This window comes from Pinus tabuliformis, chromosome 5_1 (genome assembly GCF_031772625.1).
Source record: "Pinus tabuliformis cultivar Carrire ecotype Pingquan chromosome 5_1, CPIR1, whole genome shotgun sequence".
In the NCBI taxonomy this organism is placed as follows: Eukaryota; Viridiplantae; Streptophyta; class Pinopsida; order Pinales; family Pinaceae; genus Pinus; species Pinus tabuliformis.
The window spans coordinates 728076203-728148291 of record NC_142305.1 but is presented as its reverse complement, the minus strand read 5'-3'; positions in this window follow the sequence as shown (position 1 = coordinate 728148291).

The following is a 72089-nucleotide window of genomic DNA, read 5'->3' as shown; positions in this document are numbered from 1 at the left end:
GCATGTATTGTTTTTTAGTTTCCTTAATGTGAGAATGACAAAAAGAAAACTAAATATAGATCTGAACTATTTTCATTCAAAGCGACAGTACTAACAATTTTCTTTTCAAAAAACGAAAGTAAGGTCAAGATGACACTTTGCGATTTTGAATTTAAAACTACTTTCGACACTTTAAATACTAATGATTCAAAACAAATACAATGGCGAAAGTGTAATAAACTATCTAAAAATGGAATGCTTTGTAACGCTCTTTTCCTTCACTGAAAATGACACTTGCGACACTTTCAAATCAAAGGACGACAGTTTGATTAAGCTACTATTTGCAAAGGAGAACTGTAAATGATGAAAAATACATTAAAAAACATTCACAATTCTTTTTTATGGAGGCTAAATAATGCAAAGGAAGATGGTTTCAATAGAGATATATTGATCATAGACAGCAAAACTACTGAATAAAGCTAAAGACAATGAAGAAAAAACCAAAATCTAGAGGCAGAAACAGTCTCATTCAATCATCGCACCTGCAACACAGGGAAATAGGGATGCATCTCACCTGCAACACACAGGAGGTGCAATGCATCCAGGTTACCAAGAGGAGATAGTGCGATGAACCAGGGATGAGACTGAGCTTGGTTTTCACTCACAGTTTGCAGCTAAGTTCAGGGATTTAGGCTAAGCTAATGATTGTCAGTAAACACAAAGTATAGGGGCTGATCTAATGAGGTTATTTGAGCTACCACCAGGGCACTTAGGATGTTTGCAAGCTATATGTTCAGTTCATAAACCAACCTGGAGATTGACTAAAGCAGCGTTGATCTACTTTGCAGTTACATAGCGAAAGTAATTCAAAGGCTAGCTATCTTAACTTCAGGCTCCGTCTGTGGTTTATAAAGAAAACAACACTAACAAAACAAACAAACTATTCGCTCCCCAGTAGATTCCCCATTTTTTTATCGGGAAAACTAGTGTCCATCCAGAGATGCTAGTCCCATTAAGATGGGTAGCTATCTTAGAAACAAGCAAACTAAAGTTACTTGTGTTTTCCTTTATGAGAGATAGATGAGAGAGAAGCAGAGAGTACCAACCTCAGTCTTTCGCTAGTCTCCTTGCTCGTTTCCTCTCTCCCTTGATAGAGCTTTCGCCACTCCTTTCTCACTTGTCCCACTTCAAAGAACACTTGTAGAGTCAAGGCAAAAAAATACCATCAAAGCATAGAGATATATAACCATAAGCAATGTAGGATCAGATGTACATTAACCATATAAATGCATATACAAATACAAGATTCAAAGATATACAAGCATATGGAGGAAAACTCAAATAGATTTATTGATAGAAGTAGTAGAAGAGAGGATTACAACCAAGCTATCTGATCCAATATCATCCTCCTAGCATGAAATCCCTCTTCACCTCATACAAAGAAAGATCACCCAAAAATGTCTTCAAAGAGAAACCAATAGCAGTTCCTTGCAAATTACAAAATTCCAGCCTCTGGATCTCTTGGATGAGGGATCCATATATAGATGTTTACAGGAGAGTGAGTCAGCTTCTAGGATTTTGATTAGTTTCATTTCACTGATAGTTCTTGGTTCCACTTGGAGATTTCAGATCTCTTACTCATCCCTGGGAAAATTTAGAGAGGCAAGTGTCATATGAGCAGTTTCTAGAAGATTATTTGGGTTTCCACCTAGCAAACTGCTTTTGCCATTTGTCTCCTCTCGCTCATCACACCCTACAGAAGGTATTTCCAGTATGCATCACACCCCCTGTGTGTAATAGGTGAGATGCATCACACCCTATGCATGGAGCGGTTTGTATGGTCTAGTTTTGACTAGTTCTGAGTAGTTTTTCATGGAGAACTTTTGGGAGATGATGTAATCATCTGACCTTGTTCCTTTACAGTATGAAACAACGCTTTTAGGGGTTTATAAGCCCTTGGTTTATGGACATATGTGATTGGAGTTGTAGTGCCCAAATATGTCTATAACACCACTGGTCCTAGACCAGTCTCAATTGACCCAAAGTCAGCGTCATAGTAGGTACCACTCCTACCACTCATCCCAGACCAGTATCGCAGGCTCAGAGAGTGTACCACTATTCCAGACTAGTCTCAACCGACCCTAAGTCAGCGTCATAGTATGTACCACTCTCACTAGTCCTAGACCAGTCCTGCACTAACGCAAAGTGAGTCTCCGAGTATGTACCACTGGTCCCAGACCAGTCTCAACCGACCTGAAGTTAGCGTCATAGTAGATACAACTCCTACCACTGGTCCTAGACCAGTATCACAGACTCAGAGAGTGTGCCATTGGTCCTAGACCAGTCTCAACTGACTCGGCGTCACAGTATGTACCACTCTCACTCATCCTAGACTAGTCCTGCACTGACACGAAGTCAATCTCAGAGTATGTACCACTGGTCCCAGACTAGTCTCAACTGACTCAAAGTCAGTGTCATAATAGGTACAACTCCTACCACTGGTCCTAGACCAGTATCATTGATCCTAGATCAATTAAGGTCATCCTAGCATAGGGAGTACGGTAGATACAACAATGCATATATCGATACTACTATGGCCCCTATCTTCATTTCCTTGCTCATTGATAAGATGAGAGGTACTTCCCATGAGTCCTAGACTGCATGGGTAGGATGCCTTGACAGGAAAAATTAATCAATCATGTCCTCATAGGAGAACTAATCATCCTGCTACATTTTTCATGGAGAACACATCATCCAGACCTCATAGGAGAACTAATCATCCTGCTACACGGGAGAGCGAATCATCTTGTTCCAAAAGAGAGTGAATCATCTTGTCCCACAAGAGAGCGAATCATCTTGTTCATAGGAGAGCAAATCATCCTATTCACAAGAGAGTGAATCATCCTGTCCCACAAGAGAGCGAATCATCTTGTCCTAGTGTGCACCACCAGGGGAGGGCAAGTCACCTTGTCATCATATGTTGCTCCAGTAAGAACCACAAGTCCCCAGAGCTCCCAGTCTTCAATATGTGCAACATGCAGGACCCTTGTACAAGGGTCTCTTAATGACTCCAAGTCGTTCTAGAAAATCACAGATTTGATCTTTCCCCTGGGGCTTTAGCGACCTGTACATCATCTTAGTGCGATGGAGCCTCGTTGCTCATCGACTTATCATATCCTAGGTAAGGTAGTATCTGATGTCTATCTACTGGAGCAATCGTCGAATACGAGATTCCTCAATAATCAAATCCCACCTCTGGTTGTTACGAAGAATCATAGTGGTATTCATCATGTGTACAAACATCTCACTGAGGAGCTTCCCCAACTAGGCAGCTTCATACGAGATCATACTTGTAGATATGCATATGGTCTCGACTGTGCTTATAACAACCGACTTTTGCTTCCTGCTCATCCATTATATAGGAGCAGAATCCAAAGAGGAACAACACTAAGAAGTGCTCCAGTGATCCTCCACACTGCCTACCCAATCAGCATTCGAATAATCATGCAGTTTCATATTTCCAGTAGTGTATTTCAATCCATGAGAGAATGTGCCATGAAGACATCTCAGAAGATTCTTGGCACCAATCTAGTGAGGCTCAACCAAATATGAGCTCCCTGTGCTAATTGCAAAACATATGTCTAGAATCCAACTCTCTCTTACTTTTGCAAATGAGAGGGTCTGCAACTGTCAGAAATAGTTCGTCTGCATTAGGTGCTGGCATGAGAGGTTTATCATCCACAACCTTCTGATAATGGTTTGGATTGGTTTAACTCCTTAGTGAATCTCAGCTTCATCAAACAACTATCAATCCTCTCATACTATGCCTGGGGCGATTTTCTTCAAGCCATAGAGGGCTTTCTTCCACCTGTATACATGAGATTCCTATTCATGAATCTCAAACTCCATGGGTTGTTTTAAACCTGTGGACTTGCTACATGAGGGGAATGGTCCCCTTGTAAGATTTTCCTTCGGTACATCTCAAACATGTACTTTCATACTCTTTTTGAATTCAGGCTTCCCTATGTTAGGTCCCTATAATACTAGTGATTACCCCATTACTGTTGTAGTTGTATCCCTTATTAATATTGTTGCGATCCTATTGTCCCCATATTTTTATTATTGTGCCCCATAGAATCCCTCTATTGTTATTTTTGTGGCTTTATATTATTATTGTTAGGTCGGCTGGGTTATATTGTGACTTGGTAGATTCCTATATATAGAAAGGAGGCTTTGTCATTTGAATCATCCAAGAATTGTTCATTTGTGTAATGTAAAGGAGGTTTCCCCCTCGAAGAGGCTAAATTATAAGGCGTTCAACTATCTTTTCTATCTTTTTGTGAGTTGGTTTCATAACATTTGGTATTAGAGCTTTGGATTCTAGGGTTTCGCTGCTCCAAATAGGTCATCATGGCATTTTCGCTATAAATTTTTTTCTATGACACTTAAGAAGTGAAAACAAAAACCCATTTTAGAAGAAATCGCACTGAACCTTAGGTCTGAATTTTAGATATTTTCACACTATATTTGTGGAGATATGATCTAAGGAAGTTGGTCTTTTTGCAGACTCCTGAATTACATTCCAAACAGGTGACCTAGGGAAAATCGTCTAATGATCGGATTGAAGTTTCGTAAGAAGCTACAAAAAGAGGACGGACTGTAGTTTCTTGTATATATTTTTCGGAGCCAAAGGTCAAAACAGGGACATGTGGCATGTCGTACAAGTTCACTCTACTGAAGTACTCTATAATCAAGTCACTATGGGAGATTTGGCATAACTCTTCCTTGGAGAATCCAATTTGGATCAGACTGGTGGCATTGGAAAGAGGACACAGAGGGATATTGTAGATCACAATTTCAGAACTGGATGATCCAAAATTATAGAGATACATTAGAGGCAATATCAAGCTCCTTCAAAGTGAAAAAAGGTGTGTAGATTTAAAAAAAAAAATTCTTAAGCTTGGTTTGAAAAATTATTTTGAAGAATTCAAAAGGCATAGTAGAGCATTATTATCGGTAACGGATGCCTCGAGGAAAGAAAATGCAAACACCTAGTAAAAAACCTGAAAGCGCTAGCATGACTCATGAAGAAGAGGAAGAAATGCTAAATGATATATCAAAATTACAAGACCAAGTGCAACAAATGTCACTCTCACAAAAGCTAACCGAAGCTAAGATAAATGGCATGGAATCTAAGATAAAGGGTGTGGAAGCTAAGATGAATGGCATGGAAGCTAAGATGGACGATTTGAAGACAGATTTGAAGATAGACATGGAAGAATTGAAGATAAATATGAATAAGTTGCTACAAGAAATGGTCACTAATGGTGAAAGGGTAGTAAGGAAACTCACGATGAGAACAAAATAAATGTTAATCATGATTCCATAGACTCTAATGTTGGATTGAAGACCCACCATATTCCAAAAATCGATATGAGGAACTTTGATGGCAAGGATCCCACAACATGGATATTACAGATGGAGCAATTTTTCAATCTCAATAATGTGCAAAACACACAAAAGGTATGTATTGCAACTTTATATTTGGAACAAAATTAGTTTGTATGGTATCAATGGCTTTGCTCTCGTAAAAAAATTATCACTTGGGCAATTTTTATGGAAGAATTGATAGCACATTATGAGGACACAAAAAGCAACACTTTTTTTAGCCAATTGATAAGTCTCAAACAAAAGGGTTCAATAATGGAGCACATTGAGGAGTTCCAAAAATTGAACATAAGAGTAAAAAATATTCCAGAGGAGCATAGGATTGATGTGTTCATAGGGACTTTAAAGGATAATATCCAACATGATGTTCACCTTTGGGAACCTGATTCATTAGAGAAGGCATTCAGGTTAGCAAGAAAAATGGAAAGCAAAATTATGGAAACCAGGAAGCATACTAGTCACAACTATAAAGATGGAAGTGTTGTTTCCCCTAGCCTTCCACAACTTGTAAGGTTGACACCACAAAAATTGGAAGAAAAAAGCGCAAAAGGGCTTTGTTACAGTTGTGATAGCAAATACACTAAAGGTCATAAGTGTGCTAAGAAGAAATTATTCTACATAGATTGTGAAGAGGAAGAAGAAAAGGAGCAAGAAAGGTCAAAAGAAGAGGATATACTATAGGAAAAAAGCCTAAATAAAGAAGAAAAGAATCCGACCATATCTTGTAATGCATTGGTTGGAATTACCACTCCTCAAACCATCAAGATAGAACGACAAATTAAGAAGAAAAATGCAATAGTGTTGATTGATTTAAGAAGTACCCACAATTTTATTCATTGTAAGGTAGCAAAAGAATTGAATTTCTTCCTATATCCAGCACTAGAGTGTCAAGTGATGGTTTCAAATGTAGGAACGATAAATTACTCTGGAAAGTGCCATAATATCAAGCTATCCATGGGAGAATATGTATTGATGAGCCCAATGCTTTCCATTCCAATGGGAGGTGATGATGTTCTACTAGGAGTCTAATGGCTATAGTTCTTGGGTACAATAGCTTTTAATTTTCAGGAAATTTTCAAGAACTTTTCTACGGAAGTAAAGGAAGTTGAATTAAGGGGTATTGCAGGGAAACCAGGAAAGATAAACAGCTCTAACAGTATAAAGATTCTAAAAACAGAACAAAGAGGTGTAATTGCACAATTATGTTCGCTAGATGTTTCCACATCGGAATCATGTATTTCTCCAGATCTCTAAAAGGTCTTGGACAATCATTCCAAGGTATTTGAGACTCCCAAAGGTATCCCACCTATTCGTGATCATGATCATGCTATTCATCTGATTCCAGGAAGTGTTCCTCCAAACATCAGGCCGTACAGATATCCCTATCCCCAAAAGAGTGAAATTGAACGTATGGTTGCAGAAATGTTAGAGGCTGGTATAATTCAACCTAGTGAAAGTTCTTTCTCTGCTCCAGTAGTATTGGTGCACAAGAAGGATGGATTATGGCACATGTGTCCGGATTATAGGGAGCTCAACAAGCTCACTATTAATGATAAGTTTCCCATTCCTGTCATTGATGAATTGCATGGCTCAATTTACTTCACCAAGTTGGATCTTCGTTCAGGATATCATCAAATCAGAATGAAGACTGAAGACATTCCGAAAATAGCATTTAGAACTCATGAGGGTCATTATGAATTTTTGGTCATGCCTTTTGGCCTTACCAATGCTCCTTCTACATTTCAAGGTTTGATGAATTCCATTTTCAAACCCTTAGAAAATTTGTGTGAGTATTTTTTGATGATATACTAATCTACAGAAAGTCTTGGAAGGATCATGGTGAACATGTTGACAGGGTGCTACAACTATTGGAGGAGAAACAATTATATGCAAAATGATCCAAATGTTTCTTTGGAGTACAAGAGGTAGAATATCTGGGTCATATTGTATCTCATGAAGGAGTTAAGGTAGACCCTAGCAAAATTAAAGCCATTAAGAAATGGAAAATCCCCACATCCATAAAGCATCTGTGAGGATTTCTCAGGTTGATAGGGTATTATCACAAGTTTGTTAAGAATTATGGGAGAATAGCAGCACCTCTAACAACATTATTGAAGAAGGATGCATTTTCATGGACTCCAAAAGCAACAAAGTCCTTCGAACATCTTGAAGAGGCAATGTGCCAAGCACCGGTCTTAGCTACACTAGACTTCACAAAAACATTTATTGTGGAATGCGATGCTTCAAGAAATGGAATTGGTGTTGTTTTAATGCAAGATGAAAGACCCATTGCTAAGAAATGGCAACCCTACCTAATGGGAAGACACTTCAAGGTAAAAATGGATCATGATAGCCTTAAATACTTTTTAGAACAAAGATTATCCTTTGAAGAGCAACAAAAGTGGGTCACAAAGATGTTGGGTTATGACTTTGAAATCATCTACAAAAAAGGGAAGCAAAATGTGGTGGCAGATGCACTCTCAAGAAAGGATGAGAATGTGGAAGCATTTTTGTGTGCCATTTCTATTATCCAACCAGATTGGATAAACGAAGCAAGGGAGGAATGGAAGAATGATGAAGAAGTGTGGGCACTTATTCGAAAGTTACAACAAGATTCCAGTACATATGATACATTTAGCTGGAAAAATGATTTGTTATGGTACAAAGATCACTTATACCTTTGAAAGAATTCACAACTCAAACAAAGGATTCTTATGGAATTGCACACTTCTCCCTTAGGAGGGCACTTAGGATTTTTAAAAGCTTACCACAGGGTTAAGAAGGAATTTTTTTGGGATGGCCTTAAATCGGATATTCAAAAGTTTGTGGCGGAATGTTTGGTTTGCCAACAAAATAAAGTTGAAACAATTAAGACCCCGGGTCTATTACAACCTTTATCCATTCTAAGCCAACGTTGGGAGGAGGTTTCAATGGATTTTATCACAGGTTTACCCAAGTCTGAGGGAAAGAGTGTCATCATCGTGGTAGTTGACAGAATTACCAAGTATGCACACTTTTGTGCATTATCACATCCATTTAAGGCTAGTATAGTTTCTACTGCATTTATGGAAACAATTCAAAAGCTACATGGAAACCCAAAGATTATTGTAAGTGACAGAGATCCCATTTTCACTGGAAATTTTTGGACAAAATTATTTTCTTTTCTTGGTACTGAGTTAGCTCATAGCTCATCTTATCATCCTCAATCTAATGGGCAAACTGAGATAGTAAACAAATGTTTGGAAGGATATCTTCGTTGCTTTGTATCTGATAAACAAACACAATGGGTCAAGTGGTTTCCTCTAGCTGAATGGTGGTATAACACTTCCTTCCATACAGCAACAAAAATGACCCCATTTATGGCACTTTATGGATATCAGCCACCATCCATCACATCATATTTAAGAGAAAATTCTAAGGTTCAAGCAGTGGAACATCACATCAAACATCAACAAAAAGTCCTCCAACTCTTAAAGGATAACCTCGTGTTGGCACAAAATAGAATGAAACAACAGGGAGATCAACATCGCAGTGAAAGAAGTTTTGATGTAGGTGATTGGGTATTCCTACGGCTACAACCATATAAACAAATGTCCCTCAAGCAAGCTAAGAAGGATAATAAATTATCACCAAAGTATTATGGTCTGTACAAGGTGTTGCAAAAGATTGGTATGATGGCATACAAATTGGAGCTTCCTGCAGCGTCTCGAGTGCACCCAGTTTTCCATGTTTCATGTTTATAGAAGGTTATAGGCGAGAAGCTCCCAGTTCAAACAATATTGCCAGAACTTGACAAGGAAGGAAAAATTATATTGGAACCAGAAGTAGTCACAGAAACAAGAACTCGATAGCTACAAAAATGATCAATTTCAGAGTATCTCATTAAGTGGAAGAACTTATCCGCTGAAGATTCCACATGGGAGGATGAGAATTTTATACAGAAGCATCCAGAACTACTCAAGCGTTGAGGACAACACTTTTTTAAAGGAGAGGGGCATGTTAGGTCCCTATAATACTAGTGATTACCCCATTACTGTTGTTGTATCCCTTATTAATATTGTTGTGCCCCTATTGTCCCCATATTTTTATTATTGTGCCCCATAGAATCCCTCTATTGTTATTTTTGTGGCTTTATATTATTATTGTTAGGTCGGCTGGGTTATATTGTGACTCCTTAGACTCCTATATATAGAAAGGAGGTTTTGTCATTTGAATCATCCAAGAATTGTTCATTTGTGTAATATAAAGGAGGTTGCCCCCTCAAAGAGGCTAAATTCTAAGGCGTTCAACTATCTTTTCTATCTTTTTGTGAGCTGGTTTCATAACACCCTATCACCATCTGACTGACAGACCTCCGGTGCTATGTGTCAATGGACATGGTCCCTAGTGGACTTCCTGTAACTTAATACAACCCTGAACTCAAAAGAATCTTAGAAAATCCTATTTTCAAGAACATACCTTCCCATTGATAAATGCCACCTTAAAACCTTCGACTTCCATTCCCGAGATGGAAAATAGGTTCTTCTTGCGATCAGGTACATAAAAGAGATTCTGGGGTTCCTTTCTTTCTTTGAAGAGTTGACCATTTCCTTGATGACCTGCATTACTTGTCATTCATCTGATCATTGAAGATGTCCCTGGAATGATTATTGTCTTCATCAAGAGATGTGTCCCTGTCCTTTGGACACTCCTTCGCATAATGGTCGAACTTATTTCAAGGCATTCGCCTTTCCTTCCACCCTTTGATTTGAACTTCCCAATGAAGTGATCTTTAGGTAGGCCATCAGAAACTTCCGCTACTCCATTCTGATAATATTCTCTACTTCGATTTCACCCTGGGTGAATTATGAGGAACCCATTGATCCTTTTGTTTTGTCCCAACTATCTTTTGTGATTGCTCTTCCACTCTTACTTGGGCATTGTCTTTACCTCAGCTCTGATACCATGTTAACTTTAGGTATTTTCTATTCCAGAGAAATTTATTTAAATTTTCAACGTTAGCAATCACATCAACATTAAAGTAAATTGCAGATAGAACATGAATATAAATCATATAAGACAAGCCAAGACAAGAGGACACAAGATGTGGCGCTAGCCAGGGACAAACCCCACAATGTGTGAGGAAACCCTTGTCAAAGTTCAACAGAGGAAGAGAGAGAGAGAGATAGTAAATTTACAATAGAAATCAACACTTTGACTTATCTAGTTCTAGCATAGATCATTTCTTATAACGATAAGATCAGTTGAAGACATTCTGCTTCAATTGATTCTCCAAGGTGACAGCTTCACCTATCATCGTGCTGCATCTCGTCCATTTGTTGCACCTTACCTTGTAGCACCATCATGCCGCATCATGCATTATCATGATGCTCATGATCTCATACATCATGCTGCTGCCCATGCTCCATGTATCATTGTGCTGCCCATGTACATTATATCATACATCATGCTGCTCATAATGCTTCCCATCATGCTACTCATAATGCTACCCATGTTATCTTTCTTTTGCTTCATTATGGAGTTCATATACATATCAGCCTTAGCTGCTTGCTATGGTTTGCAGCCTAGCAAAGCAGCTGAGGCTATAGTTCCACACAATACTCCATGCAGTCCCATTGTTTTCCGAATAGGGTTAGCTGTGTGAATCAGGGATATGACTGTCTATATGACTGTATTCCGTACACAACATATATCTATATATATATATATATATATATATATATAACTGCGTTCCATCATGAGGCGTATATATGTGACTGCATTCCATTTAAATGACTGTGTTCCTTCTTCATTCCATACCTTATATATATGACTGTCTGGTACTACATTCCAATATATTTATTGCACATATGATTGCGTGGTATATTATATGACTGCAAGGTATATTGTATGACTGCATGTATAGAATTGTTGCGTATTACATCATTTAATTGCAACGTATTCCATGTATGACGTATTCCATGTATGACCTATGTTACTGCATATATATTTCACGTATCTCTACCACGCTTCTAGATCTAAGGCCTGCATGTATATGAGTCTATAGGATAGCATATAAGGTTTCAGTGTTGCTATTAAGTTTGCTGCCATGACTGCGTTCCTTCTGCCTGACTATGCATACCTTGTATGGACTGCATGGTGTGGTCCTTCATTACAGCGTTGAGTTTCCACTGCGGCTACCCTTCATGTTACTGCAGCTACCCTTTGATGTTACTGTAGCTATCCTTCAGGTTACTGTGGCTACCCTTCACGTATCATCTCCATTGCTTCTGGATTCATGACTGTGTTATCCATTAGGGCATCATCATATTAGGCCAACGTAATCCCTAGTGAATCTCCTTCTCCAAAAACCCAGGACATGGAGAGGAGATCACTTGAGGTGAGTTGAAAATGACTTCAAATCCTCTTCTATTTATATTAATGTGTAGGTGATGATTAGACACGTCCATTGGGCTGCTAAGGCTACTCAAGTTGTAGGTCGGCTAGATGATAATTCCATAATCTAAATAAATTCATATCTCCATAAATACTTATCGAAATCGGATGATCTTTACATCAATCCTACACCTCTCGATGAGAGGGATCCAATAAAAATGTTAGCTGCAATAAATAATATAACCCACATGGAGTCTGACCCTAGTTACCAATTTTAACACATATCGAGGGAGAACTTCTCCCCTTGGAACCCCTGAGCTGTAAGAGCTCACAAAAATTACCAAAATATAGTAGTAGAGAGATATCCAAGACAAGATGAGGAAGATAAGTTTCACTTCCTCCCAACACCACTCATGGTCATCTCCAACAGGTAGAGCTACATAGTAATTTAGATTAGGAATTTCAAAATAATTTTGAAATCAATTAGCTACTCTCTAAGTTTTTCACGCATAATATTATATCATTATATCAAAATCACCCTCTCTAAGTGTTATCAAAGCTATCTCACAAAGAAGGGACACTACATACTCCCCCTCTTGGGCTAAACTTGGCCTGAAGTTTTTTCTACAGTCATAAGATACTTAGTTATTTTTTATTCTCCTATCACTAAGGTGTTAACCTTATGTATATGTATTTTATATCATTTTCTTCATGACAAACCATAGTTTAATGTTTTCTAAATTGGCAGCAACTCCATGAAAACTGAAACATACCATTCTTAATCAAGTAGAAAATATATTCATACCATATTAGGCATGTTTCTATATAAAATTCCAAATATTTCTACATCAAAACCAACCATACAATTTATAGTACCATATAAAAATACTATTTTATGTAATTGATATGACACCTAATTAAGATATCTATAATATTTTGGTATTCTACATGTTCTTTTTCATAGTCTACATGAATCATACATGTGTCATCTTCTTGGTTCAATTGTACATTGAGCTTGCCAAGCTATAAATAGGTTACACGATGGTTGTAAAAAAAAAAGCAAAAAAAAAACAATAATCGTCCATCCCATCTAACAATCAAATTTGCATACAAGAAGCATAAAATCATCGACATATAATTTCCAGTAAAACTATGCAACAAAAAATGATGTCATATATAAACCCTCTTACAACTCACTTAATTTATGTCTTCTCAATACAAGTTTCCCCTTTTCATTCCATAAGATATTCTTGAAATAAAAATCTTTAGGATCTACCTATATTTTTTACTAAATGCTTAATCTTTAGGAAAAATCACAATTTTAGGTTTAAGACACCATTTTTTTTAGACTAACAAACTAAGGTTCCATACAGTCCTCATTGACGCACTTATGTATTATATACCATTCCTTTAATTCCCATAATACTCATTATTATTCACTTCTCTTACTTGAGAATCAATTATGAATGATTCTGTTAGAAGATATTCATTCCAAAAATAATTAAATATATCTTTTCGAAAGTGGCTTGTAATCAAGAACAACTCTCGTAATTATACAAATTCAATATCTATATTATTGAATCTATCTTGATAACTATAGGTCAACTTGTTTTCCCACTATAAAATCACTCGTAATTTCTTTCAATAATTAATTAATCCATTTGGTTTCACATCTTATTCCCTACTACTAATACATACATACAAACAAAAAAAACAAGTTATTAAAACCGTACATTTCTCAAATTATGAAGAATATTGTTGATTTTAAATAAGATTTAGACTATCATAAAGGCATTTCTAGCCTAAGGATACGTTTTTTTTTTTTTTTTTACTACCTCTCAAAAGATTATAACCTTTTCTAGGATTACTAACTACTCATACAACTATACATCCAAGGACAAAAGTACTAAATCCTTCAATCTCTTCGATTCCAGATATAATACAATCATCTTAAGCCTCTAAATCATGCAATAATTACAATTCATCAAAATGTGATCTCACTCTCCTTCAATTTCTCCATCGAAAAAACATCACTTCTTGTAAAACAAGAACTCAACTAAGCTTTTCTTTAATTGCATACTTTTTCTTTAAGTTCAAATAAAACAAAGTTCTCACCACATCAAATGTTTATCTTCTAAACATGTTATTCTCTTAACAATTTACAAGTTAATCAAATTGCAAGAAGGAAGTTCATCAAGCCATAAAGAATTTGAATTTTGACTCGATCACCTAACTAGAAATAGTTTAGAGCAATTCATGAGTTCTATCCTCATAATTTCTCTAATTAATTTGGTTAAAAAGAATTCAACCAATATTCAACTGGAAAAATAATTAAAGAGACTATTATGGCTTTCCTATACCTAACTTGTTTTGAGCCAATAGAAACGACATTTCTTCAACTTATCACAATAATACTTATCTACATTTTAATCATTTGAAAGTCATTTTAATTCTACCTGAATCCAACACATACAAAATAATTAAAATACTAGAGGATAGATACCTAGTTCGCATTGGACTCCATATATCAAAATCAATTATTCCAAACATTCTAAACCACATAATGGTGTTTAGTATACCAATCTTAGTATCCTCATTTGTAATAAAAATAAAATAATGGATTTAAATCTCAAGAAAATTCATGTTACAAATCTCTATCCATTTAACTTTAATAAAACATAAACAATCCTCATTAATCATGTATGAGATTTCATCAAAATATTTTTGTTCATTCTAACTAGAGGAATTACTTAGTTCATAGAGATATGATAGTATGGATTCCACACCCATACAGTTGCTCATATATATATATATATATAGATATATATATATATATATATATATATATATATATATATATATATATATATATATATATATCTATATATATATATATATATATATATATATATATATATATATATGTATGTATGTATATATATATGCTAGTATGTATTCAACACCCATACATAACTTAGGGAAAACAGAACCTTCAAGTGTTCCTTCAAATGGCTTCCCCAACCCTTCATGCACCAGTCATTTAAGCTTGTTGTTTATTAGGAAGGTCATACCTCAACCTACCATTTGAGTAATTTCAAGTTCTTTGATGCATAAAGCCATGTCAAAGAAATCATAGGAATTCCATTCTTACTCATTAAGAATGTATTCCCAAATCATATTTTAACACATCAAATTAATGCATATACCTTACTCTTGAATGTACACTCACAGTTAAAAGTGAAACCCTTCAAGGTAGATATATGTTAGTATGGATTCCACACCCATACCTTACCTCATTACTTAGTTCATAGATATATGCTAGTATGGATTCCAAACCCATACATCAGCTCATATATATATGATATTATGGATTCCACACCCATACATAACTTATGTAAAACATAACCTTAAAGCGTTCCTTCAAATGGCTTCCAGAGCCCTTTATGCACCAGTCATTTAAGCCTGTTGTTTATTAGGAAGTTCATACCTCAACCTACTATTTGAGTAATTTCATGTTATTTGATGCATAAATTCAACCCAAACTACACAAAGTCATGTCAAAGAAATCATAGGAATTCCATTCTTACTCATTAAGAATGTATTCCCAAATCATATTTTAACAAATCAAGTTAATGCGCATACATTACTCTTGAATCTACAGTTAAAAGTGAGACCCTTCAAGGTAGCTTCTGTTAAGTTTCCATTAGTGTAGGTAAGAAAAGAGTTAAAATTAACATGACGAACATAATCATCATGTTAATTGAATATTGGCCTTACACTTTTTACACATTCCCAAAGAATACATCATATTATAGTTTATATTAGGCTAATATTTTTCTTGGTAGATACAATTTGAACTAGTAGAGATGGCTAGTAGGCCCATATCACATTGATAATGACACACTAAATATTTATGCAACCATGCATCCACTCCACATACCTCACTCACCCATTGAAAATAAAACCATTCACATGCTTATTTTCAACCCCAACTTCTCAAGCACATCCTTTCCCTACATGTCTTTAAGTCCTTTATCATATTTATTATAATTTGTATTAACAAAAAGATAAAGGAATATAAGAATCCATTATTTTTCTTTCGTGAGTTTCTAAATGACATAATAATAATAATATCCTTTATGAAACCAATATGCTTCCAAGTAAACATACACAATAATTCAACATGCATGCAAAATAACCATTCGTGCATTAACCTACAATAAAGCATGTCGGCCCATTAGGCCCTAGTGTTTTAACCTGGCTCTGATACCATATGTAAGGTCCCACCTTACCAACCATGAATAGTATATAGAAGTAAAGGTCACAATGAATACTATTACTCAACTTTTATTTTTATTTTAGTTTTTTTCTACTCATAATTTGACTAACTTAGCTATCATGTAATCATGTTCCTTCAACTATTTCAATGTGAGAATATAACATAAGACGTCGGGGATAACTTTCCCTGAATATCACAAAATATATTTGTAGGTTTTAACCCTGTACAAAAATTACCTCCATACAAATTCTAAAACACAGAAAATAAACAATGTGAGAGCATAACACATAAAAAACATATACACAGATATTTTCCTCTGGATCCCAAAACTGGGACTACTAGCTTGATTTTTCATTATGTTCCTTTTAATGTCACAATACATATTTATACATGCTGAAGCATTCAATACCATGGACCAAAAACCATCGCATCCAAAACCATGGACCGAAAACCGTCGCATCCAAAACCATGTGCGAAAATCATGCACAAAACCATAGGTAGGTCTGTCCAACCTAACATAGGGTGGGGTTACCTGCACCCCTCAAACCCCCTGTGACCCCCCAACTATGGAATCGGTGCATCGAAGGGGGGGCTCCGCCCCCTTCTAACCCCCTAGTTAACTACAGTTGGCTAGTCGTGGAAAGAATATAACACAACTCAACATTCTCCCACTTGTTGTTTTCTTTCCACAGGGGGCCACAGGAGAGCTTAGTCATTTATCTAGCCTTGTGACACCCATTGTTTCTCTACACCAAGAGAACTTCTCAGAGCTCACATATTTTGTCAATGCATTTGTAGTATTCTTCAAAGTATCCACCTTTACCAGCAACCCCTTTTTGTCTTCTATCACATCCCTCACAAAGTGATACTGAACATCAATGTGCTATGTATTTGAATGATATACAGGGTTCTTTGCCAAGAAAATTGCACTTTGGCTGTCACTGTCTATCCTTATAGCTCCCTGTACTAACCCCATACTTGAACACAATCTCTGCAACCAAACTGCTTCCTTGCTTGCATGAGTGGCTGCCATGTATTCTGCCTCTGTAGTTGATACTGCCACTATAGATTGTTTCTTACTCATCCAACTTGGTTCTTTTCTCCTTTGGAACATGTACATATGCATCACATCCAAATACCTTCAGATGTGAAAGAGAGGGTTTCTTACCAGTCCATACCTCTTGTGGAGTCATATCCTACAACGCTGATGAAGGTGATTTGTTGACTAGGTAACATGCAGTCTCTACCACCTCTGCCCAGAATTATTGTCCTAACCTGACACCACTGAGCATGCTTCTTGCCCTTTCCATCAACGTCTTGTTCATTATTTCTACAACTCCATTTTGTTGAGGTGTATATGGAGTAGTCTTTTGCCATGCTATACCACACTTCTTATAGAATTCTTCAAATTCCTTACTACAAAACCCTCCACCGTTATTTGTCCTCAACAACTTTATCTTCTTCTCTGTTGGGTTTTCCACTAGAGCCTTAAATTCTTTAAACTTGTCAAATACTTCATATTTCTTCTTAAGGAAATTTACCCATGTATTCCTTGAGAAGTCATCTATAAATGATACATAGTACACAAACTTACCCAGTGATGGAACCTTCATAGGTCCAAACACATCACTGTGAACAAGTTCTAATATATGTTACGCCCTCTTACCACCAGAGGGGAAACTCACCTAATTTTTCTTCCCATATATACAATTTTCACAGAAATCAAAATTCAGAGAGCTATTACTCATACCTTCTACCATACCTTTACCATGAAGTATTCAGAAGCCCTTCTCTCCAATATGTCCAAGCCTTTGACGCCACAAAATGGTCTTCTCTCCAGAGACCACTATATTTTCTTCTCCACTTTCAAGAACCATAGAACTATTGCACCCATCAACAACAATGCTACCTTGTAGCTTGTATAGAGTTCCAATTCGAACTCTCTGCATGAATACCAGTGCCCCCCGAACCATCTTGTAGGTATCCTTCTCAAACACTTTTTTTACACCTGCATCATCCAGTTTGCTTATAGAAATCAGATTTCTAGCTAATGCGGGAATATATAGAACACCTGGAAGTGTTCTAACCCTTCCACCTTGCAACTTCAACTTTACTTTTCCGCGACCAACGATTCTAGCCTTCCTATCATCTCATAAGAAGACATCACCACCATCGTATTTCTCATACTTGCAGAACCACTCTCTATCGGGAGTGAAGTGAAGGGATGCACCTGAGTCAATCAACCATGACTCATGATCTACATGTGTAATTGAAGAAGCCAAGTATACATCCCCACCTTCATCTGAGGTGGTTTTCGCCTCTACAGAAGGAGCATCATCAGATCCATTTCCTTTATCAGGAGCTTTAGATTTACAGTCCCTTTTGTAGTGCCCTTCCTTTCCGCATTTCTAGCACACCACCTTTACAGGTTTTCCTGGAGATTTAGATCTCCCACTCGATGAATTATTTTTGTTTTGTTCTGGGACCATCCTCGTACAGGCAAGGCATCACCATTCTGGCTCTCCATATTTTTCCATCTCATCTCCTCCATCAGTAAGGATGAGACTATTTCATCAAATTGCAAGGCAATTGTATTGCTACCTATTGCAATAAAAAAAATATCCCATGAATCTGGTAGATAACACAACAAACTGATCCACTTATCTTCATCTGAAATTTTAATATCAATAGATAATAACTGACTTACGACATTATTAAATGCGTTCAAATGCTCTGTCACCGAGTCTCCATCTTTCGTCCTTAGGTTATACAGCTTTTTCTACAGGAACAGTTTATTCACCGGAGACTTAGATTGTTTCAAAGTCCCTAACTTGTCCCATAAAGACTTCGTCATAGCTTCCCCTAATACATTCAGCAACACTGAATCTAAGACACACAATCATATTGTGCTCTTTGCTTTCCGATACAACTTCTTCCATTCTTCATCGGACACTCCCGTTGGTTTAGTAACCAGATCTACCACGATCCACTAAATCTTTATCCATCAACAGATCCTCCATCTTGAGTTTCGAAAACTCAAAACTCTGACCATTAAATTTCTCGATCTCTATCTTTCCACTGCTTGCCATCTTCTTTTACCACTAGAATCAATCTCGTAGATCACCCACAAAACAGGGTCTACCACAGGCTCGAGCGAAACCCCTCAACAACAAAGGCATCCCCTTGAAGCCAAAACAACTCTGATACCAAATGTAGGTTTTAACCCTATACAAAAATTACCTGCATACGAATTCTAAGACACAGAAAATAAATATTGTGAGAGCATAACACATAAAGAAACATATACACAAAGATTTTCCTCTGGATCCCAAAACCAGGACTACCAATTTGATTTTTCATTATCTTCCTTTCAATATCACAATACATATTTATACATGGCAAAGCATCCAATACCATGGGCCAAAAACCATTGCGTCCAAAACCATGGACCGAAAACCATCACGTCCAAAACCATCTGCGAAAATCATGCACAAAACCATAGATAGGTCCACCCAACCTTACATAGGTTCCAAAAACAAAATTTTCTGGGGCGCTATCCCGGACCCCATAGAGTGGGGTTACCTGCACCCCTCAAACCCCCTCTGACCCTCCCCACTACTTAATTGGCGCAATGAAGGGGGCAGCTCCGCCCTCCTTCAAACCCCCCAGTTAACTACGTCGGCTAGTCGTGGAAAGAATATAAGACAAATAAACAATATTGACCAAACAACATTTCAAAATTCATGAATTGAAATTTCCAATCCCAATTATTAAGCTAATTCTTTAATCATGAGGATCATATAATGAATGTTGCAGCAAGAGAAGTTAATGTTACCAATTCATAAGCATATTATTCTTCAAAATGTGTCAAGTAAAAAAATTGACCCGCAATAATTAGGGACAAGTAGTTGTTTTCTATAGTCATTCAAGCACAAGAATGAACCCATGAATACATGCAACTCATACGAAACTTATTATCCTCATTTTCACAAATTCCTACAAAATTAGTCAATTTAAAATTATTTCCAACAACAACCATTTTTTTAAATAAAATCTTTAGATAATAAAAGTAACACCTGCCTTATTCTCTATTCAAACTTCAACAACTTATTAAATTCAGTTTCACATTCATACAAAAACTTGCAGACATAGGAAGCTGCATCCATTAAATAATCCATTCATAAATTTTCTAGTGCATAAAAGCTACAATAAGTAGGATGTTTACTCTAACAATTTGTATGCACAAAAGCTACATCCATTAGAAGTTTTGACAAACACTTTGCAAGCATGCAATCTACATCCATTGAGGCCTTTTAACAAACACTTTGCAAACATGCAGTCTACAGCCATTGAGGCATTTTGTTAAACACTTGCAAACCACAATCTCTTAAGGAAACTTGACATGAATATAAGATTCTCCTTCAATCTATTTAGCTCATAAAATTTATATATTAATTCTTCAAATGAAAAAATATTAAAACAATGACTAAATCATCTTATGCTTTCACCCAGAACTTGACAACAGACACACAAAATTGACAACAGTAATCTACAAAATCGCCCCGATTTACGATTTGGATTTTGAAAACTGTTTTTTTTGCAATCAAATCAGGGGTTACAGGTCCATTTGGTATGGATACCCCCTGATGTTATCCTCAATCGGTACGAAACCATGAAAATATGCATTTTTAAAAACTAACAAATATGTTGACTCGAGGAATTTTATTTACAATTTTTGTCAAACAGATGGCATGCAAGCTTGAATCTACAACTATGAAAAACAAATAACAACCTGTAATTAAATTATAATTACTTATGTATTGTCTAAATGCCTTTCAAAATCATTTCATCCACTATAAGTGAATTGATGGGCTTTAAGATTCATCAAACATTATTTTCATTCAATCATTCCTACAAACCCATGGCAAGCATATTGAACTATTGGAATACATAATGATTGAAAAATTCCTCAATTATTCTCTTTAAAACTCTTGTCTTCCATCTTGTTTTTTTTTAACATTTTTATTTCAATGACTGATCTAGTGAACCCTCCTGGTATATTTTAGGTATGCATCCATTTCCTACTCTGGTAGGCTGGAAGTTAACACTTATTCAGGCATAATGATAAAAATAATAATAACATTTTTCATTCACAGATTTTGTCAAACTCTTTGCAAAATATCCTGAAAACTTTTCTAAAACATGTCTCTAATTACACAAAACAAAACCATAACTCATGAACTCTTACCCAAGTCCTTTGGAATTTATTTATTGCCATTATGTTCAACAATATTTGTCTTTCCTTTCTCAAATGCTACAATAACAATGTTAGTACAATAGACTACACCAATAATAATTCCATTACATCTTGAGATCTAAACATCCATTCATATAGACCACTCTTAGTCTTCATTTTCAACTATCCAATAAGATTCCAAATAACATAAGCTTAAACAAAAATTATATTCTTACAATAATTTAACTTTCTACTTTTTATTTTATGCTAAACTATACTATAATTTTATGACAATAAAAATTATACTTGAAGGGATATTCAAGTCGAATCACTGAGAATATGATCCATTTTTTATCTCTTAATCAATTCATTTGAACCATTTGGTTTTCCACCCAACCATATCCAGGAAGAACTTCTCCCCCTATAACGCCTGAGCTGTAAGAGCTCACAAAAAGTACCAAAATATAGTAGTAAGAGAGATATCCAAGGCAAGCTGAGGAAGATAAGTTTCACTTCCTCCCAACACCACTCATGGTCAGCTCCACCAGGTAGAGGTAGATAGTAATTTAGATTAGGAATTTCAAAATCATTTCGAAAGAAATTGGCTACTCTCCAAGTCTCTCACTCTCATAATATTTTTCAAATCTGTCCAACTCATTATATCAAAATGCACCTACCTCCCCCCTAAGTGAGAATACATTAAACACATATATAGGAGGAGAAACAAATTCTTGTCATAAAGAAGGATTAGTATGCATCCCTTGTATTCCATTTAGAGTAGTGTAACTCATGCCATTAAGGAGAGGTATGCATGCCTTAGTTAATGATAGTGTAACTTATGCATTAAAGAGAGCCTAAGGGGAATCTTTTATGACATGTCTTTAACGAGTGTAAGAGGAATATGCCATTCTTTCATGAGTGCATAAAATAAAGTGTAATGTATTATTAAAAGAGAGAGATTTACATAGAGCCATGAGAGTCATCAAGGGGAGAGGTGTGAAGTGATTGAGGAGATGAAGGTGACTTGTAATTCCCTTTTAATAATAATATCATAGTCTCATAAAAGATAATAATAATATTAATAATATTGAGGATTAATTCGAGATTGAACTATTAGGATTGATTAATGATAAGTTAATCAATTTTCCTTCAACTATACTTGATTGCCAATTTATGTAAGGTGATTTACTATTTTTGGAAATTCATGCTTGAGATGCTAGACATGACTTTCTATTTTTAGAAAGTCACTCTAGGATTGTTAGAAAAGAGGTTTTATTAAGGAAGATCATCCCTGAGCTTCCCATGAGTGGTATTTTTCTTCCAGAGAATAGGGATTCCATACCCCTATTGCATGCATCTTCGTGACTTAGTAGATTGAGGACTCTGCTCCCTGATCTACTCTAAAGATCCAAGATTCCACACTAGGACCTTTTTAAATATTCAAGACTTCGAGCCCTAAACATTTTATTATATATACAAGATTCCATGTCTTTATCTTTCATGGATTTAGGACTCTGTGCCCTAATTTCCATGGCTTCTCATCTACTCTGCTTTGAAACTCCATGCTTCACGTTAAGGTATTGATTGTGAGCTCATACCTATATGATGGTTCATTGGTAAGGCCTTGTTCTAAGACCTGCAGGCATCACAATCTCATATATCAAAAGACTCAATGAATTTCATAATTAACTTATTCACATTTTACCATAGATTGTGCATGACTTCCACAACCAATTTGGTTCTAGAGAAATGAATTCTGCAACCATTTAAAATTTTAACATCCTTGTTTGAAAATAACCATGTTCCATATCACATCCTGCTCAATACAATATTACGCATATAAAATGATAAAAATCATGTATGATGAATTCCATAGTCATTTATAATTTGAGCATCCTTGTTTGGAAATAACTATGTCCCTACCACATCTTGCTCATTACAAGATTAAACATATATAATCATATAAATAATGTTTCATCCATAAATCATAATTAACCATATGTTTCACATAATCATGATCATCCATGGATCTACGCGTCTCAATCCTGAATCAACATCCATGTCATACACCTATTGCCAAACTAAGATACCAAAAGAGAAAACATCGATAATATGTTCCTAACCAAAATCAATTCTTATACACAAAACCATAGATATTATGACACAACAGCTAGGTGACCCAAGCCAGGTCTATAGCATATAAGCATGCACATAAGTTTCTTAGTCATAATATTATATCATTATATAAAAATCACACTCTCTAAGTGTCATCAAAGCTATCTCGCCAAGAAGGGACACTAAATTCTCCTTCATAGGACTATGATTTTCATTGGTATTGGGCAACCAAGGAGCCTCATAGCCCTTTTGTATCATTTACTTCTCTTCTTTTCACTTCTTATTCACATGCATCTCGTGTTCTTATTTTTTCCTATTTCTACATTTAGTATTGATGATTTCTTGTTGTAGGATTGGGTTAAGTGGTTGAATTAAGTTCTTTTGCAGGATCAAAAGCGTCATTTCATCCTTGGAACAGCTTTGGAAATTGATAATAATCATTGAGTTACTTGGATTAGTTTGCTTATTCCCAAATCTAGATTTTTGGAAGTCCTTTGTGGCAAATAACAATAAATTTATGCTATTTTTTAGAGCATGCTAACAAGATTCAATTGATTTTATTCCACTTGCATTAGATCAGAAACAAATTCTATTTAATAACAAAATTTATTCCATTTCATTTGAACTTGATGAGGTTAGGAATTTGATAGATTTACTAGCTCACTAGTTCTCGAATTCCTAGATTTTAGACTTGTAATTTTCTACTATCTTTTAGCATGGTTTAACAGAGGTATTTTTGAGTGATTGCACTTGGAATGGAGACCTAAGATATCTTAGTAAATAAAAAATACTGTCCCATCCAATTTTGATTCTCTTTTCTTGATTATTAGGTGATTTATAGTTTCCTGTAGTAAATCTGTTGTTTCCAGTAGTACTCTTCCAACATGTATATACTTGCCCAGATTCGCTCAAGAAGCTTAGTTATGATCTCTTAGGGTTGAATCAAGACCCCTATGCTCTAAATAAATTATTACGGGAGATTAAAGACCAATTAGGACTTTCCTCTTTACCCGTGAAAAGAATTTCTGCGATTTGGGCTAATGAACAGATTTATGGATTGGATAATACAATGATGATTTTCTTGATTGCCACATCCAATGAACTCTGTTAATGGATCTAAGCTATTTGAAATGTAATGGTTGAAATTTAGTTCATGATCTTTACTTCATGAAATTAGAATAGGTTTATTTCCTTGTACTTTATTTCTTGCAATAGGTTAAGGTTTCCATATCAAGCATTTCATTTTCTGCATTTAGTTTAGGATTTGATTTCATTACATGCACTCCATTACACCATGACATCAAAGTAAGGACACACTGTATGTTTCACATATAGTGCCAATACCTTTTCAGTTTTTACAAAAAGTGGGTTGATAATTAAAGTTGGTAGCCTTGGGAGTTGTAGAATTCTTGTTGCAATACTGAGGCTCATCACTTTTTGGCGTCGTTGTTGGGGAGGTGTCAAAGTATGCATTTTTTTCTTCCCTAGTTGATTCATTTCTTTTACACTCTAAATAGAAAAAAAGATTGCATTAGGCATATTTAATTTCAAAAACATAAAATCTCATTGCATTAGTGTTTTCAGTCAATCATAAACAATAAAAATAAAAAAACTCCAACACCAAACCCTGCCATTTGATCACATGGTGGAGTAACAACCACATCGCCATTCATTTTTGCAACTAGAAGAAGAAGAGGTGAGAGAGAGGGTAGAAGAAATGGATGGAGATGATGACAATGAAGAAGATCTTCTTGGATTCCCCATTCAAGATACTAATATCAGTTTGCATATGAATAACATCCCTTCATCTTTTCTTCCAAACTTTCATGATCTAAGTTCAGAGGATCCAACAACCTTTCTCTTTGAATTTGAAGATATTTGTAGATCTTATGGTTACTTGTTAGACACACAAAAATTGAGATTGTTTCTGGTGACATTGAAGGATAGAGCTCTTAAATGGTTCATGAGTTTAGGGACTAATTCAATAAGATCATGGAATGATATGCAAAATATATTTCTAGAAAAATATAAAGATCATGATCTTAAAGAAGAAATATTTTGAATGAATCGAAAAAAATATGAGAGCCTAGAGGATCTAGTAGAGAGGTTCATGTATAGTGTTAAGAGGGAAAAATTACATTATTTATGATCAGACACACTAAAAACTCTCTTACTTAGAACAATTAGGGATGAATGGATTGATCTCCTTGGTCTCATGAGTAGAGGTGATGTATACCAATTATCATTTGAAGAAATTTGTGAAACATGCAAACGCATATCAGGAGGAAGGGCAAGAGTAAGTAAATCAACATTAAGATCGGTAAGTTAAGCTAAATTTGGAAATTTGCTTGATAACTTTAAAACAAAAATTCTTAGCAATCTAAGTGAACAATTAGAATTCTTAAGAATACAAAATGAGAAAAATGAAGATGTTGATATTTGTGTTTTCCATGCAGAATCACATGATGTTAAATGTTTCCCCTCATTACCCAGGTTGAAGGAAGTTTACCTAGAGGAAAATGGAGCAAGTCAATTGTCAATGCATCTGTGTTATATACCTCCAAGAGGACTATGGAAGCATATTCAACCTGATATGAGGCAAGATCTTAATTCAAAATTTCAAGTTTATGCATATCCATCTTAAAGTAATTGAAACACACCCTTTCCTTGGAAACATTGGCCATCTCAACCCCAAAACCAATCTTCGCAACAAAGTTGGCAAGGAAATTATGGGAGCCATCCACAGTACCGTCAATATTTTCCTCAATATCCTCCATACCAAACTCCATATTATCTCTACCATACACCTCCACCACAACTACAACCCCAAACAAATCCATCTCAAATATCCACTCCCACTCAACTACCTATACCACCATTTCCAAACCCACACAATGAAGTAGTCCAATGCACTTACAATGTTGAGGTACAACACTTCCAAATATCTCCTCTTGATATGAATGGTATTAATCTAAGCTCAGGAAGAATATTACAAAAAAGAGATTACATTGATGTCATTGAAGGACAACATACAGAAAGAGAATATTCAAAAGAGAAGACCAGATAATCATGGGTTGCACTTGATGAAGAGCAACCATCAAAATTAGAGATTGAGAAAGCTCCCTCATGGTTACCACCAAATCCTCCATGTATTCCAGAGAATAATCAACAAAAATAGGAAGATTTGAAGGTCATGGTATAAGAAGACATGAAGAATGATCTAGATAAGCAAGAAAACCAAGGCCATAAAAGTTATATTGAGGTTTGGTTCCAGAAAATCAACAAGATGGAGCATCACTCTCTTCTTGAACTATGCTTGATATTTTCAAAGTCAAATCATTTGGTCTCTGAAATTGAGGTACATGTAAAATCATATATTGTAAGCCTACACATCAGTTTATCTGGCATCTTCATGTGCACATGGCTCCATTGGAAGTATTCCCACACTTGAAAATGATTTTCTTTTTTTTTCAAGTAGAGTAGGATAGGAAAACAAATAAAATATGAAAAATAAGATAAAAATAAAAATATCAAGTGAAAAACTCCTTTGAGGCACCTAATATCGGCTCATTGATTGAAAACCTCCATAAGGTGGTCAATGGGTTGGGAAAAAAAGAAAAAAAAAAAAGAGAAAAAAAAGAAAAGATCCTAGGTGAAAACCTCATTTCAAGCACCTAGGCAGACCTGCAAGTTGAAAACCCAATTGAGGTAGTTAGTAGGCCTAGAATAAAAAATAAGAAAAAATAAAAATGTTTGCTTCATGTATCTCTCTCTCATGAATTCAAGTGCTCTCCAACCTCTGCAAGCAAGAAAAAAGTTAGCCACCAAAAGAAAAGTTGATCCCAAGCATAGTCAAAAGAAGTGAAATTTTGACTTTCTCCTCCTTTGCTCAAATGCTCCAACTAGACCAAGGAAATGATAATCCATCACCCTCATCTATTTCCACCATCCACTCATCATTCCCAAACTTTTACCACTCATTTTCCTTGTTGTCCTGAAATACTACAGGAAATCCTGTAGTTACTACATGAAATCGTGTAGGCACTATAGTAAGCAGAAATACATAGAGTAGAAAATTATTTTTGTCATATCTTGAAAACCATACATCTATTTTCCAAGTTGTTTTAGGTGGATATGCCTATGGACGATAATAACATGCACAAACAATTTCAAAAAATTCATGTGCACATTTTTCGAGAAATTGACCTCCATCACCTATAGCCATTTTTTAATTTTCTCAATATTCGTGCATCCATTTACAAATATATTTCATGGGAAGATGCATATGGATGATGGTAACATGCCCAAGAAATTTCAGAAAATTCTAGTGCAAGGTTTTTAAGAAATCAACGTCCAACAACTTCAACCATTTTTAATTTTTCTCAAGGTTTGTGCATCCATTGGCCAAATGGTTTTTATGGGGAGGTGAATAAGGATGATGGAAACATGCTCAGAAAATTTCAGGTCAATCCAGTATACCATTTGGGATATATGGGCTTAAACAAGGTGCTACAAGGTTTCTTGTAGTACTACAAGATGTCATAATTCACTACAAAAAACTGGCTGAAAGTTATAGGAAGGTGTGAAAGGTGAAATGAAGTGTAGGAAAGGTGTGTAATGGTGGAATAAGGTATAGGGAAGGTGAACATCTTGCATGGCCAAGCCCAACACTCCAAGAAGGCCAGATTTGACTAAGATAACTTGCTCACTATAATTGGAATACGAAGGTTTAGAATCACCAAGCTTTGAAGAAATGTGTAGAAGAAAACAAAGGAAATTATCACCTTCAGAGGACCACACATCGATCACCAACTCACCAGCAACATGCATGTCTCTCCAACAACCATCGGGTAGGTACAAGTATCCAATATTCTTAACCTCTTCTCTTGAGCATATTATAGTTATAAATTTGTTGTCAATGCATGAGAGATGAGGTTTTATAAAATAAGGATTGGTTAGTAGTCTCGGCTACCTTTAACTAGTTACTTGCAGCTCACTCCTTCACTCAGGCAATGTGGAAAATCCAAATTAGGAAGTGTGATGATTTCTAGGAATGGGGAAAACAATTAAAAGGGGGAATTTGTATAAAGGCCAAGTCACCAAAGCACTCCAAGCCCTCCATCCACTTCATATCCACTATCTATCTATCATTCATCCATCTCATTGCATAAGAAAAAAATTAACATTATTCAAGAACAAATCCTACACTTTGTCTCACCTTGAAAAAATCTTGAAAAAAACACACAGAGAACATCTTCTCCATTTTCATAAACCTACACTACTCTCTCTGAGCCCTAGCATCATCCTCCAATCCATATACATCAATTTTCATCACTCCTATGCAGTTAGAAGACCTTGGAAGAGAAGGAATGACTGCTACATGAAGACATAATGCTACTACAAGAAGGAAGAAAGAAACAAAATGTGCTAGAAACAAAAATGGTTGTACCCAAGAGAGACCTAATCAAAATAGAAAACTCGAAGGCCATTAGGAGATCATCTAGGCCACAAAAGAGAAGAAGAAGGCAACAAAAGGAAAGAAGGAATTCATGATCAAAATAGAACTCAAACTACGGTGATACGAATAGGATTTCCAAGAGGTCTCTAAACTCTTTCTAGCTTTTTTCCAAGGCCTAAAATATGTTATAGAAAGGTAAGAGGCCATGAATATTAAAGAACCCATCTTGCATAAGGGAAAAAAGGCATGAATGTACAAATGAGGGAGGCCACCAAGGCCATGAATGAGGCACAACGAGGTCACTAAGTTTCTCAGAGGATGATCAACACTTTCAGCGGGGGGGTATGACGGGCCTCAAAATTAGACATAAATTAAGGCACATCTGACCATACCTCAACACATTAAACCTCTATTTTTGAACTAAATAATGTATTTTTAACTTTAATATGTTCATTAGGAAGGTTTATGGATAATTTTATATTTGTGCCTAATATTATCTATTTTTGTGGAATATTATGAGAATATTGGGAAAATTATGGAGATTTGGAGGAGGAGATAATATAGGTACCTTTTCCCTACTAAAGGGCGATCAATATTAGATAATAAATCAACAACATATTCTAGAATTATAATACAGATTGTGGAGCTCCAATCAGATTCAGAAAATCTAGGAATGTGTTCCCTGCCATTTAATATAGATTCCTAGTATTGGGAACTAGATCCACTTATCAATGCATTTTGGTGGGGAAAGCTTCCTCCTTTCATGGGGAATGATTTATAATCATTTTTTATAAGTACCAAGTCAAATTTTCCTCTAGGGGTTAATTTTTATTAGTCTTCTTGTGGAGACAACTCGTATTTTTGCAGCTTCACTTTCATTTCTTGTAGGAATGTAATTGTGTTGGTGGAAATAATGAAGATTGGTGCCACACTCAGCTTCTAAATCTTGGTATACTTCTGAGGACTCTGAGTTTCCTTGGGATTTTCCATCCCAGGAGTCTCAAAGCCCTTTTGTATCATTTACTTTTTTCTTTTCACTTCTTATTCACATGCATCTCGTGTTCTTATTTTTTCCTATTTTTACATTTAATATTGAAGATTTTTTGTTGTAGGATTGGGTTAAGCAGTTGAATTAAGTTCTTTTACAAGATCAAAAGCATAATTTCATCCTTGGAACAACTTTTAAAGGTCATAGTAATCATTGAGTTACTTGGATTAGTTTTCTTATTCCCAACTCTAGATTTATGGAAGTCCTTTAAGGCAAATAACAGTAAATTTATGTTATTTTTTAGAGCATTCTAATGAGATTCAATTGATTTTATTCCACTTTAATTGGATTAAATATATATAAATAGTAACAAAATTTACCCCATTTCATTTTCACTTGATTAGGTTAGGCATTTGATAGATTTACTAGCTCACTAGTTCTCGAATTTCTAGATTTTAGACTTGTAATTTTCTGCTATTTTTTAGCATGGTGTTTCTGAGAAAACTATTGTATTTTCGATCTGCTAGTCCCACTAGGATTGGTAGATATCCTAGAAACAAACAATCAAAGCAATTTTTTATTTCCTTTATGTATGATAGATAAGAGAGAAGCAAAGGGACCAACCTGGATCTTCTACTTGACTCCTTGCTTGATTTCTCTCTCCCTTGATAGAGCTTGCACCTCTTCTCCTACTTATCCCACTCAATGAATACTTGTAGAGACAAAGTAACAAAACACCATCAAAGCATCTTGATCTATTATATCATAAACAATGCAAAATCAAAAATACATTGAACATACAATAGCATTCACAAATACACGATTGTATGGAGGAAAACTCAAAGAACTTTATTAATAATAGAAGGGAGAATTACAACCCAGCTGTCTGATCCAACATCATCCTCCCAGCATCAAAGCCCTCTTCACCTCATGAAAAGCAAGATCACCCAACAATACAATGCCTTTTCTCAAAGACAAACTATCAGCACTTCCTTACAAATTACCAAATTCCAGCCTCCAGATCTCTCAGATGAGGGCTCCATTTATAGATGTCTATAAGGGTGTGATTCATCTCTGGGTTTTTGATTAGTGTCATTTCACTTGTTGTTCTTGGTTCCACTTGGAGATTTCTTGGATCTCTTACTCATGCGTGGGTGAATTCAGAGAGGCAAGTGTCATAGGAGAAGTTTTTGGGAGATTCTATGAGCATCCACTTAGCAAACTGTCTCGGACATTTGTCCATCCTCGCTCATCATACCCCATAGAAGGCCTCTTCAGTATGCATCACACCTGGCTAGTGTAGAAGTTAGTATGCATTGCACCTTGACAGTGGAGCAGTCAGTGTGGTCCAGTTTTGGACAGTTTTGAGTGGTTTTTCAGGTGGAACATTTGGGGAATGATGTAATCAGTTGACCATGATCCTTTAGGGCATGAAACAAAACTTTTAGGGGTTAAAGAGCCCTTATTTTATTGACATATAATATTGGGGTTGTAGTGCCCAAATATGTCTATAACACATTTTTATAGACATTTTTGGGCATTGCAACCACAAGCATGAAATGTCCATAAACCAAGGGCTCCTAAGTCCCTAAAAGTGATGTTCTAACCCCTAAAGGAACAAGGTCAACTGATTACAGCTTCTCCCAGAAGTTCTCCATGAAAAAACTGCTCAAAACTGGTCAAAACAGGATCATTTCAGTTTCTCCATAGGCAAAGTGTGTTGCATCTCACCTAAGTACACTCTGTGGGTGCGTTGCATTTCAAAAAGCCCTTCTATGGGGTGCGATGGGCGAGAAGTGACAAATGGTAGTGTCATTCCGCGAGGTGGAGAGGCATGGAATCTTCCAGAAACTTCTCCTGTGACACTTGCCTCTTTGAATTCGACCAAGGATGAGTAAGAGATCATCAATCTCCAAGTGGAAGCAAGAACTATCAGAGGGAAGACACTAATCAAATCACAAGCTGACTCATCCCCCTTACAGATATCCATATATGGATCCCTCATCCCAAAGATCCAGGGGCTGGAATTTTGCATCTTGTAAGGAATTGTTGTTGGTTTCTTGAGACAACATCATAGTGTTGGGTGATCTAAGCTTTATATGAGGTGAAGAAGGGCTTACTTTCTGAGAGGATGATGCTGGGTCAGAACAATTGGTTGTAACTCCCTTGGTTCTTTCTTGATTATCAATAATATCTATTCAAGTTTTCCTCCATACTCTTGTGTCATTTATGTTTTATGCATTTGTATGGTCAATTTGCATCTGATCCTAGATTGCTTATGATTATAGATCCATGTTCTTGTATAGTGTTATGCTACTGTGATCCTACAGGTACTCTATGAAGCTGGGCGTACAAGGGAGCAAGTAGCGAAAGACTATCAAGAGAGAGAGGAATCGAATTAGGAGATAAGCGCAAGACAGAGGTTGGTCTTCTTTGTTCTTCTCTCATCTATATTTCGTAAAGGAAAAATGAAATTAGCTTTACTTTGTGTGTCTCTAACGTAGCTGCCACACCTTAGTGGGATAAGGAGTTCTGTGTAGACACTTTTCCCTGTAACAAAATGGCGACTCCACTGGGGACGAATTAGGTTGTTTGTTTATCTTCCTTGTTGTTTATTTTATAAGCTTACAGACGGAGCCTGAAGTCGAGCCAGGTAGCTTTCGAACTGCATTTGTTATGCAAATGCAAAGTAGATAAATGCCGCTTCAGTCAATCTCCTGGATTTTTTTATGAATTAAACAACTGATTCACAAACTCTCTGATTGCCCCTTGTGGTAGCTCTAGTAACCTCCTTAGATCTACCCCTGATTGTTGCTTTACTGATTACCATTTGCTCGGCCAAAACCCATGAAATGAACTGCAAACTGTGACCCAAAACCCAAGCAAAGTCTCATCTCTGGCCCAGCGTAGGTTCTGTTCTGTGAATTTGAAATTCAGTGCACTTCCCGAGTGTAGTAGGTGTGTTGCATTTCAAGTTCACTGTGTTACAGGTGCGCTGATCAGACTAGGCATTGTTCAGTTTTGGTTTCTGTGATTCATTCTTTTCAGTTCTATTCATGAATTTTGCTGCCTGTAATTAGTATATCTCTGTTTGAAACCCCTTTTCCTTGCTGTTATTCCGCCTCCAATGTGCAAAGAACTGTAAATGTTTTTGTGTATTTGTTGAGTCATTTTCAGTTCTCCTTTGCAAAAAGTAACGTAGTTGTACTGTCGTTTCTCGATTTGGAAGTGTCGTAAGTGTCGTTTTTAGTTGTAGAAGAGAGTCTGATTGCTCTTGATAGTCGATTACCCTGTTACTATTGTATTTGATCTGAATTTCTAGTTTTTCTAGTGTCGAAAGCAAGTATTCATTTCCAAATCATAAAGTGTTATGATTGTCTTCATTTTTTATTTTGAAAAAGAAACTTGTTAGTAATTGTCGCTTGAAAAGTAATTCAGATTTGCGCATTAGCTTTCTTTTATCATTCACATACTAAGAAAGCTGAAAACAAATACATGCATGTGCATTTGCATTTAGACTGTTTGATTGGTTTGATTTAGGACAGTGCATTTAGTGTGTGCTCTTTGCTCTTTGTGAAAGAATATTGTCTCTCTTTCCTTAGTAGCTAGGATTTTCATTGCACAAAGAAGATAAAAGACTGTTTATCATCATAGATTGCATTTTAGGAATTGTACATCTACATCTTGCGGTGAACCTGAAAGGCAAAATTCTTAAGCAAGATCAACTATAAAATAAATTTAATGAATCTAACAACGCTTTGGAACCTAACGCACAACATCTAGAAGTCTAGGCTAGAGACATATTCCGGCGTCGTAAAGCCTGGTAACTGTTGTTCTCACTGATGGTTGGGTGATTCCTCCACTTTGAGACGATAAGTTTCAGTATGGACTTGTGCTCCCACGTACCGTTGAGTATATTTTGGGAGACCACAATAGGCTTAATCCTTTATCCATAGGAAGCCGTGTTTGCCGCTCTATCAATCGCAATGCACTGAACACAACATTCGGGAAGATTGACTGTCGTACCGTAAAAAGTATTCTGCAGTTTTGCGATTGGTTTGGTAATCCCTCTACCTAGATTTCCAGAGCAGTCCCTTTCGTTCCTTTTCAGACTCCTTAACGGAAAAGGTCCATTTGAGCACTTGTCACTTCAGGCTCGTTAAAAATCGAAGGCGACTAGAGTCATATTTTGTTTTTTCTCGACTCTTAAAAATTGAAAAAACAAGTTGTGTCAAAGCGTCTAAAATTCATCTAATTCAAAAACATACTTCCCCTTGATTTTTAGTTGATCGAATAATCCGCAATCGTGGAACAAAGTCAATTGAAACCCCGTCGTTCGCGGAGGCTTACGAGTCAACCATCTTTGTCTCCGGAATCGAAGCTATTACGGAGAAAGCGAACTCGTTTAACCGGTTCCAAATCTCCTGGAAAAGTTAGAACGAGTGTTCCAACAACATCAGAGACTCTGGTTACTCCAAACATTTATGGTATCCCTGCCTTTACAGAAGAAGTTCAGCAGCCACCGAAGGACAGTAGTACTGATCCTAGTCTGAGGGTAAGCACTTGTATCACTGAACCAATGCCATCTACGACCGGTTCAGAGAGTGTTGTTCCCCAAACATCTGTCGCTGCAGATTCCATACCTTCTTCAGCACCAGAAATATTCTACGGACCTGACGGTCTACCCCTTCCACCTGGTCTGATTGCTATAGAAGAGATTGTGGAGGATCCTCCATCTAGTACTCCAATGCAATTTGGAGTCGGGATCACTCTGTATCCTTCTTCATCAGAAATTAGTCAACCACCAGCGGAAGCTCCTATAGAATCGCTAGGTAATCTTTTGGATAGACTAGAAATGTCTGAACAACCGTCAACATCTAAGACTGTGTCATCTGACACAACGACAACAGAACTTCCTGTTATCACTCCGAAAATGTTTTCCAGTATACCATCTGTCCCAACTAGCTCTCAATTGCTAGAAGGAGCCCACTCAGGGGCTATTTCGATGGTATGGTCCGTTCCTGTTTGTTCATCTGGAATAATATCCGGAAACTCTTATGTTGAGTCTCAACAAATTGATCCATTTGGAGGTCAATTTGGGCAGTACGGTCCTCAAGGGCAAACCATTCCCTTAAGTACCAGATTACCGTCGTATGGGGGGCAGTATACCCTTTCATTTTCCCCTTCGGGAGGATAGCCATACGGGAGTTCACAACAAAATTCCGGTTATGCTGGAATTACGTCAAGCGGTTGGGTACCGATACTACCTCAACAACCAAGAGTTGTATATTCGATGCAATAATGTTTACCTATGTCAAGTATACCAACTACGCCAGCTATTGTGACGGTGTCGCAAGTTCAAGCGCTGCCTGTTGTATGCCAACCTCAGGTTTCTCAGGTTGTAATGCAACAACCTCTAGACCCTGCAACTCAACCACAATCGCCGACTGGTGCAATGACACGGGTCCAAACAGGTACAATTACTCCTCATCTTGGTCAAACGGTTAGTATTAGGCAACAGCACATGGCTTCACAACCATGGCTAGTGCAATACCAACAACTGCAGTTCCAACAAGTATACCAAGGTTCTGAGCAACAAATCTTTGCAAATAGTGGGCAGCCATATATTCAAAACGGTCAAAATCAACCATTCTACAATGGACATGCCCACCAACCTTACCAAAGTTACCAGCATCAAATGCATTATGCTGGTATGCAAAGACCAACTGCTCAGGCGATCCCGTCTTATCCTGGGTATGCTTCACCTAACCTGAATCAACAGTTATCCTTCGTGGCGACTTTAGAGTTACCTAATTTAAATCGGTTAACAAATGATCCAATCGCTTACGCCCCTTGGTGGCCGGCGATTCCACATAAACTTCCATCAGATATTCCTAAATTTAATGGGAATCCAGGTGAAGATCTGTCGAATCATGTGATGACCTTTCATCTGTGGTGTTCATCAAACACCCTAAACGATGATTCGATTAGGCTTCACCTTTTTCAGAGGATGTTAACTGGTCCGGCAGCAAAATGGTATATCGAATTGCCCAGATCTTCATTTGAAAACTTCAGTACCCTAGCCACAACCTTTTTAACCCATTTTCAGTTACCAATAAGGTATGAAACGGGAATGGAACTTCTTACCAATTTCAAACAAACAATGGCCACTCATATATCTGATCATATACATGAGTGGTGACGTCGTGGTAGAATGGTAAAAACGTATGTTCCTAATCAGCTTTTAGCTGAATGGTTTATTAAGTCATTATTGCCTTCTATTACAAAAGATGTGGCAAAAGGGGGAGTCATCACCGAAGAGCAAGTCATTCCTCGTGCGCAATATTTACACTTGATTTATACTCAGTCTGGCACGCTCTACGATAAAATACCTGACGCTCCTAGACCAGAATTCTCAGTCCCTCCTCCTCCTAAATCAAACAATGAATCTCATGCCGGCGATGGCATGATTGGCGCAACAGACACGAAATCGACAAAGGCTACATCTAAAAAGGCCCGTAAGATTTCCAGTCAAAATGAAAAAGAGGAACTTCTTGCCTCGGAAGTAAATTCCGTATCGACAGATAAAGGCAAAGAAACCAAGCAACCAGGGGGCAAGAAGAAAGGCAAAGGGAAGAAGAAGAAACAGGAAGAATCATCACCTGAAAAATCTTCTGCGAACCCTTCTGGAAATAAGAAACCAAATCATCCATGCTTTATATGCGATGAGGATCATTGGACATCAAATTGTCCGTATAAAGCTGAGCTTAAAAAATACTTCAAGAATACAAAGACCTCAATAGTATTAACTGATCCGTTTTCGAATCCAGGAACAAATTTGGTTGACAGTGGAAATGCTTCCCCGTCTCAAGTGCTGATGTTGTCGGTTTCCAAACAGCAAAATGATGCTTTGATATCGACAAGGAACAAATATTATGGGAATCCACAGCTGTCGAACAACAAGGATAAAGATCAACCTAGTAGTTTGACAACAACTTCGACAGAAGTTGCGCCACCCATCATCCCTGAACTGACAATAAAACCGCCAAAGGGAGTAGTACACAAGTCGACATTTAATCCTCGTGCTAGAGCAGCACAGCATTATAATATAGTGGAATATTTGGCCCAATCGCCATCCGCTATGTCGACGCTTGAGGTACTGCAAAATTGCCCATCCCAAAAGCAAGATTTATTATCAGCCATCGGTGGGATAGACCCAAAGGATTCCAATCTTGTATCCTTTGATCATAAAGGATATGATCCTCAGTTACCAGCTCAACTAGCTTTCCTCGTTCAAGTGAAAGCCCTCAACAAAACTGTTCATCGAACAATTATTGATGAGGGGGCATCTACATGTATTATGTCTATGAGTTGCTGGAAAACTTTAGGATCTCCAAACTTGTCGCAATCTTCGACGACATTAAAAGAATTTGACGGACGAACATATACCCCATATGGTATTCTAAGTAACTTGAAGGTTGAACTAGGAGGGAAAACAGTAGAAATAGATGCTGAGGTAATCAATGGAAATCTTGATTACAACATCCTACTGGGAAGACCATGGATATATGCTATGGCTGCTGTTGTGTTGACCTATTTTAGGAAGATTGCATTTCCCTTTCAAGGAGGGATTACAATCGCCGATCAACAAAACTTCCTCCCCAATGGTTCTCAAGTTACCGGAAGCATTCCAATGATCCATGGAAGCCCCCATTCGCTTCAAAATATCAGAGTAGGCCTACTAAAAGACCCTATATTAATGGGAACTTTTGGCCTTCCACCTCCAATCAATTTGGCGGAAGTAGCGTCGATAGGAACCTGCAATATGATATCTTCAAAAAAGATCTCAGAAAATGATATCAACATGGATCATGCGTAGGTTTTGCCTCCAAGCCCAACAGAAATATTGTAGCAATCAATGTTCCTAGCATGGGAGGCAAACCCAAATCAACGCTCATCAAGCGTTTGGATAGATAGGTCTAAGGAGTATGGCACCCCTTCATATCCTTGGTCGAGAGTGCATGTCACCGACGAGGGAATTTTTCAATCAATGGTAATTGAAGGAGCACCATGGGAAGATTACCACCATCATTCCCTTCTTCCAGATTGTGAAGAAAAAACTCCTGATGTCCTTTATCATCCGTCAGTTTTTGATTTTCTATCAAATACTGTAAACACGGTGGATTCAGAGCGAAACTTGTCCAACATTGAAGAGACTGTCGCCATAAATATCTCGACCAAAACATATGTTGTAGAGAATATTTATGTTGGCAGATGTTGTTCTCCTTCAGAACTGCAAATATATAACGCTCTTTTTCGCGAGTTCAGAGATGTCTTTGCTTGGTCATATAATGAAATGCTAGGCATTGACTCGAGTATCGTTGAACACGAAATCAAGATGTATCCAGATGTCAAACCAGTACGACAATGGATATGGAAGGTGCACCCCAAGAAAGCCGCTGCCATTAAGACAGAAGTTGAAAAACTTCTCCATGCTGGTTTCATTTACCCGGTTCCTCTAACCGATTGGGTATCGAATATTGTCCCTGTTATGAAAAAACAAGGAACAATTAGAGTGTGCATCGATTATAGGGATGTAAATCAAGCTTGTCCAAAAGAAAACTACCCTACACCCTTCATCGACCAGATAATCGATGAATGCGCCGGATGTGAAATCTTTTCATTTATGGATGGATTCTCCGGGTATAATCAAATAAATATCCGCCCAAAGTACCAGTCAAAGACTGCATTTATTTGTCCATGGGGCACATTCGCATATCGAAAATTACCCTTTGGTTTAAAGAATGCAGGGGAAACATTTCAGAGGGCAATGAATTATGCCTTCCATGACATCAAAAACATCATTCAACCATACCTCGACGACATTCTGGCTCATTCGCAAAAGCGGACTGATCATCCGCAGCATTTAAGAGCGATATTTCTACGTTGCAGACACTACAAGATACGACTCAATCCACACAAATGTGTATTTTGTGTCAGTTCTGGTCGTTTACTTGGCTTTGTAGTCTCAAAAGACGGGATTCGTCTCAACCCATGCAAGGTTCAGGCAATCATAAATTTGCCTCCACCTTCGAATTTGCTTCAGATTCAGAAACTCCAAGGGAAAGCAAACTTTCTAAGGAGGTTCATTCTGAATTACGCCGAACTTGCTAAAGGTTATATGCATCTTTTGAAAAAGGAAGTACCCTTTGTCTGGGATCAGGTTGCGCAAGCTTCCTTTGATGCTTTAAAAGAATCCCTAATGAAAGCATCATTAATGTACGCTCCTGATTATCAAAAAGACTTTAACCTGTATCTAGCTGCAGCAGATACAACCATCGCAATGGTTTTAGTTCAAGAAGACAACGGAATTGAACATCCTATATATTATTTAAGTAAGAACTTAAATGATACAAAAAGCAAATATTCTTATGTTGAAAAGCTAGCGCTCGCAGCTGTTCAAGCGATACAGAGATTTCGACACTATATCCTCTTTTGAAAAACTACCATTCTATCAGATTGCAACCCCATGACTTATATATTGTCGCGACAGTTGTTGGGGGGCAAATATTCAAAATGGATAGAAATTCTACAAGACTTTGATCTAGAATTTGTAAAATCCAAGTCAAAGAAAGCTCTGGTTTTCGCAGAATTATTATGCAATCTCCCATCGTCGTCCAACGATGAAACATCTGATGAAACGATCATGGACGAAAATTTGTTTATGATATCTTCAAGCAATCTGTGGTATGGGGATATAATAATTTATCTCCAAACCCAAAAATATAGGCCAAATACCTCTAGCTCCGAACAAAAAACGTATTCGATACCAAGAAAAAGACTACATGATCGTCAGTGATACACTTTACCGTCGTGGTGTCGATACAGTTCTGAGAAGGTTCCTCACCCATGAGGAGGCCGAAAAAGTCCTGAATGATTGCAATTCAGGCGTGTGTGGGGGGAATCAATTTGGTTATGCTACAGCGCAAAAATTTTTACGAGCAGGATACTTCTGGCCAACAATGTTCAAAGATTGCATAACAATAGTCAGAAGTTTCCATGCTTGTCAAATTTTCGATAGCAAAACCAGAAGACCACCCGCACCTCTGCAGCCAATAGTTGCTGTTGGGCCATTCGCCAAATGGGGTATTGATTTCATGACATGTAACCCCACCTCGACCGGGGGGCATGGGTATATCATAGTCGCAGTTGAATATTTTACCAAATGGGCCGAGGCGATGCCTACATTAGATAATATTGGTGAAATAGCTACCCTCTTCTTTTTCAATCATGTAGTCGCCAGATTCGGCGTCCCACAAGCTATAGTCACAGATCATGAATCGCATTTTTGCTATCACATGATGGTCGAATTAGCTACCAAATTAGGGTTGTCTCACGATAGCTCTACTCCATATTACCCGCAAGCCAATGGACAAGTTGAAGCAATCAACAAAGTCCTGAAGCGCATGCTGCAAAGGATGATTGGAGTTCACAAAAGAAGTTGGCACCTAATCCTGTACTCAGCCTTGTGGGCTTACCGAACATCGGTAAGGAATGCAACTGGGTTTACACCTTTCCAACTAGTATATGGCCTGGAAGCAGTCTTACTAATCCAGTGTGAAATCTCATCCCTCAAACTCGCAATTGACCTTCTCCCCGGGACTTTAGAAGAGGAGGCTTTTTTCTTGGAACTAATCCAATTGGATGAAACCCATCGTGATGCTGCTTTGGCTAACGAAGCCCATAAGAAACGAGTCAAGGCGTAGTTCGACAAGAATGTCAAACACCGTGTCTTCTCAGAAGGTGACTTGGTCTTGCTTTATGACCAAGAATCCGATAAATTGGGGGCAAGTAAATTCAAGTCTTTATGGATGGGCCCCTATGTTGTTAAGCGATTGTTAGCAAAAGGAGCCTACGAGTTAATGGATTATGACGGGATTCCACTAGCACAACCTCATAACGGGTTGTACCTCAAGCATTACTATGAGTGATTCAGTATAGTAACCTATATGCTTTTGTTATGTTTTTGTTTTCGCTAAAGTATTTGTTTTGGTCAAGTAATCCACTTTTTATATTTATTGCAGATGTCAAACCTATTGGAGTCATGTTTTTGATATGCCGACGGAGCAAGTCGTAGTTCGCGGAAGCTATCTTCCGTGGCCTGGGCCATTTTTGATCCAAGCGGCGAGTTAGTAAGTTTCAGAGTGGTATGTATTGGTCGATAAACAAATAACATCGCTGAATATAGCGCGTTGATAGAACTTCTCTCTGATGCCATCACACATGGTATACGTCGACTGATTGTCAGGCTAGACTCACAACTCGTCATACTACAACTCACTGGTATCTACTCTATCTGAAATCCAGCTATTTATCGCATGTTCCTAAAGGTTAAGATTTTTGAAAGGAAATTTGATTTTATTCAATATTAGCATATTTCCAGAACCTTAAACACATTAACTGACTCATTGGCAAATTATGTGTTAGATAGACATTTGCAACATTTATAAAAAGAAGCATACCATCAATATTTGCATTTGGATCATGTAACTCAACCAAAATAAAACTTCGAAAATCAAATATATATATATATATATATATATATATATATATATATATATATATATATATATATATATATATATATATAACTATTTATGGTTTACACATAATGTTCTGTAACCAAGACAAAATTGGTCAAATGACCCAAAACTCAAAACGCTGGGGGGCACCCTAGTCTAATGGTGCTCATGATAGCAAGTCACAGCCTGTGTGATCATGCATAAGAGCCGAGTCCATCGTCTTGGCACACCAGTAGTATGCCGTTGCAACCTCAAGGGCAGCTCGTCAGTCCTCACATCTGGAATACCGAGAGTGAGGCCCTCAACCTAGTCCTATAATGCTGTGAGAGTCTTGGCCACATCGAGGTCGCGAAGGATAGCCCTTCCGACAGCCTCTCCTGCTGGGGCGGCAGCTGGAACTCTCAGGTGTACTACTGGCCGAACAGGACCGACACCTGCATGAACACATGAGTTTTATTAGTCTTGATAGAATAAATCACAAGGACATTATAAAAGAAAAAATGATAAACAGGAATATGGTCAAAGAATTTACCAATGGCACCCCACTGTTCGCCAGCTGGCAGTACTAAATTTGGGTCACCCCGGAAGTCCATACCAGCATATGGATACTCGGAATAAACCATCTCCTGATGATCGAACCACCTGAAGAAGGTATCAGAAAAAGATATCTGAGACTGACCAGCATGCCAAGACATATGGTCGACCGATCTCTACATATGTGGTTCAGTCAGTGAAGGTAAATCGAGTGCAATATATTGCAGATGCATCAGTGGTATCTTTTCCAAGGCAAAGGCGGTCAAGATGGAACCATACCCAAAGTTATTCAACCTCCTGCTCTTCACCTTGGTCAACTATTCTTTCATCACAAGAAGTACTGCGTCGCACCAGTTGAACACCTTCGGTTGGAGACATTCCAAGTCATACTGCATATAAGATCGGTTGGCTACATGAAGAGCCACACCACCAGCCATCCTACCAAAAGTGAACAGAATAGTCCTGAGGAACCTATCAGTGACATCACGGATGATGATCTTGTCGTCTTTACTCGGCTGAGATCCCTCTCTGCAATACCGGCGAACATAATCTCTCACAGATTCACCTCCTCGGGCCGAACCTGATAAAGAGATGGGGGCACCCCGCCTCGACAAGCCAGTCAAGAAATAGATGTCCACTAAAGTCAAGGGGATGGATTTGCCCCTAATCTGGAACACCTGACTGGTAGGATCCCAAGCATCGAGCAAATACTGCAGCAAGTTGATTTGTTGTCTCATGCTAGAAATGTGGAAAAACTTCAGCAAGTCACAGTTCCGCAGTGGGTTTACTGTAACCGGATCATGTAAAGCAAGCATGTCCTCTTCTTCATGCTGACATTCTCGCCATGTAATCGTCATCTTGCTCCAAAAATCTCTGAAAAAAACAATAGAAGAGTTAGATCCTGATTTTGGTAAGAGACAGGCAAAATTTCCATCAAAAAATGTGCATAAACTTCCTTCCTTGCACCCATCGCACCTACAGTAGTGTTCTGGGTGTGTTGCATGTCAGTTAGCCAGTAGACAAGCTAACATCCAACGCACCTTTCGATGCACAAGGGGTGCGCTGAAGCCAAGGCGAGTTTTTCAAACCCCAGAGGCTTAGAAAAACCAGGAATCAAGCTCAGAATGCAAAATGGAAAGCATGAAATGAAAGAGCTCAAGTTTAGCTCCTACCTGGTCCAGACGGCGCCGAGAATCATCCACAGAATCTCCCAGAATCAGCTGTTGAAAATCAAGGGGGAAAAGCACCTCCAAAGCTCCAACAAACCAAAGTTCAAATGAAATGGTAAAATGAGAGGTAAAAGCACTTTTACATTAATTTTTACGTAGTTTGAGTAAAATATTAGTGTTCTAACTCATTTTTTAAACATATATTGTTCATTTCTAACTAGTTTGATGAAGCAATTGAAAATGCAGTACAATCTGTGAAAGAAAAAAGCTATTTATGGTAAAGTCATGAAATGACTGTTCAATCAAGCAGTTTTAGCACATAGTTCAAGCTCGTTAAAAAATAAACATAAGTCATGAGCAAATGTTTCTCCCCACGTTTAAGCTCATTAAAAAATGAACTATTTCCCAGTAAATAACCATCGTGAATGTAGCACTTCAGCCTTTAAAGCCTTGGTCGTGTTCTCATCATCACCTCCACTCTGTATTGGCCGATCATTCACCTCCATTTCATTGTTTACCCCTTTTTGAGGAACAACTGCGAAGAGTGATCCCACTAGCCATCCTTGTAACACAGCCATGATTGGAAAATTCCAAACCTTACCTGGAATCAGCTGCTACCCATTTTTATCACTCGTTCCTCAAAAGACGAGTCTCCTTTAAGCTCTTTTCAACTGACTCGTAAAATATGAAAATATTGTCAAGCCATTGGCCTCTCCAGCGCGTTAAAGGGACCGGAAGTGCTATCCCTCCTTTAGATTTTAATCTTTTTGGACCTAAGGGATTATTACACAAAAAGTTCGAGCGCTTGTTTTGTTCGGCTCGTTAAAAGTATCGAAAATTCATCCCTTCTGTATTGTTTTATACTTTTTCAGACTTAAGGGATTACATGACAAAAAAGGAATTTTGGAGTTTCCTTTATGTCCCTTTTCAGACTCTCTAAAATTGAAAAGGACCGAGTTATCTTTATCGTTAAACTCGTTAGAACTTAATAGTGACAAACTTGTCCATAACAGACAAGAACGAGTTTCACTATCGCTAGGCTCGTTAAAACATAGCGATGGGTTTGCCCGAAGGGAAAATTATTGAACAAGAATATGTTATCCTCCTCAAGCTTGACAAAAATAAAGAGGTACTGGTCAGCAATGACTGGGGAAAAATTGGGAAGAAAACTTGAAGAAACTTTGTTGGTAGCAAGTCGCTCTTGAACATGACACTTTCACTCCGCATCCAAGTTGGGTTGGGTTGTTTCACTCATCGGTCACATCACCATGGTCCCATCACACCATCCACATTTGGGGTTAATGCTACCAATCCATCATGTCAGTGTCGCCGATATGTTCAAGAGAATTCATTCAGAGAATTCACCTGTGTCTCACCCATTACAATACATTTACACTCCATTCTTTCATGACCGCCACCTTGAACCTTATGTCATCAGATTGTTTTCACCTCCATTAAAATCATTTGCTCCATTTCGTGTCATTGATGTGGGATTCATTAAGGCCCTCCTGTGACAGATCGCTTCTTGTTGACATCAGCTCATTATACAAGAAGTCGGTCTAGGAACACCCCGTTCAGTACTTTGAAGCTTGCATGCCTCAATGGCAAGTTTCTCACTTCGAGCGACAGGTTTACATCAATGACCTCCGACCGAAAGATTTTGCGTGGTGTTCTACGCCAAGTCCTTTATTCACACCACGTGAATTGTACTGCAGTACCTTGAGGGTCATTATCATTATCGGTGACTCCTCTCGCGTCTGTTAACAGCTTACATCATTGGCTGGTAATCAGGCGATGTCTTTCCATGTTCGACTCCAGAACATCTCTCACATGGATCGACTTGTACTTCGAGTGAAGATCGAACGAGATTGAAGACCCCAGATCTAGTTTCATCCATCCAGGCTGCGATATATATTCAGGGAAATAAAGACATCAAATGTACATCGTTGCTGCACAGATAATCATCCAATCAAAGGGATGATGGCTCTACCAGAATCATCAGTTTACACTCAGACGATTGTCTGTCCTATGTACATGAAAATGAATTTATAAAGTTGAGCATGGGAATGCCCGCCTCAGGTAGATCATGAAAATATTATGAAGATAATGTATTGTATTGTATCTTATTATAGGTCTCCTCCCAGCTTGAAAGAACTTCGGATCCTCATAATAAAGCATTTCACCCGACATCAAAAGATTAACGACCTCATGCTTTAGGGGCAACTGTTATAGACATTTTTGGGCACTGCAACCCCAAGCATGAAATTTCCATAAACCAAGGGCTCCTAAGTCCCTAAAAGTGTTTTTCTAACCGCTAAAGGAACAAGGTCAACTAATTACACCTTCTCCCAGAAGTTCTCCATGAAAAAACTGCTCGAAACTGGTCAAAGCAGGATCATTTCAGCCGCTCCATAGGTAAAGTGTGTTGCATCTCACCTAAGTACACTCTGTGGGTGCATTGCATTTCAAAAAGCCCTTCTATGGGGTGCGATGGGCGAGAAGTGACAAATGGTAGTGTCATTCCGCGAGGTGGAGAGGCATGGAATCTTCCAGAAACTTCTCCTGTGACACTTGCCTCTTTGAATTCGACCAAGGATGAGTAAGAGATCATCAATCTCCAAGTGGAAGAAAGAACTATCAGAGGGAAGACACTAATCAAATAACAAGCTGACTCATCTCCCTTACAGATATCTATATATGGATCCCTCATCCCAGAGTTCCAGGGGCTGGAATTTTGCATCTTGTAAGGAATTGCTGTTGGTTTCTTGAGACAACATCATAGTGTTGGGTGATCTAAGCTTTATATGAGGTGAAGAAGGGCTTACTTGTTGAGAGGATGATGCTGGGTCAGAACAACTGGTTGTAAGTCCCTTGGCTCTTTCTTGATTATCAATAAAATCTATTCAAGTTTTCCTCCATACTCTTGTGTCATTTATCTTTTATGCATTTGTATGGTCAATTTACATCTGATCCTAGATTGTTTATGATTATAGATCCATGTTCTTGTATAGTGTTATGCTACTGTGATCCTACAAGTACTCTATGAAGCTGGGCGTACAAGGGAGCAAGTAGCGAAAGAATATCAAGAGAGAGAGGAATCGAACTAGGAGATAAGCGCAAGACAGAGGTTGGTCTTCTTTGTTCTTCTCTCATCTATATTTCGTAAAGGAAAAACGAAATTAGCTTTACTCTGTTTGTTTCTAAGGTAGCTACCACACCTTAGTGGGATAAGCAGTTCTGTGTAGACACTTTTCCCTGTAACACACATGGGTTAACAAAGGTAATTTTTTAGTGATTCCACTTGGAATTTAGACCTAAGACATCCTATTCAATAAAAATATTTATCCCATCCAATTTGGATTTTATTTTCTTGTTCATTCGGTGAACTATCGTTTCCTCTAGTAAATCTATTGTTTCCTGTAGTACTCTTCCAACACATATATACTTGCCTAGTTTCGCTCAAGAAGCTTGGTTATGATCCCTTAGGGTTGAATCAAGACCCCTAAGCTCTAAATAAACTATTACGGAATACTAAATACCACTTAGGACTTGCCTCTTTACCCATGCAAAACATTTCAATGATTTGGGCTAATGGACAGATTTATGAATTTGAGAATGCAATGATGATTTTCTTAATTTCCACATCCGTTGAACTCTGTTAATGGATCTAAACTATTTAAAATGTAAACGTTGAAATTTAGTTGATGATATTTATTTTAAGTAATTATAATAGGTTTCTTTACTTGTACTTTCTTTCTTGTAATAGGTTAAGGTTTCCATTTTGAGCATTTTAGTTTCTGCAATTAGTTTAGGATTTGATTTCGTTACATGCACTCCATTACACCATGACATCAAAGGAAGCATACATTGTATGATGCACATATAGTGTTGATACCTCTTAAGTTTGTATGAACCATGGGTTGATAATTAAATTTTATAGCCTTGGGAGTTGCAACATTCTTGTTGAAATAACGAGGCTCATCAATCACCAAGTTTTCTCAATAAATTTGAGTGAAGCATGTGCAATTTGTTGAAATATGTCAACAAGAATATTCCAATTTAATTTTTCCTTCAATCAATTGTGAATTAAAATCGAATTTAGTCTTAACAGCTACTTGGAAATACTTAATTAATTTATTTTAAATTAATTAGTTGGAGAAATTCAAGTTAGAAGTCTTTTTGAAGTCATGCAAGAGTTATCACTTAAATTAAGGAGATAAGATCGAGTTATATTTGAGTTGTTATTAAGTTAGCTTAATTTACTGAGTTAAGTCCAGTTAAATTAGTTCCAAGCTGTTTTAGGAACTAATGGTGAGTTAACAGTTAGTTGATGCATTAATGTACTCAACTAGTGCTACTCAATTAACTGAAATTCCCTCATCAGAAACTCATGCATGTCTACTCTGAGAAAGACACAGTTGATATTAAAGTTGAGGACAGTGTACTATCAGTTGCATGTTTTTTCTTACAAAGAAAACTCATGCATGCAGTCAAAGAATCATCCTTGAGGATTGTGAAGTTTTGGAGGAGGGTCTTCCACTTGGCAACAGGAAATCATCCACAAGGAACAGTGCAAGGAAATAGGAGCTTGGAAGGTAGAGAGGAAGGTTGGAGGGAAGCCAATATTGTCTGTGAGCATCTATGAGGCTTGTACTGAGAGCTGGATAGCTATGAGAGCTAAGGCTTTGTATAATTCCTATGTATTTCCACTTGTATGATAATACAATAGTATGGGATTTTTAGCTGAGGCTTTCCCCAAAGTATTTTCTTGTGTATTGTGTGATTGATTCTTCTTCTTTTGGTTATATTGTTCAGCTCGATCTTTAAGCTTTTCCAAATTGATAGTAGAAGTACGTTATAGTATTCTGATTTTATTTATATTGCATTATGAGGTTAATCTACATCAAATTTTCTACATGGTATCAAAGCTATATTTTTAGAGATTTTCTACATGGTATCGGAGCTATATTTTTAGAAATATCTACATGGTATTGGAGTTGTGAATAATATACTAAGAAGAGAATTCAAAGTTTGAAGTTCGAGGTTGCAGGTGCAAATCAATTTCATATCATACTTCAAGGTTGGCCAATGGTGTTCTATGGATTTAGACTCGAGTATGCCTTAGAAGGTAGCTCTAATTACATAGCATGGAAAGATAGAATGGAGGCTATATTAGAAGACAATGGCTTGAAGGAATTCATTGATCAAGAAATCCCAAAGTCAACTTCAACTAATGCACAAGAGTTGGCTGAGTGGAAGAAGTGTGTGGCGAAGGCGAGAATGATCATCCTTGAGGGAGTTCGAGACCATATTGTCTCGAGTCTTCATGGGAAGGATACTCCATTTTCAATGTGGAAGACATTGAAGGACCTCTACCAGAACAGTAGCAACTAGAGGAAATTGGCATTCAAGGATAAGCTTAGAAGAATAAATATGGAGAAGGGCCATACTATTTCCACATAGCTGAACGAGATCACCACCTATAGAGATGAGCTTGGCAGTGTAGTTATAACTACTGTCGATGATGATATGGTGATCCTCGCTCTCCTTAGCCTTCCAAAGAGTTGGAATAGCTACCAGGACTCTGTGAATGGAACAGAGAAACTGTCAGATTGGGAACGACTGTGGTTGGATCTTATGCAGGAGGAGATCAGGAGGAGCACACGAGATGGTTCTTCTTCCAAGAATGATGATGAAGAAAATCTGGCCTTAGCAACTAAGGCAAGGAAAGGGAAGGGGAAGGCTTCCCATTTCAAATCAAATTATTCTCATGGGGGGAAGAAGTAAGATTCTTTAATTGTCACAAGATGGGACATTATGTAACTAATTTCCCATCAAAGAAGTCCACGAAGGGATCATCGGAAGGATCGGAAGGTGAGGCATTAGCCTCTCAGTTCGAAATGGAATTTACCCTCATCACATGCATGGTGTCATCAATGATGGGTTGTGTTTGCTATCTTGACAGTGGAGCCCCATTCCACATGACCAGTTGTTATAGACATTTTTGTGCACTGCAACCCCAATCATAAATGTCCATAAACTAAGGGATCCTAAGTCCCTAAAGTTGTTGTTCCAACCCCTAAAAGAACAAGGTCAACTGATTACAGCATCTCTCAGAAGTTCTCCATGAAAAACTACTCAGAACTGGTCAAAACTGGACCATTTCACCTGCCCCATGGTCAAAGTGCATTGCATCCCACCTGAATACACACAGTAGGTGCAATGCATGTTGAAAAACCCTTCTATGGGGTGCGATGGGCGAGAGTGGACAAATGGCAGGGTCAATCCGCAAGATGGAGAAGCATGGAATCTTCCAGAAACTTCTCCTGTGACACTTGCCTCTCTGCATTCGACCAGGGATGAGTAAGAGATCATCAATCTCCAAGTGGAATCAAGAACTATCAGAGAAAGGACATTAATCAAATCTCAAAAGCTGACTCATTCTCCTTTGCAAACATCTATATATGGATCCCTCATCCCAGAGATCCGGAGGCTGGAATTTTGTATCCTGTAAGGAAGTGCTGTTGGTTTCTTGGTGCAATATCATAGTGTTGGGTGATCTAAGCTTTTCATGAGGTGAAGAACGGCTTTCTTGCTAAGAGGATGATGCTGCGTCAAAACAATTGGTTGTAATCCTCTTTTCTCTTTCTTGATTATCAATAAAGCTATTCAAGTTTTCCTCCACATTCTTGTATGATTGATGATTTATGCATTTGTGTGGTCAATATACATCTGGTCCTATATTGTTTATGATAATAGATCTATGTTCTTGGACAGTGTTAAGCTGCTTTGATTCTACAGGTACTCTTTGAAGCTGGGTAGACAAGGAAGCGAGTGGCAAAGACCTACCAGAAGAGAGAGGAATCGAACAAGGAACCAAGCGCAAGACAGAGGTTGGTCTACTTATTCTTCTCTTATCTATTTCTCATAAAGGAAAACAAAAGTATTTTTTAGTTTGTTTGTTTATAAGGTAGCTACCAGCCTTAGTGGGACTAGCAGTTTTGCATAGACAATAGTTTTCCCGATAACAAAATGGTGACTCCACTAGGGAGCGAATAGATTGTTTGTTTATCTACATTTGTTTATTTTATAAACTTACAGACGGAGCCTGAAGTCAAGCCAGCTAGCCTTCGAACTGCATTTGCTATGCAAGTGCAAAGTAGATCAATGATGCTTCAGTCTGTCTATAAATTAAACGATTGATTTACAAAGCTCTCTAATTGCCCTCGTGGTGGCTCTAGTAACCTCCTTAGATCTACCCCTATGATTGATTTACTGATTACCACTTGCTCGGCCTAAATCCCTAAAATGAACTGCAAACTGTGACCCGGAACCCAGTCAAAGTCTCATCCCTAGTCCAGCACACTGTCTGTTCTATGAACTCCAAATGCATCGGACTTCTCGAGTGTAGTAGGTGTGTTGCATTTCAGTTTCACTGTGTTACAGGTGTGCTGATCAGACAAGGCCTTGTTCCTAAATTTTGGTTTCTGCGTTTATGCTTTTCAGCTCTATTAAGGAGTTTTGTTGCCTGTTGTCAGTACACCTCTGTTTGAAACCCCTTTCCTTGCTGTTATTCCGCCTCCATTGTGCAAAGAACTGTAAATGTTTTTATGTATTTTTGAGTCATTTTCAGTTCTTTACAAATAAGTAGCGTAATTGTACTGTTGTTTCTTGATTTGAAAGTGTCGCAAGTATCGTTTTCAGTCATAGAAGAGAATCTGATTGTTCTTGATAGTCAATTACACTGTTACTCTTTTAGTTGATTTGAATTAGTAGTTTTTTCAAGTGTCGAAAGCAAGTTTTCAATTCCAAATAACAAAGTGTCGTCATTGTCCTCATTTTGTTTTGAAAAGAAACTTGTTAGTAATTGTCTCTTTGAAAAATAATTCAGATTTGCGCTTAGCTTTCTTTTTATCATTCACACATTAAGAAGGCTGAAAACAAATACATGGATGTGCATTTTCATTTAGACTGTTTGTTGGTTTGATTTGGGAAGGTGCATATAGTGTGTGCTCTCTGCTCTTTGTTGAAAGAAAATCATCTCTCTTTCCTTAGTAGCTAGGATTTTCATTGCAAAAAGAAGATTAAACGACTGTTTATCATCTTAGATTGCATTTTAGGAATTGTACATTTACATCACGTGGTGAACCTGAAAGGAAAATTTCTTAAGCAAGATCAACTATAAAATAAATTTAATGAATCTAAAAACGCTTTGGAACCTAACGCACAACATCTAGAAGTCTAGGCTAGAGACGTATTCTGGCGTCGTAAAGCCTGGTAACTGTTGTTTTCACTGTTGGTTGGGTGATTCCTCCACTTTGAGATGACAAGTGCCAGTACGGACTTGTGCTCCCACGTACCGTCGAGTATATTTTGGGAGACCACAATAGGCTTTATCCTTTATCCATAGGAAGCCGTGTCTACCGCCCTATCGATCGCAATGCACTGAACACAGCATTCAGGAAGATTGACTACCGTACCGTAAAAAGTATTGGTTTGGTAATCCCTCTATCTAGATTTCTAGAGAAGTCCCTTTCGTTCCTTTTTAGACTCCTTAACGGAAAAGGTCCATCTGAGCACTTGTCAATTCAGGCTCATTAAAAATCGAAGGCGACTAGAGTCATCTTTTGTTTTTTCTCGACTCTTAAAAATTGAAAAAACAAGTTGTGTCAAAGCGTCTAAAATTTATTTTAAACGGAATAAACATCACCTTTCCTACGTTGGTCTTAGGTTGAGAAAAATGGAGTCCACCAACCAAGGAGTTCCCCTTGGAGGAAATCCTAGTCCCTTCTCCTCTTGGGGAGATGTTGGTGCGCCCCATATGGCCACATTGTCTCTCCCAGGATTGACAATTAGCTTGCCCATATGGCTCTTCTCAACTTCTGTCATTCAGAACACCGCGATTCCTGAACAATCAAGTCAGCAACTAAACGATACTAGAGTTACTCCCCAACCCTCTACTTCATCCAATTCTTCCTCTCCTCCTTCCTCTTCGCTTGATGAAGCTGGTAAAGTCCAAAATCAAGTAACTGAGAAGAAGAAGGAGAAGAAGGAGAAAGATAAGAAGAAGAAGGATCCAAAGGTGAAAAGGGGCAACCAAGCATCATCTAGCGAAAATCCACACACTGCACCGACCAGGCCTAAATCACCATGTGTCATTTGCAAAGGAGACCACTATCATCGAGATTGTCCTTGCATCCCTCGGATCTTAAGGGACTGGTGTTGTGGGGGAAAGTATCCAACTCGGAATGACCCTAACCCACTCTAAGGGTGACAGTTCCTTAGCAACAGCAGAAAGCAAAGCTATCTAAAGTTTCTTCTTTATGACATGCAAGAGATAGAAGGAAGAGATCCACTTACCGATGTCTTGCGCAAATGGTCGATCCAATCTCCTTTGTTTGCCGCTTGCTTCCAGATCCAAGTTTTTTTCACGGGCCCAGCTACACGAGATCCTGCAAATAAGACAAGAAAAGGAAACTACAAGAGGCATGCATTCATAATCGATTCAAGGATTAGCATAAATCAAAGACGCAAGTAAGACAATACACCATTGAAACACATGCGAATAGAAGAACCTCAAATGCTTTATTAATATATGGAAGTAAGGTTCAGGCGGTGATACAACCATGAGAGGTCCAATCCAGCATCACCTTCTCGACGGAGAGAAATCTCTTCTTCACCTCCCTCAAGCAATCACCCAATACTCACAACTGTAAACCAACAGCAATTCTTTGCACAAAATTCCGGCCTTCAGATCCCATGGGATGAGATCCTTATATAGAGTTTTGGAGTGAAGATAAGTCAGCTTGATGTGTGACTTGTTGTCCTCTTCAACTCCAGTTGTTCTTCAGCTCTTCACTCGGAGTTTCTACCTTCCACTTGGAGTTTTAGAAGCTCTTAACTCATCATTAGGCGAATCTTTTGATCAAGTGTCTTTTTGGAAGCTTCCTGGGCACTGGCACATTGAGAAAAAGATTCCTCCACATGTCAAAGTATGCCTAGCGCAGGTAGCCTTTGTTGCACTTGCTATGCAGCGCAGGTACACCATAGAGCTTTTGACATTCAGCGCAGATGCTTAGTGGAGCAGCTGCTTTGATCCAAAACTGACCTGTTTTTGAGTGTTTTTCAGTGGAGAACTGATTTGCAGTGCTGTGGTTTGCTGACCTTGTCCCTCTAAGGGTAATAACAACATGTTTAGGGACTTTGGATCCCTTAGATTATTGACATTTCATGCTCTATGCTGTAAGGCACAAAAATGTCTATAACAGTTGCCCCCTAAAGTATGAGGTCGTTTATCGGGTGAAATGCTTTATTAGGAGGATCCGAAGTTCATTCAATCGTCGGGAGGTGACCTGTAACAAAATACAATACAATACATTATCTTTTCACACTTTCTTTTCATGATCTAGCTGATGCGGGCATTTCCCATGCTCAGCTTTATAAATACATTTGATGTACATAAACAGACGATCGTCTGATAATAGACTGATAATTCTCTACTTTCAATTATCATCCTTTCAGTAGGATGATCATCTGCTGCACATGTCTATGTTTTTATCTCCTGAATATATATCGCAGCCCGGATGGATGAAACTAGATCCGGGGTCTTCAAACTTGTCCGATCTTCACTCTAGTACAAGTCGATCCATGTGAGAATTTCTTGAAGTCGAACATGGAAAGACATCGCTTGATTACCAGTCAATAATGTAATCTATTAACAAGTGCGAGAGGAATCACCGATAATGATGATGACCCTCAAGGTACTGCAGCACAATTCACGTGGTGTGAATATAGGATCTGACGTCGAACACCACGCAAAGTCTCCTGGTCGAAGGTCATTAATGTATACCTATCGCCGGGAGTGAGAAACTTGCCATTGAGGCATGCAAGCTTCAAAGTAATGAGGGGGTGTTCCTAGATCAACTTCTTGGACAATGAGTTGATGTCGACAAGAAGTGATCCATCAAAGGAGGGCCTTAATGAATCCCACATCAGTGACACGGAACGGAGCTAGTGATGATGGTGAAAACGATCTGTGAAATATGATTCAGGGTGGCGGTCATGGAAGGATGAAAGATGATGTACGGTAGTGGATGGGACCCGGTTGACACTTTCTGAATGACATCTCTTGAACATATAACGACACTGATGTGATGGATCGGTAGCATTACCCCATGTATGGATGGTATGGCGAGACCATGGTGAAGGGACCGGTGAATGATAATAACCCAACCCGATATTTACGGAGGCAAAAGTGTCATGTTCAAGAGCGACTTGCTACCATTAAGCTTTGAGGTTCTTCCCAATTTTTCCCCAGTCATTTCTGACCAGTACCTCTTTATTTTTGTCAAGCTTGGGGAGGATAACATATGCTTGTTCTATAACCTGCCCTTCGGGCAAGCCCATCGCTATGTTTTAACGAGCCTAGCGATAGGGAAACTCATTCTCGTCTAAAGACAAGTTTGTCGCTATCTAATATTTTTAACGAGCCCAACGACAAAGACAACTCGGTCCTTTTCATTTTTAGGGAGTCTGAAAAGGGTACATAAAGTGGACTCCAGGGGTCCTTTTTCGTCATTTAATCCCTTAAGTCCGAAAAAGTATAAAACAATACAGAAGGGATGAATGTTCGATATCTTTATCGAGCCGAACTAGACAAGCGCTCGATCTTTTTGTGCAATAATCCCTCAGGTCCAAAAAGATTAAAATCTAGAGGAGGGATAGCTCTTCCGGTCCTTTTAACGAGCTGGAAGGCCAAAACTCGGCAAACTTTTCATATTTTACGAGTCAGTGAAAAGAGCTCAAAGAAGACTCGTCTTTTGAGGAACGAGTGATAAACAGGGATAGCAGCAGATTCCAGGTACAGGTTGGAATTTTCCAATCACGGCAGTATTACAAGGATGGCTAGGTGGGATCACTCTTCGCAGCTGTTCCTCAAAATAGGTAAACAATCAAGTGGATGTGAATGATCGGCCAAATGAAAAGTGGAGGTGACGGTACACAAACACGACCAAGGCTTTTATGGCTGATGAATTTACGGTCTCAAATGGTTATTTACCTGTTCATTTTTTTCTGAATGAGCTTGAACTCTGGGGAAAGCCTGCTCACAAGCTTATGTTTATTTTTTAACGAGCATGAATTTCCGCATTAAAACTGCTCGGATCTTGCGTTTATTTTTTAACGAGCATGAACTTTGCCAAAACTGCTCGTTTGATAAGGTCAAATTCATATTTTACCATGACTAGTTTTTTCTTTTCCAGAGATAGTACTGTTTTCATCAATTGCTGCAACAAACTTGTTAGAAATGGATAACATGAAGTAAAAAATACTAATATTTCACTTTGAACTACGTAAAAGCAATTAAAAGATGTTTTTACCTCTCATTTTACCATTTCATGTGCATTTGGTTTGTTGGAGCTTTGGAGGTGCCTCTTCCTCTCGATTTTTCACCAGCTGATTTCGGGAGATTCTGTGGACGATTTTCAGCGCCGTTTCCACCAGGTAGGAGATAAACCCTAGCTCTATCTTTTCATGGTCTTATTTCTCAGTTTTATGCTTGTTTTCTTGCCCCCATGAGCCCCTAGGGTTTCTCTAGGGCGCCCTGCCATCAGCGCAGGTGCCCTATATCGAAACCTGCGTTGGGGGTTGTCATTTTCAAAGGCAGTTTGTCTCCCAACGCAGGTGAGGCCCTTACCTACCTACGTTGGGCGCAGAAAACATCTTGGTTGCACAATTTTTCATGAGATTTTTGCCATTTTCTTTACTCAGTCAGGGATCTTACTCCTCCTCTTGTTGGTTTTGCAGAGTTTATTGGAGCAGAATGACTCTTACGTGGCAAGAACGAGAGCATGAAGAGGAGGACATGATTGCCCTCCATGATCCTGTTACCGTGAGCGCGTTGCGGAACTGTGGCTTGCTAAAATTCTTCCGCATATCTAGCATGAGGGCACAGATACGTTTACTGCAGTACCTGCTTGATGCTTGGGATCCTGTTAACCAAGTGTTCCAGATTAGGGGCAAGTCCATCCCTTTGACCATAGTGGATATTTACTTCTTGACTGGGTTGTCAAGGCGGGGTGCCCCCATTTACTTGTCTGGTTCGGCCCAAGGGAGTGATTCCGTGAAAGATTATATCCGTCAATATTGCAGGGAGGGATCCCAGCCGAGCAGAGACGGCAAGATTTCTATCTGTGATGTTACTGACAGGTCTCTCAGGTCTATTCTGTACACAATTTGTAGGATGGCCGGTAGTGCATCCCCTCATGTTGCCAACAGGTCATATGTGCAACACGCCCTGGAGTGTCTTCAGCTGAAAGTTTTTAACTGGTGTGATGCAGTACTGGTTCAGATGAAAAACCAGTTGACCAAAGTGAAGGACAGGAGACTGAAGAATTTTGGCTTTGGTTCAGTTTTGACTGCCTTCGCTTTGGAGAAGATACCCTTGATGCAACCTCAGTACATTGTCCTCGACTTGCCATCTCCTACTGAGCCACGCATGTAGAGGTGGGTTGACCACATGGCTAGACATGCAGGCCAATCTCGGATTACTTTTACTGATGCCTTCTTTAGGTGGTTCGAGCGGCAGGATATGGCTTTTTCCGAGTATCCATATATTGGCATGGATTTCCGGGGTGATCCGGATTTGGTACTACCGGATGGCGAGCAGTGGGGTGATCTTGGTAAATATTTTGACTTTATCACTGTTTACTGTTTTTTATTTATAATGTCCTTGTGCTTTACTCTATCATGACTCTAATCAAACTCATGTGTGCATGCAGATGTTGGTCCTGTCCGTCCAGCAGTTCGTCCGAGAGCTCCGGCTGCTACCCCAGCAGGGGAGGCTCCAGGGAGAGCTATTCTCCGTGACCTTGACTTGGCCGAGACTCTTGCAGCTGTGCAGGAACAGGTCGAGGGTCTTACCCTTGGGATTCCGGATGTACAGATCGACGAGTTGCCTCTACGATTGCAGCGACATACTGCTGGTGTTCCTAGACAATGGTCTCGTCTTCTGCGCATGATCGCACAGGCCGTGGCATGTTATCATGAGCATCACTAGGCTAGGGTGCCCCCCAGCCATTTTTGAGTTTTGGGGTCGTATGACCGATTTTGTCTTGGTTACAGAACATTATATGTAGACCGTAAACAGTTATATATATTTTTGATTTTCGAGGTTTATTCCAGTTTTTATGTGATCCATGTATGAAACATCGATGATGCTTCTCTTTTTATCAATTTTGCAAATGTCTATCTAACACATAGTTTGCTAATGAGTCGGTTAATGTGTTTAAGTTTCTGGAAATGTGTTGATATTGGATAAAATCAAACTGTCTTTCCAAGATTTTAACTCTTAGGAACTTGCGATAAATAGCTGGATTTCGGACAGAGTAGGTACCATTGAGTTGTAGTACCACGAGCTGTGAGTCTAGCCTGACGACTAATCGGCGTATGCCACGTGTGATGGCATCAGAGAGGAGCTCTATCAACACGCTATACTCAGCGATATTATTTGTTGATTGACCAATACATACCCCCCTGAAACTCATTAACTCGCCGCTTGGGTTAAAAATGGCCCATGCTGCTGAGGATAGGTTCCTCGAACTACGACTCGCTCCGTCAGCATATCCAACCCATGGTTCCAATGGATTTGACATCTGCAATAAGTGTAAAAAGCGGATTACTTAAACCGGAACAAACGCTTTAGCGAAAACAAAAATGTAACAAAAGCATACAGGTTACTATTAGGCATAGTAACGCTTAAGGTACAACCCGTTGCGGGGTTGCGCCAGTGGAAGTCCGTCATAATCTACCAACTCGTAGGCACCTTTTGCTAACACCCTTTTAACAATATAAGGGCCCATCCATAAGGACTTGAATTTCCCAGCTCCCAATTTATCGGATTCTTGGTCATAAAGCAAGACCAAATCACCTTCCGAGAAGACACGGGGTTTGACATTTTTGTCGAACTGCGCTTTGACTCGTTTCTTGTGGGCTTCGTTGGCCAAGGCGGCATCACGACGAGTTTCATCCAACTGGATTAATTCCAAGAAACGAGCTTCTTCTTCCGAGGTTCCGGGGAGGAGATCAATTGCGAGTTTAAGGGACAAAATTTCACACTGGATTGGTAGGATCGCCTCTAGGCCATATACCAGTTGAAACGGTGTGATCCCAGTGGCATTCCTTACCGATGTTCGGTAGGCCCACAAAGCCGAGTACAGGATCAAATGCCATCTTCTTTTGTGAACCCCAACCATCCTTTGCAGCATGTGCTTCAGGACCTCGTTGATCGCTTCAACTTGTCCGTTAGCTTGCGGATAGTACGGGGTAGAGCTGTCGTGAGACAATCCTAGTTTGGCAGTTAATTCAACCATCATGTGATTGCGAAAATGTGATCCATGATCTGTTACTATGGCCTGTGGCACGTCGAATCTGGCGACTACATGATTAAAAAAGAATAGGGCTGTTGTTTCACCAGTGTTATCCAATGTAGGCATCGCCTTGGCCCATTTGGTAAAATAGTCAACTGCGACTATAATATACCCATGCCCCCGGTCGAGGTGGGGTTACATTGCATGAAATCGATGCCCCACTTGGCGAAAGGCCCCACAGCTATTATTGGCTGTAAAGGAGCGGGGGGTCTTCTGGTTTTGCTATCAAAAATCTGACATGCATGGCAACTTCTAACTGCAGTTATGCAATCTTTGAACATGGTTGGCCAGAAGTATCCTGCTCGTAAGATTCTTTGTGCTGCAGCATATCCAGATTGATGCCCCCCACAGGTGCCTGAATGACATTCATTCAGGGCTTTTTCAGCCTCCTCATGGGTTAGACACCTTCTCAGGACCGTATCGACACCACGACGGTAAAGCGTATCACCGACGATCATGTAGTCTTTTGCTTGGTATCGAATGCGTTTTTGTTCTGAGTGAGAGGTGTCTGGCCGAAACTTTTGGGTTTGGAGATAAACTATTATATCTCCATACCACTCATCACTTGCTGATATCAGAAACAAACTTTCGTCCACGATCGATTCTTTGGACGTTTCATCGTTGGACGATGATGGGAGATCGCATAATAATTCTGCGAAAACTAAAGCTTTCTTTGATTTGGATTTCACAAATTCCAGATCAAACTCTTAAAGGATAGCTATCCACTTTGAATATTTGCCCCCAAGCAACTGTCGCGACAGTATATAAGTCATGGGGTTGCAATCTTACAATACGGTGGTCTTCCTAAAGAGGACATAGTGCCGAAATCTTTGTATCGCTTGAACAGCCGCCAATGCTAGCTTTTCAACATGAGAATATTTACTTTCCGTATCATTTAAGTTTTTACTTAAATAATATATAGGGTGTTCAATTCCGTCGACTTCTTGAACTAAAACCATCGCAATGGTCGTATCTGCTGCAGCCAAATACAGGTTAAAATCCCTTAGATAGTCTGGGGCGTACATTAATGATGCTTTGACTAGCGCTTCTTTCAAAGCATCAAAGGAAGCTTGTGCAACCTAGTCCCAGACGAAAGGTACATCCTTTTTCAGGAGACGGGTATAACCTTTAGCAAGTTCTGTGTAATTTGGAATGAACCTCCTCAGAAAGTTTGCTTTCCCTTGGAGTTTCTGAATCTGAAGCAAGTTCGAAGGTGGAGGCAAATTAATGATTGCCTGCACCTTGCAAGGGTCGAGACGAATCCCATCCTTGGAGACTATAAAGCCAAGTAAACGACCAGAACCGACGCAAAACACACATTTGTGCGGATTGAGTCTTATCTTGTAGTGTCGGCAACGTAGAAATATCGCTCTTAAATGATGTGGATGATCAGTCCGCTTTTGCGAATGAGCCGGAAGATCGTCGAGATAAGGTTGAACGATGTTCTTGATGTCGTGGAAAGCATAATTCATTGCTCTCTGAAACGTCGCCCCTGCGTTCTTTAAACCAAAGGGTAATTTTCGATAAGCGAATGTGCCCCACGGACAAATAAATGCAGTCTTTGACTGGTCCTGTGGGCGGATATTAATTTGATTATACCCGGAAAATCCGTCCATAAACGAAAAGATTTCACATCCGGCGCATTCATCAATTATCTGGTCGATGAAGGGTGTAGGGTAGTTGTCCTTTGGACAGGCTTGATTTACATCCCTATAATCGACGCACACTCGTATTGTTCCTTGTTTTTTCATAACAGGGACAATATTCGATACCCAATCGGTTAGAGGAACCGGGTAGATGAAACCAGCATGGAGAAGCTTCTCAACTTCCGCTTTAATGGCAGCGGCTTTCTTGGGGTGTACCTGCCGAAGCCGTTGTCTTACTGGTTTGACATCAGGATACATCTTAATTTCATGTTCAACGATACTCGAGTCAATGCCTGGCATTTCATCATATGACCAAGAAAAGACATCTCTATATTCGCGGAAAAGAGCTTTATATATTTCTTATTCTAAAGGGGAACAACCTTTGCCGACATAAATATTCTCTACAATGTCTGTTTTGGTCGAGATATTTATGGCTATAGTCTCTTCTATATTGGATAGGTTTCTCTCGGAATCCACCATATTTACAGTATTTGTTAGGAATTCAAATACTGACGGGTGATACAGGTCGCCTTGAGTATCTTCCTTTGGAAGGGAACGATGGTGGTTATCATCCCATGGTGCCCCTTCAATCATCATTGATTGCAGGATTCCTTCGTCACTTGCATGCACTCGTGACCAAGGATCCAAAGCGGTTCCACATTCTCCTGACCTATCTACCCAAATGCTTGACGAGCATTGATTTGGGCTCGCCTCCCATGCCTGAAACATTGATTGCTACAATATTTCGATTGGGCTCGGGTGCAAAACCCTTGCCCGATCCATGATGACTTTACCTTTTGCGACCTTCGTGGAAGATATCATGTTGCAGGTGGCCACCAATGGTACACTTCCTATGTACATATGATTTGGCAGCGAGAAAGTCCCCATCATTGTGGGGTTTTTCAACAGGCCTACTCCTATATCTTTAATTGAATGGTCGCTTTCATGGATCATGGGAATGCTTCCCGTAACTTGTGAACCATTAAGGAGGAAGTTCTGTTGGTCGACGACCGTAATCCCTCCTTCAAACGGGAATGTGATCTTCCTAAAATAAGTCGACACGACAACAGCCATGGCATAAATCCATGGTCTTCCCAGTAGGATGTTGTAATCCAGATTTCCATCTATGACCTCAACATCAATCTCTACTGTTTTTCCACCTAGTTCAACTTTTAAGTTACTTAGGATACCGTAAGGGGTATATGTCCTACCATCGAAAGCCTTTAGTGTTGTCGAAGATCTCGACAAGGTTGGTGACCCTAGCGTTTTCCAGCAGCTCATTGACATAATACATGTCGATGCCCCCTCGTCAATAATTGTTCTGTGAACAGTTTTGTTGAGGGCCTTTACTTGAATAAGGAAGGCTGGTTGAGCTGGTAACTGAGGGTCATACCCTTTGTGATCAAAGGACACAAGATTGGAATCCTCAGGATCAACCCCCCCTATTGCCGATAACAATGCCTGCCTTTGGGATGGACAATTTTGTAGTACTTCTAGAGTCGACATAGCGGATGACGATTGAGCCAAATCTTCTACTATGTTATAATGCTGCGCCGCTCTGGCACGAGGATTAAACGTTGACTTGTGTACTACACCCTTAGGTGGTTTTATTGTTAATTCTGGCATTATGGGTGGGACAACTTCTGTCGAAGTTGTTGTCGAACTACTAGGTTGATCTTTACCTTTTTCGTTTGACAGTTGCGGATTCCCATAATCTTTGTTCCTTGTCGAAATCAAAGCATCATTTTGCTGCTTATAGATCGACAACATCAGCACTTGCGATGGGGAAGCATTTCCACTATCAACCATATTTTGACCTGGATTGGGAAATGGATCAGTCAACACAGCTGGGTTCTTTGGACTTTTAAAGAATCTCTTGAGCTCAGCTTTGTATGGACAATCTGATGTCTTGTGATCTTCGTCACATATCATACAGGGCCATTTCTTTTTCCCTTTCTCAGGAGAGTTCTAAGAAGTTCTTTCAGGTGACGGATCATCCTGTTGCTTCTTCTTCCCTTTATTTTGCTTCTTCTTGCTTCCTGGTTGATTGGTTTCTTTGCCTTTATCTGCTGATATGGCATTTACTTCCGAAGCAAGAATCTCTTCATGGGCATTTCGATCTGAAGTCTTACGGGCTTTCTGAGGTGAAGCCTTTTTCGACTTCGCGCTTGCAGTGCCAATCACGCCATCTCCGGCATGAGAGTCAATATTCGATTTAGGAGGGGGAGGAATTGAAAATTCAGGTCTGGGGGGCATCAGGTATTTTGTCATAGAGCGTGCCAGACTAAGTATATACCAAGTCTAAATATTGAGCACGAGCAATGACTTACTCCTCTGTTACGACTCCCCCTTTGGCCACATCTTTCGTTATAGTTGGAAGCAATGACTTTATAAACCATTCGGCTAATAGCTGATCAGGAACGTATGTTTTCACCATCCTACACGGCGACGCCACTCATGTATATGATCTGATATGTGAGTAGCTTTCGTTTGTTTGAAGTTGGTCAGTATTTCGGTTCCTGTTTCATACCTAATTGGTAATTGAAAATGGGTTAAGAAAGTCGTGGCTAAGGAGCTGAAATTGTCGAAAGAGGCTCTTGGCAATTCTATATACCATTTGGCCACTGGACCTATCAATGTCCTCTGGAAGAGGCGAAGTCTTATCGAATCATCGTTCAGAGTGTTCGATGAACACCATAGATGAAAGGTCATGACGTGATTCGACGGGTCTTCGCCCGGATTTCCATTGAATTTAGGAATGTCGGAGGGAAGTTTGTGAGGAATCGCTGGCCACCAAGGGGCATAAGCAATCGGATCATTCGTCAACCGATGTAAATCGGGTAACTCTAGAGTTGCCACGAATGGCAGCTGTTGACTCAGATTAGGCGAAGCGTACCTAGGATATGAAGGGATCGCCTGAGCAGTTGGTCTTTGCATACCGGCATAATGTATTTGTTGCTGGTATGATTGATACGGTTGGTGGACTACCCCACTGTAAAGTGGTTGGTTTTGACCGTATTGTAGGTACGGTTGTCCATTGTTCGCAAAAATCTGCTGCTCGGTACCTTGGTACACTTGCTAGAACTGCGGTTGTTGATACTGCACCAACCATGGTTGTGATACCATTGGTTGTTGTGCGATGCTTACCACAGGGCCAAGATGAGGGGTAAGGGTACCCGTTTGTGCTTGTGTCGCCCCACCAGTCGGCGATTGCGGTTGGGTTGCAGGGTCAAAGGGTTGTTGCATTACAACCTGAGAAAACTGAGGTTGACATACAACAGGCACCGTTTGAACTGGCGACACGGTTACAATCGTTGGTGTCGTCGGGATGTTCGTCACAGGCATTTGTTGTTGCATAGAATACACAACTCTTGGTTGCTGGGGTAGCATAGGTATCCAACCACTTGTAGTTATTCCAGTATAACCTGAATATGGTTGTGAACTCCCATATGGGTAACCTCCCGGAGGGGGTAACGAAAAAGCATATTGCCCCCCATACGGCGGTGGTCCGGAACCGAGGGGATTTATTACACCTCGAGGACCGGATTGCCCAAACTGATTTCTGAAAGGATCAATTTGTTGAGTTCCAACATAGGAGTTACCGGGTATTATCCCGGGAGAACAAACAGGAACAGACCATACTGTCGTCATGGCCCCCGAAGGGACCCCCTCCAGTTGTTGAGAGTTAGGGATTGATGGTATGCCGGCGAACATTGTCGGAATGACTACAGGGAGTTCTGCCGTCGCTGTGTCATTTGGCACAGTCCTAGATGTTGACGGTTGTTCAGACATTTTGAGTCTATCCAGCAGATTGCCTAGTGATTCTTCAGGAACTTCTCTGGGTGATAGGCTAGCTTCTGATGCAATAGGAAGTAGAGTGATCCCTGCTCCAAAATGTGTTGGAGTAGTTGCTTGCGGATCTTCTACAATTTCTTCTATTGCGATCAGACCGGGTGGAAGAGGAAGACCATCAGGTCCGTAGAATATTTCTGGTGCCGAAGAAGGGGTTGTTTCGACAGCGACAGTTGTTTGAGGAGCAAGACTCTCTGAACCGATCACTGATGGAACTGATTCAGTAACACAAGTATTTGCTCTCAGACTAGGATCAGTGTTACTGTCCTTCTGGGGTTGTCGAACTTCTTCAATAGGGGCAGGGTTTCCAGAAATGTTTGGAGTAACCAGAACCTCAGATGTCGTCGGAACACTTGTTCTAACTTTGACAGAAGATTTGGAACCAGTTGAACGAGATCGCTTTGCCCGGGTTGTTTTCGATTCCGGAGACAAAGATGGTTGACTCGTACGCCTCCGCGAACGACGGTTCATCGATTGAGTTTCTTCCATGGTTGCGGATTACTTGATCAACCAACAATGCACAGGGTAAAATGTGTTTTCGAATTGAATTAATTTTAGACGCTTTTTAAGACACAACTTGCTTTTTCACTTTTTAAGAGTCGAGAAAAAGCTAAAGATGACTCTAGTCTCCTTCGATGTATTAACAAGCCCGAAGTGACAAATGCTCGGATGGACTTTTTCAGTTATAGAGTTTGAAAAAGGCCAAAAGAAACTACTCTGGAGTTCTAGGCAGAGGGTGTGCCAAACCTTTCGCGAAACCACAGAATACGTTTTACGATACGAGTGGTCGATCTTCGTGAATGCTGTGTTCACTGCATCGCGATCAGTAGGGCGGCTGACACGGCTTCCTATGGATAAAGGCTTTGTTCCTATAGGGGTCCCCCAATATACACGACGGTACATGGGGGCACAAGTCCGTATTAGTGCTATCGTCCCTCAGGAGGAATCACCCACCTTCGTAGAGATCGACAGTCACTATGTTTAACGACGCCGGTTCACGTCTCTACCTAGACCTCTACTGTGTTTCGTTATGTTTCAAAGCGTTGTTAGATAAATTCAGTTATTTTTAGGTTGATCTTGCTTAGCAGTTTGCCTTTATGGATCACCACATGATGTATGATACAACTCCTAAATGCAGTCTAAGAATGATAAGCAAGCTTTTTCAATTCTTTCAACTTATGAAAACCTTAACTACTGAAGGAAAAGAAAGACATCATCTTTTCAAACAGATCATAGAGCACACACTGATGCACTTTTCCTAAATCGACATGCAAACTGTCAAAATGCACATGCACAATGAAAGTATTTCTTTTCTTCTTCCTTAATGTTGATGTATTACAAAAAGAAAGCTGTTGTATAATTTCGAATTCAATTTCAAGCGAAAGCAACAAGTGTTTGTCCAATAATCAAAAGAACACCTTAAGATTCACTCGTTTCAACACAAGAAATACTGAAATTCGAACCATATAACGAAAGAAGATGCTCAAGCAGCTATGAACAGCAATAAACTAACTCTCAGAATAACAACGACACTTTCTCATAGGTCTAGATCCGAGAGGTCATAGCAAGACTAGTTCACTTTCGCTATGGGAAACTGTGAATGACAGCAAGAAATACAATAAGAACAATCACGGTTTCTTCATACAACTGACGCAGAATGAAGGCAAAGAGAAATGGTTTCAGCTGGGTATACAGGTTGACAACAGGCTGCAAAACAATACTGAAAACTGGGCAACAGACAGTGGGGAACCCCAGTTGCACAAGGCAAAACTGGATCAGCGCAGGTGCTGCACTGTCAATCTGAGATGCAGCGCAGGTAGCCCCTTCGGGACCTGCGTTGCAATGCAGGTAGCCTTTGTTGCAGCTGCACTGATGAGACAACTCTCGTCTCTCTTAGATTCCGGGTCACAGTTTGCTCAAAAATCAATGGTTTTTGGCCAAATCAGAGGCTATCAGTCAAGTATACACTAGAGGGTGATTAAAGGAAGATGAACACTATCACAAAGAGCTACAAAGAGTCCTTGTGGATCAACTCTTCAGATCATAAACATGCCCAGCACTGGGCTAGAGTAGCTGCCCTCTACTTTGCATTCGAAGGACTCGAATGCAGTTCGACTCGGTACTCCCTTTGTTTAAGAAATGAATAGCAAGAAACACAAGCTACCAACAAGACACTGTCCCCAGCGGAGTCGCCAGTCTATTGTGGGGGAAAGTATCCAACTCGGAATGACCCTAACCCACTCTAAGGGTGACAGTTCCTTAGCAACAGCAGAAAGCAAAGCTATCTAAAGTTTCTTCTTTATGACATGCAAGAGATAGAAGGAAGAGATCCACTTACCGATGTCTTGCGCAAATGGTCGATCCAATCTCCTTTGTTTGCCGCTTGCTTCCAGATCCAAGTTTTTTTCACGGGCCCAGCTACACGAGATCCTGCAAATAAGACAAGAAAAGGAAACTACAAGAGGCATGCATTCATAATCGATTCAAGGATTAGCATAAATCAAAGACGCAAGTAAGACAATACACCATTGAAACACATGCGAATAGAAGAACCTCAAATGCTTTATTAATATATGGAAGTAAGGTCCAGGCGGTGATACAACCATGAGAGGTCCAATCCAGCATCACCTTCCCGACGGAGAGAAATCTCTTCTTCACCTCCCTCAAGCAATCACCCAATACTCACAACTGTAAACCAACAGCAATTCTTTGCACAAAATTCCGGCCTTCAGATCCCATGGGATGAGATCCTTATATAGAGTTTTGGAGTGAAGATAAGTCAGCTTGATATGTGACTTGTTGTCCTCTTCAACTCCAGTTGTTCTTCAGCTCTTCACTCGTAGTTTCTACCTTCCACTTGGAGTTTTAGAAGCTCTTAACTCATCATTAGGCGAATCTTTTGATCAAGTGTCTTTTTGGAAGCTTCCTGGGCACTGGCACATTGAGAAAAAGATTCCTCCACATGTCAAAGTATGCCCAGCGCAGGTAGCCTTTGTTGCACTTTCTATGCAGCGCAGGTACACCATAGAGCTTTTGACATTCAGCGCAGATGCTTAGTGGAGCAGCTGCTTTGATCCAAAACTGACCTGTTTTTGAGTGTTTTTCAGTGGAGAACTGATTTGCAGTGCTGTGGTTTGCTGACCTTGTCCCTCTAAGGGTAATAACAACATGTTTAGGGACTTTGGATCCCTTAGATTATTGACATTTCATGCTCTATGCTGTAAGGCACAAAAATGTCTATAACAACTGGTCTCCTCATTTGCACAATCCGGTGTCATCAATCTCTGATGATCATGTTGAGCATACACCGTCAACTAGTGAAAGTGAAGCCCCTGGACAAAAAGGAAAATATAAATTTCCTTGTAAATTGTGTGAAGGTGATCATGCCGTCCACCGTTGTCCCTTCTTAGATGAAGCTAAAAGAGTTTTGGACGATCGTTTGGTTTCACCGTTACGGATTCCTCATGGATATAAGAAACTCTTGCCGAGTCCGTCACTAGTTGCAAATCTGGCTGACACGCCCTTGTGGTCGGCTGAAGCGTCTATCATTGAAGATAAACCATCTGAATCCATACCAGACGAAAGTCAAAAGGTCGAGGTGGCAGTTGACCCGGTCGTACCTTTAAAGGATCAATCTTCAGATGATACAGTCACCGAAGAGAACAAGAATGACACCATTCAAATTCTCTTCGTAAGCACAGACTCCGATGAACATCGGGGAAGTCTACCTGTTCCTTTATCGCAGGAAGGAAGTTTGTCAGAGTCGTATTCGGCCGTCTATTCAGTCCCACCTCCAAGCAACCTGGTTGTTTCCTTTGACTGGAATCTACTAGGCAGACCCCATTTATCGGTTAGTGTACCATTTCGAATCATTGCTCAAATATATAGAATGGTCATGGTAGGTACCATCATAGATGAAGGGGCTTCTATGAGTATCCTTTCCTCAACTGCTTGGAAAGCGCTTGGTTCGCCATCGCTTTTACCTGAGATGAGAAATCTAACAGGCTTTGACAAAGGAACCAGTCGACTGTTAGGGATCCTTCCCGATGTGCCGATAACATTGAGATGGAAAACTGTTCACATGAACATAATGGTAGTCCAAGGACCCTTGGATTATAATATACTCCTTGGACGAGACTATATTTATTGCATGGGAGTCGTCGTCTCCTCACTCTTTAGAGTAATGTGTTTTCCGCACGAAGGAAGAGTGGTCAAGCTCCTAGACCAGCTTTCATTTCCCTGTTCACACATAGCAAATAGTCATATACCAACCCTGAATGGTCTTTTCACGCAAGGAATGTCTCATCAATCCCCAGTCCGTCCTCCTGATGAGTGCGAGTGATTCGAAGGACATGACTGAAACCCAGGGGGCATGCACCCTGGTCTGTTTCGACACGAAAACCTTGGGTATAGGGTAGGTTTCCACAGAGGATATATGACTAGGCTAACACACCCGTCCATCTAGGAAAATTGGATTAGGCTGGAATAAGATTCCCTCGTCAACGTTATGTGAGTGGAGGCATCTATGCCACTCACCTTTGTCTATTTCAGTAGACATCGTCGAGGAAGTGTTTTGTCTGTGACACGGATGGAACAATCTTTGGTAACCTGGAAATTTTTCACTATACCTAGGGGCATGCAAACCTTTTGGCATGCAAGTGAAGAGCGACCATTTATTTTTTAAATTTGTAGGTCCTCTAACCCTTTAAACTCATAGGATTGGTCGTTTCCTAACTTGCATAAAGAAAGGATGCGGAGCAAAGCTTTGTAAGGTGCAAGCTTCTTAAAAATGGCATCTTAGATGAGACATCCTTATTATACGACTGGATCGAGCAGTTTTAACGCGGAATTCAAGCTCGTTAAAAAATAAACATAAGCAATGAGAAAGTGTTTCCCCCAGTGTTTAAGCTCATTAAAAAATGAACCAATTTCCGGTAAATAACCATCGTGAATGTATTACTTCAGCCTTTGAAGCCTTGGTCGTGTTCTCATCATCACCTCCACTCTATATTGGCCGATCATTCACCTCCACTTGATTGTTTACCCTTTTGAGGAACAACTGTGAAGAGTGATCCTGTTAGCCATCCTTGTGACACTGCCGTGATTGGAAAATTCCAACCCTTACCTGGAATCAGCTGCTACCCGAATCTATCACTCGTTCCTCAAAGACGAGTCTCCTTTAAGCTCTTTTCAACTGACTCGTAAAATATGAAAAGATTGCCGAGCCATTGGCCTCTCCAGCTCATTAAAGGGACCGGAAGTGCTATCCCTCCTTTAGATTTTAATCTTTTTGGCCCTGAGGGATTATTACACAAAAAGATCGAGCACTTGTTTTGTTCGGCTCGTTAAAATTACCGAAAATTCATCCCTTTTGTATTATTTTATACTTTTTCGGACTTACGGGACTAGATGACAAAAAAGGATTTTTGGAGTTTCCTTTACGTCCCTTTTAAGACTCTCTAAAATTGAAAAGGACCGAGTTATCTTTGTCATTAAACTCGTTAAAACCGAATAGCGACAAACTTGTCCATAACAGACAAGAACGAGTTTCACTATCGCTAGGCTCGTTAAAACATAGCGATGGGTTTGCCCAAAGGGAAAATTATAGAACAAGAATATGTTATCCTCCTCAAGCTTGAAAAAAGTAAAGAGGTACTGGTTAGCAATTACTGGGGAAAAATTTGGAAGAAAACTTGAAGAAACTTTGTTGGTAGCAAGTCGCTCTTGAACATGACACTTCCACTCCACATCCGAGTCGGGTTGGGTTGTTCCATTCACTGGTCACATCACCATGTTCCATCACACCATCCACATTTGGGGTTAATGCTACCAATCCATCATGTCAGTGTCGCCGATATGTTCAAGAGAAGTCGCTCAGAGAATTCACCCGTGTCTCGCCCATTGCAATACATTTACACTCCATTCTTTCATGACCGTCGCCCTGAACCTTATATCACCAGATCGTTTTCACCTCCATTAAAATCATTTGCTCTGGTCCATGTCATTGATGTGGGATTCACTAAGGCCCTCCTATGACGGATCACTTCTTGTCGACGCCAGCTCATTATTCAAGAAGTTGGTCTAGGAACAACCATTTCAGTACTTTGAAGCTTGCATGCCTCAATGGCAAGTTTCTCACTTCCGGCGATAGGTTTACATCAATGGCCTTTGACCGAAATATTTTGGTGGTGTTTGACGCCAAGTCCTTTATTCACACCACGTGAATTGTACTGTAGTACCTTGAAGGTCATCACCATTATCAGTGATTCCTCTCATGCTTGTTAACGGCTTACATCATTGGATGGTAATCAGGCGATGTCTTTCCATGTTCGACTCCAGAACATCTCTCACATGGATCGACTTGTACTTTGAGTGAAGATAGAACGAGATTGAAGACCCCAGATCTAGTTTCATCCATCCGGGCTGCGATATATATTCAGGAAAATAAAGACATAAAATGTACATCATTGCTACACAGATAATCATCCAATCTAAGGGATGATGGCTCTACCAGAATCATCAGTCTACACTCAGACGATTGTCTATCCTATGTACATGAAAATGAATTTATAAAGCTGAGCATGGGAATGCCCGCCTCAACTAGATCATGAAACTAGTATGAAGATATTGTATTGTATTGTATCTTATTATAGGTCGCCTTCTAGCTTGAAAAAACTTCGGATCCTCATGATAAAGCATTTCATCCGACATCAAAAGACTAACGACCTCATGCTTTAGGGGGAAACTGTTATAGACATTTTTGGGCACTGCAACCCCAATCATAAATGTCGATAAACTAAGGGCTCCTAAGTCCCTAAAGGTGTTGTTCCAACCCCTAAAAGAACAAGGTCAACTGATTATAGCATCTCCCAGAAGTTCTCCATGAAAAACTACTCAGAACTGGTCAAAACTGGACCATTTCACCTGCCCCATGGTGAAAGTGCGTTGCATCCCACTTGAATACACATAGTAGGTGCGATGCATGTTGAAAAACCCTTCTATGGGGTGCGATGGGCGAGAGTGGACAAATGGCAGGGTCAATCCGCAAGGTGGAGAAGCATGGAATCTTCCAGAAACTTCTCCTGTGACACTTGCCTCTCTGCATTTGACCAGGGATGAGTAAGAGATCATCAATCTCCAAGTGCAATCAAGAACTATCAGAGAGAGGACACTAATCAAATCTCAAAAGCTAACTCATTCCCCTTTGCAAACATCTATATATGGATCCCTCATCCTAGAGATCCGTAGGCTGGAATTTTGTATCTTGTAAGGAAGTGTTGTTGGTTTCTTGGTGCAATATCATAGCGTTGGGTGATCTAAGCTTTTCATGAGGTGAAGAAGGGCTTTCTTGCTAAGAGGATGATGCTGGGTCAGAACAATTGGTTGTAATCCTCTTTGCTCTTTCTTGATTATCAATAAAGCTATTCAAGTTTTCCTCCACATTATTTTATGATTGATGATTTACGCATTTGTGTGGTCAATATACATCTCATCCTATATTGTTTATGATAATAGATCTATGTTCTCGGGTAGTGTTATGCTACTTTGATTCTACAGGTACTCTTTGAAGCTGGGTAGACAAGGAAGCGAGTGGCAAAGACCTACCAGAAGAGAGAGGAATCGAGCAAGGAACCAAGTGCAAGACAGAGGTTGGTCTCTTTATTCTTCTCTTATCTATTTCTCATAAAGGAAAACGAAAGTAGTTTTTAGTTTGTTTGTTTCTAAGGTAGCTACCAGCCTTAGTGGGACTAATAGCTCTGCATAGACACTAGTTTTCCCGATAACTCCAGTGATAAAAGTTTATTCAGTTCCTTAGAGGAGAAATACCTCAAGATGTGCATAGAGATGGGTGATGATGGATGGTATACTGTTTCAGGAGTGGGCACGATTGCTTTTCAGAGGGAGCATGGAGCTACTCTCACCTTGACAAATGTGAAATATGTGCCTGGACTGAAGAAGGACTTGGTATCGGTCGCGATGTTGGAGGAAAAAGGCTACGATGT